The sequence below is a fragment of the Lolium perenne genome, chromosome 2, assembly GCF_019359855.2.
Source record: "Lolium perenne isolate Kyuss_39 chromosome 2, Kyuss_2.0, whole genome shotgun sequence".
NCBI classification, from domain to species: Eukaryota; Viridiplantae; Streptophyta; class Magnoliopsida; order Poales; family Poaceae; genus Lolium; species Lolium perenne.
This window is the reverse complement of record NC_067245.2, coordinates 165926294-165998382: the sequence shown is the minus strand read 5'-3', so window position 1 is coordinate 165998382 and position 72089 is coordinate 165926294. Positions and strand designations below refer to the sequence as shown.

At 42.7% G+C, this 72089-nt stretch overlaps 2 protein-coding genes and 1 long non-coding RNA gene across 4 annotated transcripts in view; 2 read left to right on the top strand and 1 right to left on the bottom strand.

Annotated features, from left to right (window-relative positions):
- Positions 1 to 37638: 37638 nt before the first annotated feature.
- Positions 37639 to 38832, bottom strand: LOC127333829 (uncharacterized). Its single transcript, XM_051360264.1, has one exon. The coding sequence runs from the start codon at positions 38648 to 38650 to the stop codon at positions 37835 to 37837; it is 816 nt and encodes a 271-aa protein (XP_051216224.1). The 5' UTR covers positions 38651 to 38832; the 3' UTR covers positions 37639 to 37834.
- Positions 38833 to 38837: 5 nt separating this feature from the next.
- LOC127333830 (uncharacterized) lies at positions 38838 to 40847 on the top strand. The gene is made up of 2 exons (XR_007871546.1): positions 38838 to 39288; positions 40601 to 40847. It is a non-coding gene; the product is annotated as an uncharacterized lncRNA (long non-coding RNA).
- A 31004-nt stretch (positions 40848 to 71851) lies between these two features.
- Positions 71852 to 72089, top strand: part of LOC127333831 (ubiquitin carboxyl-terminal hydrolase 8) — a 9803-nt gene continuing 9565 nt past the window's right edge. The window contains exon 1 of one of the 2 annotated variants that reach the window (XM_051360265.2): positions 71852 to 72089. This exon is cut by the window's right edge and continues 12 nt beyond it. In XM_051360265.2, coding sequence (XP_051216225.1) covers positions 71980 to 72089 — 110 coding nt within the window. In that variant the 5' untranslated portion in view covers positions 71852 to 71979. The other variant, XM_051360266.2, reaches the window with a different exon arrangement.

Sequence of the window (72089 nt, the reverse complement as noted above, 5' to 3'; positions counted from 1 at the left end):
TCACATGACACCACTAGAAGAATAACACCACAACTTAAATATCACACCATTGAATATTACTCATCCATAGTTCACTACTAACATTTAGACTTCACCCATGTCCTCAAGAACTAAACGAACTACTCACGAGACATCATACGGAACATGATCAGAGGTGATATGATGATGAATAACAATCTGAACATAAACTTGGTTCAATGGTTTCACTCAATAGCATCAACAACAAGTAGAAATCGATACCGGGAGAGTTTCCCCTATCAAACAATCAAGATCAAACCCAAATTGCTATGGAGGTGACGGTGTCCAGCGGTGATGACGGCGGTGATGATGGTGGAGATGATGATGATGGTGATGGCGATGATGTCCAGCTCGATGACGGTGACGATGGCGTCGATTTCCCCCTCCCGGAGGGAATTTCCCCGGCGGATTCCTGCCCGCCGGAGAGCTCTTTCTCTCTGGTGTTCTCTGCCCCGCAGAGGGGGCTGTAACTCTTCGCGAGGTACCCTCTCGTGGCTTAGGTCTTCGGGACGAAGGGTTTGGCGAAGAAAAGGAGGCGAAAGGGTCGTGGGCCCTCCACACCACAGCCGGCGCGGCCAGGGCTCGGCCGCGCCGCCCTAGGGTGTGGGCCCACCCTGGCTGCTCCTGGCTCCTCCTTCTGGCTTCCTTCGTCATCTTGAAAAATAGGATTTTTGGTATAATTTCCTTCCAGAGTTGATCTTCCGAAATATTGCGTTCTGACGGTGCTTTTTCCAGCAGAATCCTGGTTCCGGTGTTCGATCCTCCAATAACGATGAAACATGCAAAATAGATGAAATAACATAAGTAATGTGTCCCAATACGAAATATATCAATGAATAACAGCAAATTATGATATAAAATAGTGATGCAAATTGGACGTATCACTTTTCAGTGGCGCTTCGCTCACGATGATAATCGGGTGCTCCGTGAAGTAGTGCCGTAACTTGCGAGCTGACCTCCACACTGCGTATGCCAGCTTCTGATGATGGGGGTACCTCTGTCTTGCGGGTGTGAGCACTTCACTGAGATAGTAAACGGGCCTCTGCACGCCATGAACTCTCCCTGTTTCTTCTCGCTCGACAACCAAGACGCTGCTAAAGACTTGGGCTGTTGCAGCTATATACATGAGCAGCGTTTCCTTCTCACGGGGGGTTACGAGGACTGGAGATGTCGACAAGATTTTCTTCAGATTGTCGAAGGATTCCTGCGCCTCCTTTGTCCACTCGAACTTTTCTGATTTTTTCATCAAGTTGTAGAAGGGCAAAGCTTTTTCCCCTAGCTTGGCGATGAACCTGCTGAGCGCTGCTAATCGTCCTGCCAATTGCTGCACTTGGTGCAGATTCTTTGGCGGCTCCATATCGAGAATGGCTTTGATCTTCAAAGGGTTGGCTTCAATCCCCCTGGCTGAGATGAAGTACCCGAGTACTTGTCCCCCTGGCACTCCAAAGAAACATTTTTTGGGATTCAACTTGATTTTATACTTGTCTAAGTTGTCGAAAGTTTCCCGCAAATCATCGACGAGAGTGGCAGCGCGCTTTGTCTTCACCACGATATCGTCGATGTAGACTTCGATGTTCCTCCCGGTCTGCTCTCCAAGGCAGGCCTGCATGCAACGTTGATAAGTTGCTCCTGCATTTTTCAACCCGAAGGTCATGACGTTGTAACAGAAAACGCCGTGTGGGGTGATGAACGCGGTTAGCTCCTGGTCTTCTTTCTTCAGCTTGATCTGATTATATCCGGAGTACGCATCAAGGAAGGAGAGGCGATCGCATCCGGCTGTGGAGTCGACTATCTGATCAATACGAGGCAGCGGGAAGTGGTCTTTCGGACAGGGTTTGTTGAGGCCGGTGTAATCGATGCACATACGCAGAGCGGTGGTGTCCTTTTTGGGCACCATGACAGGGTTGGCCACCCACTCAGATTCCTTGAGCTCTCGGATGAATCCTGCTTTACGGAGTCGATTGACTTCCTCGCCAATTGCTCTCCTCTTTGGTTCGGAAAATCGGCGCATTGACTGCTGCACTGGTTTGGCTGTCGGGTCAACATTAAGGGCGTGCTCAGCGAGTTCCCTGGGGATACCTGGCATGTCGGATGGTTCCCATGCAAATATCTCCCAGCGCTCACGGAGGAACTCGATGAGCGCGCCTTCCTATGCGACCGTAAGGTCAGCCGACGTATTGACCGTTTTCTTCGGGTCAGTGGGATGCACCTGGAGCTTCTTGGCTTCCTTTGTAGCATCAAACTCATCGAATCTTACGTTTCGATTATCGGCAGGTGGTTGCAGATGATCTGTAGCAGCGTCGATTGCATTGAGTTCTTCCTTGGCACTAAACTTCGAGGCGATCTTCTGGAACTCCCTATCGCAGGTGTCTGATCGAGCAAAGCTCCCATGAACGGTTATTGGGGTCCCGTTGTTGCCTGGCATCTTCAGTTTTAGGTACGCATAATGAGGTACGGCCATGAATTTGGCAAACGCAGGCCTGCCGAGGATGGCGTGATATTGAGACTCCTAGTCGACTACTTCGAACTCGATCTTCTCTTTCCTGAAATTGTTGGGGGTACCAAAGACTACATCCAATGATGTTTTGCCGAGAGAATAAGCGGGTCGAGTCGGTATAATGCCATGGAACCCTGTGTCAGACTCTCTTAGCATATCGACTGTTAAACCCATTGCTCTCATTGTGCTGGCGAATAGTAGGTTCAAGCCGCTTCCTCCATCCATGAATACTTTGCTCATATTGTACCCTCCGATCTGTGCCTCAAGGACTAGGGCTGCGTGACCTGGTCTAGGGACGGCTTTCGGGTGGTCTGTCCTGTCGAAGGAGATGCTTTGCTCCGACCAGTCGATGAATTCGGGTGTATCAACCATAGCAACTTCCGCATACTTTACTTCACGCGAAAATTTCTTGACTTCCCTTTTTGAAAAGTTGGTTTTAAGGATCATGTTGACCTGCCCGCACGGCTCTGGGAACGCTTCGGCTGGTACATACTTGTCTCTTTCCATTGGTTCGTACGGCTCCGGTACATACGGTTCTGGCGGATAGCTGTAAGACCTTGCCCTCTTCTCCATTATGTGAACTCTTGATATGGCTTCGGCTCTAAGATCATCGCAGAACTGTCGAATCTCCAGGAAGTGTCGGCAGTTCCTTAGCAGGTGACTGGATTTCTCTCGACCATCCTTCGGATCAATGTAAGAGTGGAGGTAGCATGGTGCTTTGAGTTGCTCCGTAGCCGATAAATACGGTGAACGGGTGCGGCCATGGATCGGTTGCATGTCCTGCTGCCCTCGTTCGGACTGGCGGGGGTGAGTCGCTGTTCGTTCTTCCTCTCCACGGTTCGAGTCCCTTCGTCTCTTCCTTCGTCCCGTTGTGAGGTCGAAACTTCCTCGGATACCTCCTTGCGCGTTTCTGGGCGGGATTTCCAAGGTTGCTGCTGGATCGTTACCTGTCGAGACTGAGGCCCTTGAGCCAGATGTTCCTGCCCTAGGGAGGCGAAGAAAGCCTCCGGAGTCGATGATGAAGTGAACGCCTCCGAAAGTTGTGGTCATGCCGTCGCGCGTCTCTGCAGAGACCGAGTGCGGCGGCTCGAGATGTGGTATGAACTCAAAGGATCCGCAGCGGATCGGGTCTTTTGGATCTGGTGGCGTTGGTGACTCGAGTACGAACGCCGCAGATGTGACTGGTATTGCCTATGACCTGCCCTGTGCCGACAGGGTTCCCACAGACGGCGCCAATTGTCGAGGGTGTTCCTCGGCAATGTCCTCCGATAGGGGCTTAGGGTTGATGGAATCCTGCAAGCTGACACGAGACATCGGTTCACAGACAAGCGGGGAGAGCGATTTACCCAGGTTCGGGGCTCTCGATGAGGTAAAACCCTTACGTCCTGCCTGTCTGTTCTTGATTATGATGACAATGGGTTACAATGGGGTGCCGAATAGTTCGGCTGAGATCTCGTCGAGATCGCTAAGTACTATGACGACCTAGCTCTAAGTTTATGTTGGCTAAGATCGCTAAGATTGATTGTCCCCCTCGACAGCCCCTCTCCTGGCCTTTATATAGGAGGCCAGGTCTCAAGAGGTCTAATCGAGTACGACTAGGTTTACACTAATTTCAGATCTAATCTTTCCTTGTTCGGCTGCTTCTTTGCCTTGCTTACCAAGTAATCTTCTGGTGTGCCATCCGGTTGGGCCGCCTTGCCTCCAAGTGCCTTCATGGGCCTCCAACTAGGAAATATAGGATAGGGCAACATCGGTTACCCGAAGGGTAATGCCCACATCAGCGGCTCTTCCTCTTCTTCTGGCGTATCGAGGGACTCGTCCTCAACCACGGCGGCGTCATCTGCGGCTTCCTCCCGCCATCGCCCGTTATCAAGGAGGAGGATATGCTCCAGCAGTGGAAGCGGCCGACGGTGTCCGCGGCGGAGGTGGCATCGTCATCTGCGAGCCATGGGCACCATGCGAGGCGTCGCTGCCGCGTGGTTGCCTCCGCCTCGTCAAGCCGGAGCCGGAGGAATGGGTGCCACTGTCGTAGTACGCCGTCACCCAGATCTCTCTCCGGTTGGAGGAGGAGTCGGAGGAGTTCCCGGGGCAGATTATGGCGATGTGCGCCACCTTCGAGGACGTGCCACCGACGTCTCTCAAATTCATGCTCGTCTAGTCCCGGCGGGAAGCGGAGGCGAAGCAGTGGCACCACCAGATTGAGGAGGCGCAACTGCTCAGTCTCGTCGTGGACGTCGACGTCGACGGGCAAGGTAGCAGCAGCGGTGGTGATCCCGGGCAGGGCAGCAGCCGCGATGGTGATCCCGGCTAGGGAGTAGCAGCGGCGCCAGTGGCCAGCTGAAGCCCGGCGATGACGAGAGCGACGACGAAGACTACAACGTCTTCTGCCGCCGCCTCAGCGGCATGTAGAGCCGCCTCCGCTTTATGTTATTTGTCTTGTTTTTAGTTAAATTACGTAGAACTCTCCTATGTATGAATAATATCGCCTATGTTAGTCCAAATTTGCCCCCTTTGGTTAAATTCTGCCTAAATTTTAAATATTTTAAATTCATTTTGCGGGTGCGGGTGGGAAAAGCGCCCACCCCCATTCGCCCGGTAAAGCGGCTTTGGCAGACGCCAAATGGGGTCGGGTGGGGTGGGGTGGGGTGGGGGACGGGGGAGTAGAGATGCTCTAAGGCCTTGTTTACTTCTAGAGTATTTATGGGGATGAGAGGGGATTATTTTGTATCCCGGAAAATCCCCACTAGTCCGTTTACTTCTCCGGTTTTGAACGACATAATCCCGAGATATCCCCTCCCATCCCCTCCCATCCCCACATTTTTTGCCTAAATCAAAAACTCTCCATCATACTAGTGTATTTTTGGGGAGGGGTATTTGAGGGGATTGGGTGAACACCAAATCCCCTCCCATCCCCATACCCTTTGGGAAGAAAAATACGAGAGAAGTAAACAAGGCCTAAGGGTTGCAGCGAAGGAATGTGAAGGCAAGGCATGGGTCGTTCCTTCTTGTGGTGTTGCAATGCAGCGAGCCAGGCCCGGTGGAGTAGCACGTGTCCCTGTCAAGTGACCTTGCTAAAAAAAAGGCTGGAAAACCTATTTCATGTAACTGGCGTTCCATATAAACGCAACCGCACAAGAGTGATGTGACATTGACAATGTGATGGTGATGTACCATCTCACATGATAAACACCGTTGTTGCCAATCATTCTACCTTATGTTGTTCCTACAATCTTGCAATGTACTGAAAAAAGATCTGAAAATTTCATCGAAAGCAATATGTTGTGTGGTTTATTTTCCAGTCACCATGCTTGACAGATGTGATTGATGCTTAGCGATTACTGGATGCGAGATCAGAACAAACATAGCAAATCAGTTGTAGAAAGGAGGATTTGTGTTTGGTGGTGCCATCGGGTCAGGCAATGATTTAAAGCTGCTAAGACACTAACACACCAACCTCCTTCTGATCCAAAGGCCAATATATATTTGCATCAGATTAGAAGTAGAAGTTCTTCCCAAGGACCACCACAAGGAGGGAATCCAAGAGCATCACTAGCAGTGCCCTCAAACTAGTAACCCTCAAAGTCAATTTACGGGTCGAGAAAACACGAATTTGAAGGCCCAAAACGGCCGGGAGGGCACTGATCTGCGCCCCGGCCTTCAAACCCTCAAAACAGGTAATCAACCCACAATATCATGAAACACACATATCATGGAACAAACATATCATGAAACACACATATCATGAAACAAACTTGCAAATGATTATAAATGATGCATGGTTCATAGTTTTACACCACATAATCAACATTTTGTCCATCCAAAAGATCATCATCACCACCATGGCCGGCGGCTCAAACGAAGTTGTCCACACCTACATCTCAAGCACCACTCATCGGATACTCACCTTGGAGAGTAGACGACACACCACCACCACGCAGTACCCTCTTCCTCTCCGCGATGTCCGCCTTGGTCTCCTTGCACCACGCCAATTGGTCTTCATCCATGTCCCTTTTAGATATCATCATGTGCTCCTTCTCCTTGGCCAGAATCTCTTTCCATGCCTTTGCTTCCTTGAGCTTGGTCATCCTATCCTCCATTTCGGTCTTCCGGTTGGCATCTTCCCGCCTAGCTTATAACTTTGCAAGTTTCACCTCTTTCTTTCTCTCGGTGATAAGGAGTTTTATCTCCAATGCCTTTAATGTCAATGTCTCATTTGTCTTGATCATTTGATCAAGCTTGTCCTTCAAGCTTGATGCATCCGCTTCCAACTTCATCCTTTCCTTGGCCTTCTTGGATCCCTCGGGCTTGCCATGGTTCCTTCCTTCATCATCGGTATCATCCATATTGAGCATATCCGATTTCTTGGGGTTAGATTCTTGATTTCTTACTTTTATTATTGCCTCTTGGGCATGTCTCCAACAGTCTCCCACTTGCACTAGAGTCAATAATCTAGATTACATTGTAAGGTACCTAACACCCATGGCATTCTGGTGTTGGTCATGCTTTGCCCTAGGGAGAGTTTTAGTCAACGGATCTGCTACATTCAGATCAGTGTGTACTTTGCAAATCTTTACTTCTCCATCTTCGATGTACTCGCGAATCGAATGATAACGCAGCTTGATATGCTTCAGCCTCTTATGTGACCTTGGTTCTTGTGCATTGGCGATGGCACCCATGTTGTCACAGTAGATGACTAGTGGGTCCAATGCACTAGGAACCACACCGAGCTCTACAATGAACCTCTTCATCCATACCGCTTCTGATGAAGCCTCTGAAGCCGCTATGTACTCCGATTCTGTTGAAGACTTTGCCACTGTGCACTGCTTCGAGGTTGCCCAGCTTACTGCAGCACCATTCAATATAAACACGTACCCAGACTGTGACTTAGAGTCATCAGGATCAGTGTTCCAACTTGCATCGGTGTAACTTGTTACAACGCGCTCTTGGTCACCTCCATAACAAAGAAACATATCCTTAGTTCTTTTCAAGTACTTCAGGATATTCTTGACCGCTGTCCACTGTTCCATTCCTGGATCACTTTGATATCTGCTAGTCAAACTAACAGCATGTGCTATATCCGGTCTTGTACATAGCATGGCATACATGATAGAGCCTACTGCCGAGGCATAGGGGATCTGACTCATCCTTTCTCTTTCTTCTGCCGTAGCCGGACCTTGAGTCTTACTCAAGACCTTGCCTGGTAACATAGGTAAGAATCCTTTCTTACTTTCGTCCATTCTAAACTTCTTTAGAATCTTGTCTAGGTATATGTACTTTGTGATAGCCCTATTAGACGTCTTGATCTATCTCTATAAATCTTGATGCCTAATATATACGATGCTTCACCAAGGTCTTTCATTGAAAAACTATTATTCAAATAACCCTTTACACTGCTTAATAGTTCTATATCATTCCCAATCAATAATATCTCATCTACATATAATATCAGGGATGCTACAGAGCTCCCACTCACTTTCTTGTAAATACAGGCCTCTCCATGACACTGTATAAACCCGAAATCTTTGATCACCTTATCAAAGCGTCGGTTCCAACTTCTTGATGCTTGCTTCAGTCCATAAATTGAACGCTGAAGTTTGCATACTTTGTTAGCATTTTTAGGATCGACAAAACCTTTGGGTTGTACCATATACAACTCTTCCTCAATGTCTCCATTAAGGAACGCCGTTTTGACATCCATCTGCCAAATCTCATAATCAAAAAATGCAGCTATTGCTAACAAAATCCTCACAGATTTTAGCTTCGCTACAGGTGAGAAAGTCTCATCGTAGTCAACACCTTGAATTTGTCGGAAACCCTTTGCGACAAGTCGAACTTTATAGACAGTAATATTACCATCAGCATCTGTTTTTCTCTTGAAGATCCATTTATTCTCGACAACCTTGCGGCTATCAGGTAAGTCTACCAAAGTCCATACTTTGTTATCATACATGGATCCCATTTCGGATTTCATGGCTTCTTGCCATTTGTTGGAATCTGGGCTCATCATTGCTTCTTCATACGTCGCAGGGTCTTTATCATTGTTGTCCACAATCATGACATTTAGACAAGGATCATACCAATCAGGAGTGGCACGTTCCCTTGTCGATCTGCGAGGTTCAGTAGCTATCTCGTTTGAAGTTTCATGATCATTATCATTTGCTTCCTCTGTTGCCGGTGTAGGCGGTACAGGAACAACTTCCGGTACTGCGCTACTCTGATCAACAAGTGAAGATTCATCAATCTCATCGAGTTCTACTTTTCTTCCAGTCACTTCTTTAGTGAGAAATTCTTTCTCAAGAAAGGTTCCGTTCTTAGCAACAAAGATCTTGCCTTCGGATCTGTGATAGAAAGTGTACCCTATAGTTTCCTTAGGGTATCCTATGAAGACGCATTTCTCCGCTTTGGGTTCTAGCTTGTCCGGTTGTAACTTTTTTACATAGGCTTCGCAACCCCAAACTTTAAGGAACGACAGCTTAGGTTTCTTATTAAACCATAATTCATACGGTGTCATTTCAACGGATTTTGATGGTGCTCTATTTAAAGTGAATGCGGCTGTCTCTAATGCATAACTCCAAAATGATAACGGCAAATCAGTAAGAGACATCATAGAACGAACCATATCTAAGAGAGTTCGATTACGACGTTCGGACACACCGTTTCGTTGAGGTGTTCCCGGCGGTATCAATTGTGAAAGTATTCCGCATTTCTTTAAATGCATGCCAAACTCATAACTCAGATATTCACCTCCGCGATCAGATCGTAGAAATTTAATCTTCTTGTTACATTGATTTTCTACTTCACTTTGGAATTCCTTGAACTTCTCGAAAGTTTCGGATTTATGTTTCGTGAAATAGATATACCCATATCTACTCAGATCATCTGTGAAGGTTAGAACATAACGATAACCACCGCGCGATGCTACACTCATTGGTCCGCACACATCGGTATGTATGATTTCCAATAAGTCAGTAGCTCGCTCCATAATACCAGAGAATGGAGTCTTAGTCATTTTTCCCATTAGACATGCTTCACATCTATCAAGTGACTCAAAGTCAAGTGATTCAAGTAATCCATCGGTATGGAGTTTCTTCATGCGTTTCACTCCAATATGACCAAGACGACAGTGCCACATATAAGTAGAATTATCATTCAATTTAATTCGCTTAGCATCAATGTTATGTATATGTGTATCACTACTATCGAGATCTAATAGAAATAAGCCATTCTTTTCAGGTGCTCGACCATAAAAGATATTATTCATAAAAATAGAACAACCATTATTCTCATACTTGAATGAATAACCGTCTTGCATTAAACAAGATCCAGATATAATTTTCATGCTCAACGTGGGTACAAAATAACAATTATTGAGGCTTAAAACTAATCCCGAAGGTAGATGTAGAGGAAGTGTGCCGACAGCGATCACATCGACTTTGGATCCATTTCCAACGCGCATCGTCACTTCATCCTTTAGTAGTCTTCGTTTATTCTTTAGTTCCTGTTTCGAGTTACAAATATGAGCAACCGAACCAGTATCAAATACCCAGGTACTAGTGCGAGAACCAGTAAGATAAACATCTATAACATGTATATCAGATATACCTTCTTTCTTCTTCTTGACAAGGCCGCTCTTCAGATCTGCCAAATACTTGGAGCAATTACGCTTCCAGTGTCCCTTCTCCTTGCAGTAATAACACTCAGCATCAGGCTTAGGGCCAGTCTTAGGTTTCACAGGAGGCGTGGCAGCTTTCTTGCCACCCTTCTTGAATTTTCCCTTAGACTTCCCCTGTTTCTTGAAACTGGTGGTCTTGTTGACCATCAACACTTGGTGCTCTTTCTTGATCTCAATCTCAGCAGATTTTAGCATGGAGAAGAGTTCAGGTAACTCTTTGTTCATGTTCTGCATATTGTAGTTCATCACAAAGTTCTTGTAACTAGGTGGCAGTGATTGAAGGACACGATTAATCCCCAGTCGGTTAGGAATCACTATTCCCAAATCACTGAGTTTCTTCGCATGCCCGGTCATGGCGAGCATGTGCTCACTAACGAAGCTGCCTTCTTCCATCATGCAACTGAAGAAGTGTTTCGATGCTTCATAGCATTCCACGGCCGCATGAGTTTCAAAGATAGTTTTCAACTCATTGATTAACTCATGTGGATCGTGGTGCTCAAAACGTTTTTGAAGATCGGCTTCCAGACTGCACAGGATGGCACACTGAACTTGAGAGTACCGAGTTTTTCGAGTCGCGTAAACATTCTTTACTTCATCGGTTTCAGTTTCTGCAGGAGGGTCACCTAGCGGTGCATCAAGCACATATTGCAGATTTCCGCCATTGAGGAAGATCCTCACATGACGGAACCAGTCGGTGAAGTTGCTACCGTTGCTCTTAAGCTTTTCTTTCTCTAGGAACTGGTTAAAATTGATTGGGGACGCCATATCTACAACATATATTTGCAATAGTTTAGACTAATGTTTATGAAAAATTGAGTTCAAATTTTAATTCAACATAATTAAAAACTAGGTGAACTCCCACTCAAAACAATATCCCTCGCATTGTCTTAGTGATCACACGAACCAAATCCACTACATCAAGTCCGATCATCACGAGATGAGATGTAATTTCAATGGCGAACACTCAAAATGTTCATCATATCAATCATATGATTCATGCTCTACCTTTCGGTATCACGTGTTCCGAGACCATGTCTGTACATGCTAGGCTCGTCAAGGCCACCTTAGTATCCGCATGTGCAAAACTGGCTTGCACCCGTTGTATGCACTTGTTGAGTCTATCACACCCGATCATCACGAGATGCTTCGAAACGACAAGTCTTGGCAACGGTGCTACTAAGGATGAACACTTTATTATCTTGATATTTTAGTGAGAGGGATCATCTTATAATGCTACCGTCGCGATCTAAGCAAAATAAGATGCATAAAGGATTAACATCACATGCAGTTCATATGTGATATGATATGGCCCTTTTGTCTTTGCGCCTTTGATCTTCATCTCCAAAGCACGGACATGATCTCCATCATCAACGGGCATGATCTCCATCATCGTCGGCGAAACACCAAGGTCAATGGCACCGTCTTCATGATTGTCCTCCATGTAGCAACTATTACAATTACTTTGAAATACTACTCAACATGAAATTTAAAGACAACCATAAGGCTCCTGCCGGTTGCCACAATACAATAATGATCATCTCATACATAGTCATCATCACATTATGGCCATATCACATCACCAAACCCTGCAAAAACAAGTTAGACGTTCTTTAATTTGGTTTGCATATTTTACGTGGTTTAGGGTTTTCGAGTGAGATCCAATCTACCTACGAACATGAACCAAAACGGTGATACTAGTGTTGTCAATAGAAGAGTAAATTGAATCTTCACTATAGTAGGAGAGACAGACACCCGCAAAGCCACTTATGCAATACAAGTTGCATGTCGAGTGTGGAGCAAATCTCATGAACGCGGTCATGTAAAGTTAGCCCGAGCCGCTTCATCCCACTATGCCACAAAGATGCAAAGTACTCAAACTAAAGATAACAAAAGCATCAACGCCCACAAAACCATTGTGTTCTACTCGTGCAACCATCTATGCATAGACACGGCTCTGATACCACTGTAGGATAACGTTGCATAGAAAACAAAAAAATTCCTACCGCGAACACGCAATCCAAGCCAAGATGCAATCTAGAAGACGGTAGCAATGAGGGGATGATCGAGACTCACCCTTGAAGATTTCCAAAGCCTACAAGATGAGGCTCTTGTTGCTGCGGTAGACGTTCACTTGCCGCTTGCAAAAGCGCGTAGAAGATCTTGATCACGGCGCCACGAACGGGCAGCACCTCCGTACTCGGTCACACGTTCGGTTGTTGATGAAGACGACGTCCACCTCCCCGTTCCAGCGGGCAGCGGAAGTAGTAGCTCCTCTTGAATCCGACAGCACGACGGCGTGGTGTCGGTGGCGGTGGAGAATCCCGGCGGAGCTTCGCTAAGCGTGCGGGGAAGAAGGAGTGGGGCGGCTAGGGTTTGGGGAGAGGGGGGCGCCGGCCATCTAGGTGGTGCGGCCACCTTGTTGTGTTGGGGTGGCCGGCCCCCTCCCCTTGGTCCTCATTATATAGGTGGAACACCCAAGAGTTGGTCTACAAGTCTTCGAATAAGACCCCAAACCAAAACCTTCCATATGACATGAAACCTACCCAAGCTAGGACTCCCACTAGAGGTGGGATTCCCACCTTCCCTTGGGAGGGGGTGGCCGGCCACCTTAGGTGGAGTCCACCTGGGACTCCACCCCTTAGGGTTGGCCGGCCATGGTGGTGGAGTCCCTTCGGGACTCCGCCTTCCAAAGTGACTTTCTTCCGGAATATTCTAGAACCTTCCATAAATGCACCGGATCATTTTCAAACACATAAAATGACTTCCTATATATGAATCTTATTCTCCGGACCATTCCGGAACTCCTCATGATGTCCGGGATCTCATCCGGGACTTCGAACAAATCTTCGAACTCCATTCCATATTCAAATACTACCATTTCAACATCAAACCTTAAGTGTGTCACCCTACGGTTCGTGAACTATGTGGACATGGTTGAGTACTCTCTCCGACCAATAACCAATAGCGGGATCTGGAGATCCATAATGGCTCCCACATATTCAACGATGACTTAGTGATCGAATGAACCATTCACATACGATACCAATTCCCTTTGTCACGCGATATTTTACTTGTCCGAGGTTTGATTATCGGTATCACTCTATACCTTGTTCAACCTCGTCTCCTGACAAGTACTCTTTACTCGTACCGTGGTATGTGGTCTCTTATGAACTTATTCATATGCTTGCAAGACATTAGACGACATTCCACCGAGAGGGCCCAGAGTATATCTATCCATCATCGGGATGGACAAATCCCACTGTTGATCCATATGCCTCAACTCATACTTTCTGGATACTTAATCCCACCTTTATAACCACCCATTTACGCAGTGGCGTTTGATGTAATCAAAGTACCTTTCCGGTATAAGTGATTTACATGATCTCATGGTCGAAAGGACTAGGTAACTATGTATCGAAAGCTTATAGCAAATAACTTAATGACGTGATCTTATGCTACGCTTAATTGGGTGTGTCCATTACATCATTCATATAATGATATAATCTTGTTTATTAATAACATCCAATGTTCATGATTATGAAACTAATCATCTATTAATCAACAAGCTAGTTAAGTGGCTTACTAGGGAATCTTTGTTGTTTACATATCACACATGTATCAATGTTTCGGTTAATACAATTATAGCATGTGACGTGGGCATAACCCTTCGGGTACTCGACATTGCCATACCCGGTGCAAACTATGAAGATGAACCAGCACAAGGACTCGGCAAGCTGGACTTGCACGCGCCTCAACTTGGACTACAAGGAAAGAAGACTCCAATATGAATCCTACTAGGACTCTTGTAAACCCTAGCTTGGCTGATATATAAATCCAGGCAGGGGCACCCCTTAGGGACACATACAATCAGAAACATAGATCATAGAAGCGACACGCCTAGAAACCGCAACCCGCGGAGTAGAACTAGACTAGATACAACTACTCCGCCTATGGCGGCCCCCTGTACCCATATATTCATATAGTGGATTGCTAGCAGGATGTAGCGATCCTCCACCGTGGGGACGTGAACCTGGGTACGTCGTGTACCGCCTCGCTCCCGGAACTTCCGTCGTCGCCTTTCTCTAAAAACTCAAGCCCCTCATGGTGGGCATTGCCGAGGAACCGCCTCGTCAATTGGCGCCGTCTGTGGGAAGCGCGACGCTGGATTTTGTCATCTGGGCGGGATCCGTCAAGTTCATCATTGTCAACAATGTGTTGGCGTGGGCGAAAAACATCGTCTGCGCGGGGCAAGAACCTGTCGCCTGCGCTAGAAGCAACGCATCGATCTAATTTTGGGAAGCCACCACGTGACTTGTCTCCTGGCAGATCCGATAGAACGGAAGTCAAAGAAGAAGAATTCACATGGCCTGCAGCCGACGTTGCCTCGTGCAAGCACGTACAAACGAAAGGAAACTTACTCTCAGGATAGAAGTCACCCACGTGATTCAAGGAATTAAAGGATGGAAAGAAAGGTTGTTGCTTCCGTAGAGATCGGGTCAAGTCCAGAGAAGGAAAAATTGCACGGGTAATGTAGCAGGCTACAGCGTGTATGGCACCGGCCAACTTCGCCCCGCACCCGATTGATTCCAAAGATCGGAACAAGATTTGACTGCTTCACCGCGCACAGTCGCCACGCTCAGGAGCTCGCTTGTTGCATCGTGGACTTGATATATTCGGGAGCTCTTCCGTCGACTGCCCTGCTCGGCTGACCGCGCCCGCCATCACGCACTCTTCTTACTCGGGGGCTCGCCTGCCGCGGACCCGACATTACGGAACTGATATATTCGGATGCTCACCCGCAGCGGATCAGCTATGTCAACCGCGTCCTCTTCATCGGCCACGTCAGCTAGGCGCCGCGTGGACTATCTCTGGCCGCGGAATTATTGCGGCTGCGCCTGCCGCATGGACTATCTCTGGCCGCGGAATTATTTCGGCTGCGCCCGCCGCATGGACTGTCTCTGTCCGCGGAATTATTTCGGCTGCGTCCGCCGCATGGACTGTCTTTGTCCGCGGAATTATTTCGGCTGCGCCTGCCGCATGGACTGTCTCTGTCCGCGGAATTATTTCGGATGTGCCCGCAGCACGGACTATCTGGCCGTGCAACTATTTCGACTGCGCCTGCAGAACTAAGTGTTCCTCTTTATTTCGCCACACCCGATGATTGGGGAGGTGCCATTACATCGTTACCTCTAGTACTCTCGATTACTCGGTGGATTTATTTTCCCCGAATTAGTGGATTTATTTTCTCCATCATCTATAATTACTCGATGGACTTATCTTCTTCGGCTCTGGATATATCTCCTCCCGATGCACTCTCGGGTTGATGGATTCATCATCTGGAATATTCAATGGATATCATCTTATTTAATATCGACCCAATGCGATCCCATCGGGAGCGCTGGAATTACTCGGGGGTTCCTGGAATATCTTCGAGCTATTGCGGTTACTCCCATCGGGAGCGCCGGTGTATTGGAATTCAAGAAGATATGAAGACTATTACTCCCATCGGGAGCGCCGGTGTGCTGGAATTATTACTCCTATCGGGAGCGCCGGTGTATTGGAATTCGAGAAGATATGAAGACTATTACTCCCATCGGGAGCGCCGGTGTGCTGGAATTATTACTCCCATCGGGAGTGCCGGTGTATTGGAATTCGAGAAGATATGAAGACTATTACTCCCATCGGGAGCGCCGGTGTATTGGAATTCAAGAAGATATAAAGACTTTTTATACCTGAAATTATCATCTAAAAGCCTCTGAAAATACGAGTGCTGCAATGGACGGTAATCAACGGGGACCTTGCTCTTTTCCTTTGCTATAGATGCCTCAAAGAGTGCCGCAAATAGCAAGGATCATGAAGCAACGAAGACCTTGCTCTTTTCCTTTGCTATAGATGCCTCAAAGAGTGCCGCAGATAGCAAGGATCATGAAGCAACGAAGACCTTGCTCTTTTCCTTTGCTATAGATGCCTCAAAGAGTGCCGCAAATAGCAAGGATCATGAAGCAACGAAGACCTTGCTCTTTTCCTTTGCTATAGATGCCTCAAAGAGTGCCGCAAATAGCAAGGATCATGAAGCAACGGGGACCTTGCTCTTTTTCTTTGCTATAGATGCCTCAAAGAGTGCCGCAGATAGCAAGGATCATGAAACACGTACGAAAACGACCCACGGTCAAACATACATCGGTTGAAAGCAAAGTTGCACATACAACGGGTTTAGCAAGACCTGCAACACGAGCTGATCACTCAAACAATTTGCTGACCAACGAATACACATACGCTTAAACGGGCAATTAAGATTTGCTCCTTCAAAATTTGCCAAGGGCATTGACACGGTAAAAGTGCATATACATGTACCTACCAAAAAAACTTACAAACAATGGCATCAACGATGCTCAAGGTGCGTTTTTCCCCTTGAAATAAACAACAATGTGTCAACGGCACCTGAAGAAAACTGTAAACATCGGGTTGCTCGACTTGAGTCTACTCACGGTTGCAAGCATCAGTGCCCAAACTCGGGGGCTACTTCCATCGGGAGCGCTGGATGCGCACCCGATAAAATCATCGGCTCCTCTGGGCCATCACCCCAATCATCGGCTCCTCTGGGCCATCACCCCAATCATCGGCTCCTCTGGGCCATCATCTAAATCATCGGCTCCTCAGGGCCATCATCTAAATCATCGGCTCCTCAGGGCCATCATCCGAATCATCGGCTCCTCAGGGCCATCATCTCAATCATCGGCTCCTCTGGGATATCATCTGAATCATCAACTCCTCTATCTATGGCATCACCAGAGTCATCGGCATCAAGTTCTCGGAACTTGAAAAAGTCTACGGTGTTTGACTTAGCATTTTTTACACCCTATACATAACTATTTCATATTTATCTACAGGCTCGGGGGCTACTCCCAACGAGAGCGCTAGTCGCGCACCCGATAAAAAATATGGCAACCTCGCCAACAAAGAAGAATAAAGTTGAAGACATCGACATCAACAATCAAGATCTTCGAGTAGTACAACTTGAGTCTATGCGCGGCTGCAAACACCCGCCCATAGACTCGGGGGTTACTCCCATCGGGAGCGCTTCGCGCACCCGACAGAAAGCAACTTCGACTCTACATCAAGCACAAGATTCAACAGATGATCAAGACATTCGGCGAAGACAACTTTAGTCCCTGCCCGAAGCTTCACTTCGGCCAGACACTCGGGGGCTACTGACGTGGGCATAACCCTTCGGGTACTCGACATTGCCATACCCGGTGCAAACTATGAAGATGAACCAGCACAAGGACTCGGCAAGCTGGACTTGCACGCGCCTCAACTTGGACTACAAGGAAAGAAGACTCCAATATGAATCCTACTAGGACTCTTGTAAACCCTAGCTTGGCTGATATATAAAGCCAGGCAGGGGCACCCCTTAGGGACACATACAATCAGAAACATAGATCATAGAAGCGACACGCCTAGAAACCGCAACCCGCGGACTAGAACTAGACTAGATACAACTACTCCGCCTATGGCGGCCCCCTGTACCCATATATTCATATAGTGGATTGCTAGCAGGATGTAGCGATCCTCCACCGTGGGGACGTGAACCTGGGTACGTCGTGTACTGCCTCGCTCCCGGAACTTCCGTCGTCGCCTTTCTCTAAAAACCCAAGCCCCTCATGGTGGGCATTGCCGAGGAACCGCCTCGTCAGCATGGTATATAAACATTTATCATAAACATCAAGATATATAATAACCACTTTTATTATTGCCTCTTGGGCATATCTCCAACAGGGGGCGCTCGGGGCGGGGGCGTTCGGGGCCTCCATGGCCGGCAGCGGGCGGACGAGGGGCGGCGGGGTGCAGGGAAGGAGGAGCAGTTGAGGAAACTTCCCTCCCGTGACGCGGCGTTGACCGGATGAAGGGTGATGACCCACAAGTATAGGGGGTGTATCGTAGTATCTTTGATAAGTAAGAATGTCGATCCCAACGAGGAGCAGAAGGTGTTGACAAGCAGTTTCGATGAAGGATTCACTGTAAATGCTCACAGACAAGTATTCAGGGGGTTTTGATGTAACAGATGAATAAAGTACGAGTAAGTAAAGTGCGAGAGTAATAATTGCAGTGAGTGGCCCAATCCTTTTTAGCACAAAGGACAAGCCGGTTTGTTTACTTATAATGACCAAACGTTCTCGAGGACACACGGGATTTTAGTCTAGTGCTTTCGCTACATACAGCTAATTAATCTTCATTGTTTTGATAAGTGTTGTGTGGGTGAACCTATGCTAATGTACCGCCCTTCCTAGGACTAATACATACTTGTGATTATACCCCTTGCAAGCATCCGCAACTACAAGAAAGTAATTAAGATAAATCTAACCACAGCCTTAAACTCTGAGATCCTGCTATCCCTCCTGCATCGATATACCAACGGGGGCTCAGGTTTCTGTCACTCCGACAACTCCGCAATTGGCAAACGAGTACAAGATGCATTCCCCTAGGCCCATAAAGGTGAAGTGTCGTGTAGTCGACGTTCACACGACACCACTAGAAGAATAACACCACAACTTAAATATCATAACATTGAATATTACTCAACCATAATTCACTACTAACATTTAGACTTCACCCATGTCCTCAAGAACTAAACGAACTACTCACGAGACGTCATATGGAACATGATCAGAGGTGATATGATGATGAATAACAATCTGAACATAAACCTTGGTTCAATGGTTTCACTCAATAGCATCAATAACAAGTAGAAATCAACACCGGGAGAGTTTCCCCTATCAAACAATCAAGATCCAACCCGAATTGTTACAGCGGTGACGAGGTGCAGCGGTGGAGATGGCGGTGATGATGATGGAGATGATGACGATGGTGATGGAGATGATGTCCAGCTCGATGACGGTGACGATGGCGTCGATTTCCCCCTCCGGGAGGGAATTTCCCCGGCGGATTCCTGCCCGCCGGAGAGCTCTTTTCTCTCTGGTGTTCTCCGCCCCGCAGAGGCGGTTGTGGCTCTTCGCGATGTACCCTCTGGAGCTTAGGTTTTCGGGACGAAGACGTACGCGAAGAAAAGGAGGCGAGGGAGGGCTGTGGGCCCCCTCCTCACAGGGCGGCGCGGCCAGGCCTTGGGCCGCGCCGACCTATGAGGTGGGCCCACCTCGGGTCCCCTCGGCTCCCCCTTCTGGCTCCCTTCGTCATCTGGAAAAATAGGATTTTTCGTATAATTTCCGTCAACTGTTGATCTTCCGAAATATTGCATTCTGACGGTGCTTTTTCCAGCAGAATCCTGGCTCCGGTGCGCGATCCCCAAATAATCATGAAACATGCAAAATAGATGAAATAACATAAGTATCATTTCCAAATATGAAATATATCAATGAATAACAGCAAATTATGATATAAAATAGTGATGCAAATTGGACGTATCAACTCCCCCCAAGCTTAGACTTCGCTTGTCCCCAAGCGAAACTGAACTCGGTAAACAAGACTACATGTTTATGGAGTGAAGAGTCGATAAATGAAATACGGACAAGCAGCATCATATTCATTCACACAAGACATTCTAGTGAACAACTTCCTCATATAACTCAACTTGAAACAAGTATAAGGTAATCACAAATAAAGGTGCATAAGAAATCATAGTTGGTGATGGCAAACTTTGTTCTTGGTCAGAGAACAGTTAACAGATTATACTTATCTATGGAGCAGCGCTTTCATATTAAAGCTTATGGTAAACTTGCATACTCAATCATAGTAATCATTGATAACTTTCAAAGCTATATTCATTCAGATAAAACTTGTACTAAACAAGGAAGAGTAAAAGACATGATGAAGTAAATCACAATATAATGGTTTGATCACAACAACTCAAATGCTTGCTTAAGATGGAGAGGAATAGGTTTACTGACTCAACATAAAGTAAGAGACAGACCCTTCGCAGAGGGAAGCATGGATTACTATTTTTGTGCTAGAGCTTTTCATTTTGAAAACAAGAAACAATTTTGTCAACGGTAGTAATAAAGCATATGTGTTATGTATAAGACATCTTATAAGTTGCAAGCCTCATGCATAGTATACTAATAGTGCTCGCACCTTGTCCTAATTAGCTTGGATTAACACAGATTATCATTGCATAGCATATGTTTCAACCAAGTGTCACAAAGGGGTACCTCTATGCCGCCTGTACAAAGGTCTAAGGAGAAAGCTCGCATTGGATTTCTCGCTTTTGATTATTCTCAACTTAGGACATCCATACCGGGACAACATAGACAACAGATAATGGACTCCTCTTTAATGCATAAGCATTCAACAACAATTATTATTCTCATAAGAGATTGAGGATTAGTTGTCCATACTGAAACTTCCACCATGAATCATGGCTTTTAGTTAGCGGCCCAATGTTCTTCTCTAACAGTATGCATACTCAAACCATTTGATTGTGAAAACCGCCCTTACTTCAGACAAGACGAACATGCATAGCAACTCACATGATATTCAACAAAGGTAAAAGAGTTGATGGCGTCCCCAGAAAACATGGTTACCGCTCAACAAGCAACTTACTAAGAAATAAGACACATAAGTACATATTCTTCACCATGATAGTTTTTAAGCTATTTGTCCCATGAGCTATATATTGCAGAGGTAAAGGATAGAAATTTTAAAGGTAGCACTCAAGCAATTTACTTTGGAATGACGGAGAAATACCATGTAGTAGGTAGATATGGTGGACACAAATGGCATAGGTTTGGGTTGAGGTTTGGATGCGCGAGAAGCATTCCCTCTTAGTACAGGCCTTTGGCTAGCAAGGTTAATTAGAAAGCACAAAAGTTGAGGGAAACAAACGAATATACATGTGATAGAAACAATCATGCATCTTTCTTGTAAGCACAAACAATTTTAACTTCAGAATAATAAGCTATGAGCTAACAAGAAAGGAAGACAATGAAACAACTATATATATTTCTCTTTTCTACTTAAACCTCAAGGTGTTGTTGCTATTGACCAATGCTAAGTTTGCCAAAACCAAATAGATTTACTCAATGCTCCCAAAGTGGTACCAATACTAAAATCAAGATCAATCATATAATAGAAATTACAAACTAAAATAAGGTGTGCAATATGTAAATGATAAGACTTCTCATTAATATTTCATAACGATAACTCACACCAAGGGATACATAGACAACCAACTAAATGAGAGATACTTCCACACTGCAACCCATCTTATATGATAACTTCCCTACTCATGATATGACACTACTTGATAGTAAAAAGTAAAAGGTAGTGATGATGTGATACCGCGGCACTCCCCCAAGCTTGGAACAAACCAAGGGGATGCCAATACCGATGATGAATTGCTCCTTTGGCGATGGTGGTGATGAATTCCTGACAAGCTTGTCCACAAGCTCCTGAAGCTCATCAATCTTGTACATGAGGTTGCGGATCATCTCCGAATTGTGCTCGACGCGATTAAGAAGTATGTCCGACGGCGAGTTTCTTGGAGTTATTTCCCCACCCTTCAGCTTCAGGCTTCGTCCTTCCTGCAGTGTTAGAACGATCTATATCCCAATTGCTAGGCAATGCCGCCTTGGGAGTCCTTTCAATTTGATTATTGTAGATTAGATTGCGGAAGGGATGGTAAGTGCCTGAAGAAGATGTCTTTGCAGCTAGGTAATGACGTGGGAACCTTCCTCCGGTGCAGAGAATCTGAGATGAGACCGATACAATAGGACTTTATCCCCAATATTAAACTCTCTTTGGATAATCCTTCTATCATGCCATTTCTTAACTTTCTCTTTAAAGAGTTTAGCATTTTCATAAGCTTCACTTCTCCATTCATCTACAGAACTTAATTGCAACAACCTCTTATCACCGGCTAGTTTAGGATCTTTGTTTAGTTCTCTAACAGCCCAATAAGCTTTGTGCTCTAGTTCTAAAGGTAAATGACAAGCTTTTCCATAAACCATTTTATAAGGTGACATTCCCATGGGGTTTTTATAAGCAGTTCTATAAGCCCATAGTGCTTCCTTCAATTTACTAGCCCAATTCTTTCTAGTTTTATTAACAGTCTTTTGCAAGATAGATTTAATTTCTCTATTTGATAGTTCTACTTGCCCACTAGTTTGAGGATGATAAGCGGAAGCAATTCTATGATTAATACCATATTTATCAAGAGTTTTTCTAAAACCACTATGAATAAAATGAGAACCTCCATCTGTCATAATATATCTAGGAACTCCAAATCTAGGAAAAATAATGTCTAAAAGCATTCTTAAAGAGGTCTCACCATCAACACTTTTTGTAGGTATAGCTTCCACCCATTTAGTAACATAATCGACAGCAACAAGTATATGAGTGTTACCTTCTGAAGAGGGAAAAGGTCCCATGAAGTCAAATCCCCAACAATCAAACGGTTCAATAACAAGAGTATAATTCATAGGCATTTCATTGCGTCTGGAGATATTACCAACCCTTTGACATTCATCACAAGATAAAATAAACTTCCTTGCATCTTTGAAGAGAGTTGGCCAATAAAAACCTGATTGTAGAACCTTTTGCGCGGTTCTATCTCCGGCGTGATGTCCTCCATAAACACTACCATGACATTTACTCAATATCTCCTGTTGTTCATATTCAGGAACACATCTTCGCAGAATACCATCCACTCCTTCTTTATATAAGTGTGGGTCAACCCAAAAATAATGCCTCAAGTCATAAAAGAATTTCCTCCTTTGCTGAGCTGAAAAGGTTGGAGGCAAGTACTTGGAAACAATAAAGTTAGCATAATCAGCATACCAAGGACTGTCTCGCGAACTCACCTTTATTACAGCCAATTGTTCATTTGGAAAACTATCATTAACAGAACGGATCATAAGCAATATTTTCCAATCTAGACAAATTATCAAGAACAGGATTATCAAAGACCTTTCCTATCTACAATATGCAGATCAAATTCTTGCAAAAGAAGTACCCATCTAATAAGCCTTGGCTTAGCATCTTTCTTTGTCATAAGGTATCTAATTGCAGCATGATCAGTATGAATAGTAACTTTTGAATCAACGATATAAGATCTAAACTTATCACAAGCAAAGACTACAAATTAACAATTCCTTTTCAGTAGTAGCATAATTTCTTTGAGCAGCATCAAGAGTTTTACTAGCATAATGAATAACATTCAGTTTTTTATCTACTCGCTGTCCAAGAACAGCGCTTCTACAAGAAAATCACTAGCATCACACATAATTTCAAATGGTAAGTTCCAATCAGGAGGTTCAACTATAGGGGCAGTTGTTAAGGCTTTCTTTAGAGTTTCAAAAGCTTCCTTACAATCATCATCAAAAACAAAAGGCACATCTTTTTGAAGAAGATTAGTAAGAGGCTTCGAAATCTTAGAGAAGTCTTTAATAAACCTCCTATAAAACCCAACATGACCAAGAACACTACGAATACCTTTAACATCCCTAGGATAGGGCATCTTCTCAATGGCTTCAACTTTAGCTCTATCAACTTCAATACCTCTCTCGGAAATTTTATGTCCCAATACAATTCCTTCATTAACCATAAAGTGGCATTTCTCCCAATTAAGAACAAGGTTAGTTTCTTCACACCTCTGCAAAACTTTATCAAGGTTCCGCAAGCAATTATCAAAAGAATTTCCATAGAGGAAAAATCGTCCATGAATACCTCTACAATACTCTCACAAAAGCCATGAAAAATAGCAGACATGCATCTTTGAAAAGTAGCAGGAGCATTACATAAACCAAAAGGCATACGCCTATAAGCATAAGTTCCATAGGGACAAGTGAAAGTGGTTTTCTCTTGATCTTTAGTTTTAACAGCAATTTGTGAAAACCCAGAATAACCATCAAGAAAGCAAAAATGAGTATTTTTAGATAACCTTTCTAACATTTGATCAATAAAAGGCAAAGGGTAATGATCTTTCTTAGTAACCTTAATAACTTTTCGATAATCAATGCACATTATATACCCTACAACTACTCTTTGAGGTATGAGCTCATCATCATCATTAGGCACAACAGTCATTCCTCCTTTCTTAGGAACACAATGCACAGGACTAACCCATCTACTATCAGCAATAGGATATATAATACCAGCTTCAAGGAGTCTTAATACCTCATTTCTTACCACATCCTTCATCTTAGGAATTAGACGACGCTGAGGTTCAACAACAGGCTTCGCATCATCTTCCATATTAATGGCGTGTTGGCAAATAGAGGGAGAAATCCCCTTCAAGTCAGCAAGAGTGTAGCCAATAGCACCTCGGTGTTTCTTCAGTATTTCCAATAACCTTTATTCTTCAAACTCTGAAAGCTTAGAACTAATAATAACAGGATATATTTTCTTATCATCAATATGATCATATTTAAGATTATCAGGCAATGGTTTTAAATCAAAGACAGGATCTTCCTTTGGTGGTGGTGTTCTACCCAGATCTTCCACCGGTAAATCATGCTTAAGAATAGGTTGACGAAGGAAAATTTCATCAAGCTCATCTCTTTCTTCCCTAAAAGCTTCACTCTCACTATTCTCCAAATGTTGCTGCAAAGGATTACTAGGAGCAAGAGCAATAGATGCACACTGTTCAACTTTAAAATCATTATTAGGCAAATCAGCTTTATAAGGAGTTTTGGTAAATTTAGAGAAGTTAAACTCATAAGATTCACCAGCAAATTTAGTCAAAATTTTCTCTTTCTTGCAATCTATAATAGCTCCACAAGTATTTAAAAAAGGTCTACCAAAAATGATAGGACAATATTTACTAGCAGCAGAACCAAGTACCAAAAAGTCAGCAGGATATTTAATCTTACCACATAGAACTTCCACATCTCGAACAATACCAATTGGAGAGATAGTTTCTCTATTAGCCAGCCGAATAACCACATCAATATCTTCAAGTTCACAAGAACCAATTTCGTGCATAATCTCCGTGTAAAGCTCATAAGGAATAGCACTAATACTTGCACCAATATCACATAAACCATAATAACAATGATCACCAATTCTAACAGATAGCATAGGAACACTAGCTTTCCTAGACTTATTAGGATGCGAAACAATATTAGAGGCATCTTCACAGAAAATAATATGACCATCCTCCACATTTTCAGTCACAAGATCTTTAATAATTGCAACAGCGGGTTCAACTTTTATTTGTTCTTCAGGTTCTATAGGTTTCTTTTCACTTTTATGAACCGCACTATTTATAACAGAGTACTCCTTCATTTTAGCAGGGAAAGGAGTTTTTTCAATATAAGCTTCAGGAATAACATGATCAACAGTTTCCACTACAACACATTTATTTATAGATGAATCAGTTTTATCTTTATACGGTTCATGATACTTATCAAAGTTCTTCTTAGGCAATTCATAATGAGAAGCAAAAGCTTTATAAAGATTTGCAAAAGAACTTGAGAATCAAGACCATAAGTAGCACTCATATTACGAAATTTATCAGTATCCATAAAAGCTTCAATGCATTTATAATCATAATTTATACCTGATTCTCTATCCTTGTCGTTCTCCCATCCTTCAGTATTTTCTTGGATCCGATTAAGAAGGTCCCTTTTAAACTCTTCCTTGTTGCGTGTAAATGATCCAGAACAAGAAGTATCCAGCAAGGTCTTGTCTTGAAAAGAAAGTCTTGCATAGAAATTATCAATAATAATATTACCAGGAAGCTCATGAATGGGGCATTTGAGCATTAAAGACTTCAATCTCCCCCATGCTTGGGCAATACTCTCTCCTTCATGAGGCCAAAAATTATATATGCGATTCCGATCTTTGTGAATCTCACTTGGAGGATAGAACTTAAAATAAAACCGGGGCACAATATCATTCCATTCAAGAGAATCCCCATTATCTAGTAATTTATACCAATGCGCCGCTTTACCAGACAGCGATATAGAGAATAGTTTCTTCCTCACTTCATCCATAGCAATACCTGCACACTTGAATAAACCGCATAATTCATGTAAGAACAGTAAATGATTTCCAGGGTGGACAGTTCCATCCCCTGTATAACGGTTACCCACTACACGTTCAATAATTTTCATAGGTATTTTTTATGGTATTTCTTCCTTACCTGGCGCCTCATCCACTACCTTTGCCGTAGTAGTAGATTTCCCAAATAAACACTCAAGAGAAGATATCTCCATAATGAATTATAGCAGCATGCAGAAATAAAATCAGCACAAATAGTAGAAATTTCCCTTACCAATTCCACTTACCAATAGCGCTTCACTCCCCGGCAACGGCGCCAGAAAATAGTCTTGATGACCCACAAGTATAGGGGGTGTATCGTAGTATCTTCGATAAGTAAGAATGTCGATCCCAACGAGGAGCAGAAGGTGTTGACAAGCAGTTTCAATGAAGGATTCACTGTAAATGCTCACAGACAAGTATTCAGGGGGTTTTGATGTAGCAGATGAATAAAGTACGAGTAAGTAAAGTGCGAGAGTAATAATTGCAGCGAGTGGCCCAATCCTTTTTAGCACAAAGGACAAGCCGGTTTGTTTACTTATAATGACCAAACGTTCTCGAGGACACACGGGATTTTAGTCTAGTGCTTTCGCTACATACGGCTAATTAATCTTCATTGTTTTGATAAGTGTTGTGTGGGTGAACCTATGCTAATGTACCGCCCTTCCTAGGACTAATACATACTTGTGATTATACCCCTTGCAAGCATCCGCAACTACAAGAAAGTAATTAAGATAAATCTAACCACAAACCTTAAACTCGAGATCCTGCTTATCCCTCCCCGCATCGATATACCAACGGGGCTCAGGTTTCACACTCCGGCAACCCCGCAATTGGCAAACGAGTACAAGATGCATTTCCCTAGGCCCATAAAGGTGAAGTGTCGTGTAGTCGACGTTCACACGACACCACTAGAAGAATAACACCACAACTTAAATATCATAACATTGAATATTACTCAACCATAATTCACTACTAACATTTAGACTTCACCCATGTCCTCAAGAACTAAACGAACTACTCACGAGACATCATATGGAACATGATCAGAGGTGATATGATGATGAATAACAATCTGAACATAAACCTTGGTTCAATGGTTTCATTCAATAGCATCAATAACAAGTAGAAATCAACACCGGGAGAGTTTCCCCTATCAAACAATCAAGATCCAACCCGAATTGTTACAGCGGTGATGAGGTGCAGCGGTGGAGATGGCGGTGATGATGATGGAGATGATGACGATGGTGATGGAGATGATGTCCAGCTCGATGACGGTGACGATGGCGTCGATTTCCCCCTCCGGGAGGGAATTTCCCCGGCGGATTCCTGCCCGCCGGAGAGCTCTTTTCTCTCTGGTGTTCTCCGCCCCGCAGAGGCGGCTGTGGCTCTTCGCGATGTACCCTTTGGAGCTTAGGTTTTCGGGACGAAGACGTACGCGAAGAAAAGGAGGCGAGGGAGGGCTGTGGGGCCCCTCCTCACAGGGCGGTGCGGCCAGGCCTTGGGCCGCGCCGGCCTATGAGGTGGGCCCACCTCGGGTCCCCTCGGCTCCCCCTTCTGGCTCCCTTCGTCATCTGGAAAAATAGGATTTTTCGTATAATTTCCGTCAACTGTTGATCTTCCGAAATATTGCATTCTGACGGTGCTTTTTCCAGCAGAATCCTGGCTCCGGTGCGCGATCCCCAAATAATCATGAAACATGCAAAATAGATGAAATAACATAAGTATCATTTCCAAATATGAAATATATCAATGAATAACAGCAAATTATGATATAAAATAGTGATGCAAATTGGACGTATCAAAGGGCCCTGTGTATTTTGCCTCTGAACCTGTGTTTGTACAGGTTGGGATGGAAAATGAGGGTCGGGCCTTCAATTTTTTTTGAGGGTTCATGGATTTGAGGGCTCTGTTCCGTGCCAACTTTTGGCCTCAACCCTAAAAAAGGAGTTAATTTAAGGGTTTGACCAGTTTGAGGGTTCTGCTAGTAATGCTCTAAGAGCAAGTGTAACAGACCCCCTAAAAGGCCCAACCCCATAAAATAACCGCCGATCTACGGGGTAGAGCTCTACTCGACCGTCTAGCAGACCCCGTAAATTAGCCCCCCGTATCGAATTTTTTCAGCTTTGGCTACGGGGCGGCTCTTCGCCCCCTACTTGTGCGGGGTGGGAAGGGAAATAAAGGGCCAAACCACCATTCTCCCCTCCAATGCGTGAGAAGAGTTTCAGCGAAACCCAACCGCCGTCGCCGCCTGATACGTCTCCAACGTATCTATAATTTCTGATGTTCCATGCTTGTTTTATGACAATACCGACATGTTTTGTTCACATTTTATGTCATATTTATGCGTTTTCCGGAACTAACCTATTGACGAGATGCCGAAAGGCCGCTTGTCTTTGCTGTTTTTGGTTTCAGAAATCCTAGTAAGGAAATATTTTCGGAATCGACGAAATCAACACCGAAAGTCTTAGAATTCCTAAGCTTCCTAACACCGAAGGAGAGTCGGAGGCGGGCAGCAGGGGGCCCACACCATAAGGCGGCGCGGGTGGCCCCTCGGCCGCGCCGGCCCATGGTGTGGGGGCCCCAGCCGCCTCCTTGCGCCGCCTCTCCGCCTATATATTCGTCACGACCTAAAAACATCGACAAGTTCGACGGAAACAGAGAAAACCATCCAGAGCCGCTGCCATCGCGAAAGTCCAATTCGGGGGGACAGAGTCGTTGTTAAAGCACTTCACGGACGGGGAATTGCCCCCGGAGCCATCTCCACCGCCGTCTTCACCGCCATCTTCACCGCCATCGCTGCCTCCATGATGAGGAGGGAGTAATCCACCCCCGAGGCTGAGGGCTCCGCTGTAGCTATGTGGTTCATCTCTCTCCCATGTACCTCAATACAATAATCTCATGAGCTGCTTTACATGATTGAGATTCATATGAGTTTTGTATCACTATTCATCTATGTGCTACTCTAGCAATGTTATTAAAGTAGTTTTATTCCTCCTGCACGATGTAATGGTGACAGTGTGTGCATCCGTGTTAGTACTTGGCGTAGGCTATGATTATGATCTCTTGTAGATTATGAAGTTAACTATTGCTATGATAGTATTGATGTGTACTATTCCTCCTACATAAGCATGAAGGTGACAGTGTGCATGCTATGTTAGTACTTGGTTAGTCGAATTGATCTTTCATGCACTCTAAGGTTACTTAAATATGAACATTGAATTGTGGAGCTTGTTAACTCCGGCATTGAGGGTTCGTGTAATCCTACGCAATGTGTTCATCATCCAACAAGAGTGTAGAGTATGCATTTATCTATTCTGTTATGTGATCAATATTGAGAATGTCTACTAGTGAAAGTGTAATCCCTAGGCCTTGTTCCTAAATACTGCTATCGCTGCTTGTTTCATCGTTTTCTTTGCGTTACATCGCCGCAATACTACCACCATCAACTACACGCCAGCAAGCTATTTTCTGGCACCGTTGCTACTGCTCCTATATATTCATACCACCTGTATTTCACTATCTCTTCGCCGAACTAGTGCACCTATTTGGTGTGTTGGGGACACAAGAGAATTCTTGCTTTGTGGTTGCAGGGTTGCATGAGAGGGATATCTTTGACCTCTTCCTCCCTGAGTTCGATAAACCTTGGGTGATCCACTTAAGGGAAAACTTGCTGTTCTACAAACCTCTCGCTCTTGGAGGCCCAACACATCTACAGGAAAAGGAGGGGGAAGTAGACATCAAGCTATTTTCTCAGCGCTCGTTGCCGGGGAGGAAAGGTAAAAGGTACTCACACTCCGGATCTCGGCTACTAAGCTATTTTCCGACGCCGTAAGTACTCGAAGCTATTTCCTTTAGATCCTGCAATTGCAACTTTTTGTTTCTTGTTTTACACTAGTTAGGCATAATGGAAAACAACAAAAAAATTGGTGAGCTTTTTAATCTTTTTCCTGATTTAGAATTGTTTGATGCGAAAATTAAAAAACCTATGGAACCTTATTTGCATGTTAGTAGCGATGTTATTAGTATGAATGCAATTACTGCTAATGCTATGGAGAAGTCTAAGCTTTGGGAAGCTAGTTTTTGTGATCTTTTTAGCTTCCCATCTTTAGGGGAGAAAATTTGTTCTGATAATGCTTTATCTCCCATATGCGATAACTCTAATGATGCTTCTAATATTTTGAATCCACCTGCTGAAAGTATTCCGTATAAAATACCTATGAAAATTATTGAACGTGTTATGGACAACCACTATAAAGGGGATGGAACTGTCCATCCTAGAGATCATTTACTGTTTTTGCACGAATTATGCGGGTTATTCAAGTGTGCAGGTATCTCTATGGATGAAGTGAAGAAGAAGCTATTCTCCGTTTATTTGTCCTGGTAAAGCTGCGCATTGGTATAAATTGTTGGAGAATAGTCATTCTCTTGGTTGGGAGGAAATTGCATCTCTCTTTTATTCTAAATTTTATCCTCCTCATGAAGTGCATATTGATAGGAATTATATTTATAACTTTTATCCTCGTGATGGAGAGAGTATTTCTCAAGTGTGGGGGAGATTGAAATCACTAATGCTCAAATGTCCCATTCATGAGCTCCCCCGTAATGTTATTGTTAACAATTTTTATGCGAGACTTTCAGGACAACACAAGGACTATCTGGACGCGTGTTCGGAGGGATCTTTCACAAGCAAGGAGGTTGAAGCTAGGTGGGATCTTCTTGATCGGATTAAGGAGAACGCTGAAGGATGGGAGAACAATGAAGGTAAAGAGTCAGGTATAAATTATGATTATGAATGCATTGAAGCTTTTATGGATACCGATAAATTTCGAAATATGAGTGCTACTTATGGTCTTGACTCTCAAGTTGCTGCAAATCTTTATAAATCCTTTGCTTCTCATTTTGAATTGCCTAAGAAGAATTTTGATAAGTATCATGAACCTTTTAAAGAGGCTTGCATGAAGAATGAAATTGTTGTTAATTATTGCAATAAGCATGCTCAAACTCCTAAGAATGCTATTTCCTATAAGCATGTTAATTTTTGTGGAATGCATAGACCTTGTGGAATTAATCAAATCGAAGATGAATATTGTATCCATCATACTAATGAAAAAACTAGAAAGTGGTCTAAAGCGCTAGATGATCTTGGTAAAAAAGTTTGTGTCCTCTATCCTTTTATTTGTGAAGTTTGCCATGAAGTGGGTCATTTTAATTTTCAGTGCTCCTCCAATGATAATTTGAACCCAATGAGTGCTGCAAATTTGTATTGTGATGATGAAATTACTCCTAATCAGCATGATGAACTTACTTTATTTTTGGGGTGTGAAGAACTGTCGAGAAAAATCTCTTTGTTACATATGAGTGATCTTGATATTGATGATGTCCTGCATGGGTGTTTTTCTTATTGCATTGATAATAGCCATACAAATACTTACATACAAAATATTTTAGAAGACGACACCTTGCCAAAATATGATAGGACCGCCATGTGTTTTGAACTAATTAATGAAAAGGAGGAATCCTCCCAAGTTTCTTCTATTGTTTCTAAAAGTAAATCAGGTTATGCGGACAAGCCACCCTTCAAGCCTCTTCCTCCTAAAGAAGGAAATGAGGAGAAGGAAGAGAAGAAGAAGAAGAAGGGAACGAAGAAGAAGAAGAGGAAGAAGAAGGAGAATAAAAAGAAAGAGGTAACGGCGTATCCCCGCGTGAATGAGATAACGCTAAGTAACCGTAAGTATGTTGCTCCTAATGATTATTGTGATAATGAATCTAAATATGATGATCTTCCTATGCCCTTTACATACATTAGAGATCATGATTTGAATGAGCACACTACTTTTGATATTGCAAATCTCTGGGAAACTAATTCTGAAAATGATGATGATAATAATTGCCATAGTGTCAGTGTTATCCATGCTTCCTCCCATAATGATATAGAAAGCTCTAAGCTTGGGGAAGAGGTGTTTGAAAATCCTTTTGCTACTGATCATTATGTGTTTGATACATCTCCTTCTAATAACAATGATGGTATGGTCATAGATAAACCGACTGTGAAAGATAACTATTCTATTTCTTATGATGACACTGTGCCTCCGATCTTTGATGATTATTATAAATAATGCTATGATATAGGTTATAACTACCCTTATGAAACTTGTCATAGTCATGATTGGATTACCAAAACAATTCTTTTAATATGCAACTTGTTTACCATGTTCAAATTCTTGATAATAATCTTGCTCCAATTACTATTAATGAGAATAACTCTTCTTATGCCAAAATTAATGATACTTCTATGCATATGAACCATGATAAGAATGTTTTAAGTGATGGGTATATTGTGGATTTCATCAATGATGCTACTGAAAGTTATTATGAGAGAGGGAAATATGGTTATATGCATCTTAATAATATTAAGTTTCCCCTCTTTATGTCGAGAATCTTGAAGTTACTCGTGTTTTATCCTCTTATGCTTGTCACTTTGTTCTTCATGAATTCATTTGTGTACAAGATTCCTCTTCATAGGAAGCATGTTAGACTTAAATTTGTTTTGAATTTGCCTCTTGAAGCTCTCTTTTGCTTCGAATACTATTTCCTGCGAGTGGATCATTAAAACTGCTGAGCCCATCTTAATGGCTATAAAGAAAGAACTTCTTGGGAGATAACCCATGTGTTATTTTGCTACAGTATTTTGTTTTATATTTGTGTCTTGGAAGTTGTTTACTACTGTAGCAACCTCTCCTTATCTTAGTTTTGTGTTTTGTTGTGCCAAGTGAAGCCTCTAATCGAAGGTTGATACTAGATTTGGATTTCTGCGCAGAAACAGATTTCTATCTGTCACGAATCTGGGCTGTTTTCTCTGTAGAAAAATCAGAAAAATATGCCAATTTACGTGCGTGTTCCTCAGATATGTACGCAACTTTCATTAGTTTTGAGTTTTCTGATCTGAGCAACGGAAGTATTTATTAAAAATTCGTCTTTACGGACTGTTCTGTTTTGACAGATTCTGCCTTTTATTTCGCATTGCTTCTTTCGCTGTGTTGGGTGGATTTCTTTGTTCCATTACCTTCCAGTAGCTTTTAGCAATGTACAGAAGTGTTAAGAATGATTGTGTCACCTCTGAACATGTGAGTTTTTGATTATGTACTAACCCCTCTAATGAAGTTTATGAGAAGTTTGGTGTGAAGGAAGTTTTCAAGGGTCAAGAGAGGAGGATGATACAATGTGATCAAGAAGAGTGAAAAGTCTAAGCTTGGGGATGCCCCGGTGGTTCATCCCTGCATATTTCAAGAAGACTCAAGCATCTAAGCTTGGGGATGCCCAAGGCATCCCCTTCTTCATCGACAAATTATCAGGTTCCTTCTCTTGAAACTATATTTTTATTCGGTCACATCTTATGTACTTTACTTGGAGCGTCTGTATGTTTTTGTTTTTGTTTTTGTTTGAATAAATGCTTGTGTGGGAGAGAGACACGCTCCGCTGGTTCGTATGAACACATGTGTTCTTAGCTTTTAATGTTCATGGCGAAGGTTGAAACTGCTTCGTTAATTGTTATATGGTTGGAAACGGAAAATGCTACATGTAGTAATTGGTGTGATGTCTTGAATAACTTGATACTTGGCAATTGTTGTTCTCTTGTTTAAGCTCTTGCATCATATACTTTGCACCTATTAGTGAAGAAATACATAGAGCTTGTTAAAATTTGGATTGCATGAGTGGTTTCTCTAGAGTCTAGATATTTTCTAGTGAGGTGTTTGAACAACAAGGAAGACGATGTATAGTCTTATAATGCTTGTAATATGTCTTTTATGTAAGTTTTGATTTACTAGTTCATGCTTGTGTTTGCTTCAAACAACCTTGCTAGCCTAAGCCTTGTATCGAGAGGGAATACTTCTCATGCATCCAAAATACTTGAGCCAACCACTATGCCATTTGTGTCCACCATACCTACCTACTACATGGTATTTCTCCGCCATTCCAAAGTAAATTGCTTGAGTGCTACCTTTAAACAATTCAAAATTTATCACCTCTGATTTGTGTCAATGTTTTATAGCTCATGGGGAAGTATGTGGTGTTTATCTTTCAATCTTGTTGGGCAACTTTCACCAATGGACTAGTGGCTTCATCCGCTTATCCAATAATTTTGCAAAAAGAGCTGGCAAAGGGATTCCCAGTCCCAAATTAATTAACAAAAATAGACACTCCTCCATGGTATGTGATAGTTGGACGGCACCCGAAGGATTCGGTTAGCCATGGCTTGTGTAAGCAAAGGTTGGGAGGAGTGTCATCATAATAAAACTAAAATAAAAAGGTACTCCTTCATGGTATGAGATTATTGGCAGGCACCCGAGGATTCGGTTAGCCATGGTTTGTGAAAGAAAGGTTGGAAGGAGTGCCACCCAAAAATAAAATAAAATGGGAGCCGCTCTTTGAAGGTTTGCCTGGCAAGGGGGTTAGAGTACCCGCTACCATTCATTGACAACAACATACACCTCTCAAAACTTTATTTTTATGCTCTCTTTATGTTTTCAAAATAAAAGCTCTAGCACAAATATAGCAATCGATGCTTTCCTCTTTGAAGGACCATTCTTTTACTTTTATTGTTGAGTCAGTTCACCTATCTCTCTCTACCTCAAGAAGCAAACATTTGTGTGAACTGTGCATTGATTCTTACATACTTGCTTATTGCATTTGTTATATTGCTTTGCATTGACAACTATCCATGAGATATACATGTTACAAGTTGAAAGCAACCGCTGAAACTTAATTTTCCATTGTGTTGCTTCAATGTCTCTACTATGAATTTATTGCTTTATGAGTTAACTCTTATGCAAGACTTATTGATGCTTGTCTTGAAAGTACTATTCATGAAAAGTCTTTGCTATATGATTCAATTGTTTACTCATTGCATTTACGTTGTTTCTAATCGCTGCATTCATCTCATATGCTTTACAATAGTATGATTAAGATTATGTTGGTAGCATGTCACCTCAGAAATTATCTTTTATCGTTTACCTACTCGAGGACGAGTAGGAACTAAGCTTGGGGATGCTGATACGTCTCCAACGTATCTATAATTTCTGATGTTCCATGCTTGTTTTATGACAATACCAACATGTTTTGTTCACATTTTATGTCATATTTATGCGTTTTCCGGAACTAACCTATTGACGAGATGCCGAAAGGCCACTTGCTGTTTTCTGCTGTTTTTGGTTTCAGAAATCCTAGTAAGGAAATATTTTCGGAATTGGACGAAATCAACACCGAAAGTCTTAGAATTCCCGGAAGCTTCCGGAACACCGAAGGAGAGTCGGAGGCGGGCAGCAGGGGGCCCACACCATAAGGCGGCGCGGGTGGCCCCTTGGCCGCGCCAGCCTATGGTGTGGGGGCCCCAGCCGCCTCCTTGCGCCGCCTCTCCGCCTATATATTCGTCCCTGACCTAAAAACATCGACAAGTTCGACGGAAACAGAGAAAACCATCCAGAGCCGCCGCCATCGCGAAAGTCCAATTCGGGGGACAGAGTCGCTGTTCGGCACCCGCCGGACGGGGAATTGCCCCCGGAGCCATCTCCACCGCCGTCTTCACCGCCATCTTCACCGCCATCGCTGCCTCCATGATGAGGAGGGAGTAATCCACCCCCGAGGCTGAGGGCTCCGCTGTAGCTATGTGGTTCATCTCTCTCCCATGTACCTCAATACAATAATCTCATGAGCTGCTTTACATGATTGAGATTCATATGAGTTTTGTATCACTATTCATCTATGTGCTACTCTAGCAATGTTATTAAAGTAGTTTTATTCCTCCTGCACGATGTAATGGTGACAGTGTGTGCATCCGTGTTAGTACTTGGCGTAGGCTATGATTATGATCTCTTGTAGATTATGAAGTTAACTATTGCTATGATAGTATTGATGTGTACTATTCCTCCTACATAAGCATGAAGGTGACAGTGTGCATGCTATGTTAGTACTTGGTTAGTCGAATTGATCTTTCATGCACTCTAAGGTTACTTAAATATGAACATTGAATTGTGGAGCTTGTTAACTTCGGCATTGAGGGTTCGTGTAATCCTATGCAATGTGTTCATCATCCAACAAGAGTGTAGAGTATGCATTTATCTATTCTGTTATGTGATCAATATTGAGAGTGTCCACTAGTGAAAGTGTAATCCCTAGGCATTGTTCCTAAATACTGCTATCGTTGCTTGTTTACATCGTTTCTGCGTTACATTACCGTCGCAATACTACCACCATCAACTACACGCCAGCAAGCTATTTTCTGGCACCGTTGCTACTGCTCCTATATATTCATACCACCTGTATTTCACTATCTCTTCGCCGAACTAGTGCACCTATTTGGTGTGTTGGGGACACAAGAGACTTCTTGCTTTGTGGTTGCAGGGTTGCATGAGAGGGATATCTTTGACCTCTTCCTCCCTGAGTTCGATAAACCTTGGGTGATCCACTTAAGGGAAAACTTGCTGCTGTTCTACAAACCTCTGCTCTTGGAGGCCCAACACTGTCTACAGGAAAAGGAGGGGGAAGTAGACATCACCGCCCGATCTCCTCCGCCCCGCCCTTCCCGGCAACGACGCGGCCGAATCTCGCTGCATGAATCCCCCGCAAGCCCCGCCGACCGCCGGCGGTGCACCACCTTCGCCCGCAGTGGTTGATGTCCCCGTCGGAGGTCCGCCAAGCGCCAGCGACGTGTCGGCCATGATCTCCGTCACCATCCCGTTGAAGAGGAAGAGGATCCCGAAGCACTTCTTCGAAGCCCCTGCGGCGGCCGCATCTCCGCTGGCTGTGACTGCTGGAGCTGCCAAGGGGAGCAGGGCGAAGACGAAGGCGGCCGGGCCGAGGGGTGCCCCGCCGAGCAAGGTGAAGACAAAGTTAGTCAGCCGCATCGGCCTCGTGCCTCCACCGCCCTCCAAGGCCACGGCCCATCCTCCCTCCGTTCCGTCCGCGGCGACGCCCGCGCTGCCGCCACCCTCCATGGACGTCAACAAGGTGTTCGATGTTGAGTCCACAACATCGTACATGGACATGCTCAACGCTTCCTCGGTGGACTTGAACGCCGGCATCGTAAAACAGAATCTTCCGTAGGATTCTGTTTTACGGGGTGGGGATACGGGATCTGCTAGTTCGGACGAGTTTTCAGTCGGTGAAAAGTGAATACAGGGCCCTCTACTCGTCCCTCTACTCCCTCTACTCGTGTGAAAATAGAGGATATGTTAGACATGCTCTAAGTTGCTTCAATGAGAAATCCCTAGGGGCGCACTCCCAAATTCCCGAAATTATGTGAAGAGGATTCTAGCTACCAGTTTTTTTCTTCTTAATCACCCGAATAATTACCAGTGTCTTTCATCAAACCACCAGGGTTCATGAGGAATCTGATTGATGGATCCATGTTCTGACATGGACATCTAAACTAGCATACACACACATACATCACATGTAGGAGTATATGTAGTTCAGTTGAACACAAACATAAAACAAAGATAAAAACATACAGCTGGCATAATATATGTACATGACAGGCCAACCACTAAATCAAATTGCACACTCAACCCCCAAAGTGGTACCGTGTCGGTAATTAAGTAAAAAAAAGCGGAGCAGGTAAGTGGCAATTAACCGCTGCTCCGTGATACTAGTTAATTTGCTTGACTTGAGCTCGGGTACGAGCAACGCGTGCACATGACGAGGCCGTTCTCGTTGCATCCGCCGCACCGGACACCGCCATGCTCGCCGTCGAACACCTTCCGGCTGCCGTCGCACTCGCCGCACACCACGAACCTCAGCCCCCCGCACGCCGCGCACTTCCCCTTCTTGGTGTTGCCGCTCGCCGCCGTCGCATGCGACGACAGCTGGAGGAGGGACATCAGGCGGCCGTCCTCGTGGAGCGCGAGCACCTGGGCGGCGTCGCCGATGTCGCGGCCGTGGACGAAGAGCCGCGGGGGCACGGCCTTGTCGCCGGTGGCGGCCCAGAGCTGCTCCCGGAGGCCCCTGTCCATGGACACGTCGCGCTCCTGGAACGGCGCGGCGAGGTTCTCCAGCAGCGCGCGCACCTCGTTGCAGTCCTCGAAGGTCTTGCGGATGCCCCGGAGCGTGGTGGTGTAGAGCACCACGGCCTCCTCGCCGCCGGGTGGGCACCTGGCCGGGAACTCCCGGAGCAGGTCGTCGAGATCGGGCGCCCGCGCCGGCGCCGAGGCGAGGGTGTCCCCATCGTCGCCGTCCTGCTGGTCGACGAGCTCCCAGTCGTCGTCGATGGGCCTGGCCGGGAGGTTAATCTTGGTGGGGGTCTCGTGGGCGTCGAAGAAGGAGGCGTCGTCGGACAGCGCGTCGACGGCGACGACCACGAAACGGTCGGGTTTGGTCGGCGAGGGCGGCGGGGATGCCGACGCGGCGGGGGCGGGGAGGGACGATCTGAGGACGCGCAGGATCCGCGCCTTGAGCGTCTTGATAGTCATGGCAGCGCGCTCCGGCGAGGCGGAATGGGGGGAGATTGCTTGGGGTTGATTGGTCCCTTGGAGTGCTAGCTTTTGGTTCTGGATGCGTGTGGGATTGGTGATGGTGGTGGAGAAACTGAGAAAGCGCGAGGAAGAAGCACAAGGAGGTTGGCTTGGCTTTTAACCGCCTTTTTTGATCCCGTTGAGGCTTCGTTTGGCAGTGGAGTATTAGCGGGGATTGCGGAGTATTATCCCCGACCAACTCTGAATCCCCGACTTTCCCCGGAAGCTCGTTTGGCGCTAGAGTTTGGGCCAGTTTTATCCCCGCCCATCCCTGCATATCCCCGTCCCCGATCTTCTTTTTGCCTTGAACACAATCCACGACCCAGACCTCGTGTTTTATCCCCGTCCCCGACCAAAACGTAGCTACAGGTGGCGCGCAAGGCAACCAGAGAGAGCGGCGGCGAGCGGAGGTGCGGGAGCTGCGGGAGGGGCAGAAGCGACGACACACATGGATCCGGTCGAGCCGCTCCATATCACTGCCACCGCCGCCGTTCTTGCGATCTGACCGGCGCCGCCGCCGCCGTTCTTGCGATGTGACCGGCGACGCCACCTCCCGCCGATCCTGTAATCCGGTCTACAACTCTACATCCTCTTCGGTAATCCCTCTTCTCTCTCTCGTCTCTTTTCCATGGTTCTGTACTAGCTTAGTCTCTCCCGATCTGAGCGCCTCCAGCCCCTTCGTCAACCACTAGTTGTCTTGGAATTTCTTTGTTTAACCAGATTGAGTATTGTGAATGCGCAACTCCTCATCTCAGCACATGCTTTATTTCATTGGTTTCTCATACTCTTTTGTGCTATCATCTGTTACTAGCTTCCATACATTCATTCCGTGAAAAAGGATGGAGATCTACTGCCTATTAGAGTCAATATATGCAGTACCCTTTGGTCAAAAACTGAAGCGGAAGGTTGCCTTGCCTGGTTCTAGGAATTATGCAGAGCAATGGTTAAGAAAGTACTAGTAATATATAAGGTCCCAAGAAGTTTTTGTCTCTGTGCGTGTGTGTAGGCAATAATAATTCAGAGTTGTTGTTTGTTTCAAAAAAAAATCAGATTATGTAATACTAGTAAGCTTGAGATAGCCAAGCTGGCACTTTGCAGTATCAGCTCAATTGGGCATCTGCTCTGAAGGAAACATGTATTTTCCTTAAACTTTGCAGCTTGTCCATTTATGTAAGACGTCTAATGTACTGATTTATTTGCATGTCTATTGAGCCATTGAACTTATGAACTGCTTTATTTGTTCTAATTTTAATAAAATCTATTCAATATAGGTGATTGTTTAGAAGGCTCTTTTACTCTGTGTGAGTATCCATCATCCCACTGCTACACTTCCTTTTGCCATGCCCTGGTATTGCGAAAGCATTACGCGATCATATACTGGTGTTCTGGTATGCATTACATTTATTATATATTGTTCTTACCTAAACAGAAAACAAGAAAGAAAGAATCAATACCATAAACATGGCAAATGCTTCATATGTTAATTTCAGTTTACTAGAATATCCTCGTGGTGCATAGTCTATGAATTCTGTTAATGACGTTCTACATGCTTATAAACCGAATCAGCCCTATTTTGTTGTACTGTTTGTGTTGAGCTGTTTTAGTTAACTCTACATTTTTAAAGTTGCTTACTCTCGTGCAATAGAAGTTCAAGGAAACATAGTAAGATAAGAAATTTTATACGGTGATGGAAATATAAAAACCGTGCAACTTCCATGTTCTTCATGTCAGGTTTGAACACAGAAAGAATATTGGAGCCGCTAGCTAGAGTTAGGATAGGATGATACCCATGCGCATTTCTTCTCCTTTGTTCCAGTTTTTATGACTTGTTTTGGTTGTATATATACCTTCTGTATTGAATGAATGCTCAATATATGGCATTGGCAGCTCACTATGTGGCATTGGCAGATGGAAAATTCTTCAGTGAAGGTGACCGAGGAGAGCCGCTGCGCCTCCCAGGAAGCAAAAGTCATGGCTATGGATACATATACACATGTACTGCCGTGTGGCCTATGTTTCATTTCATGACTTGATCGAGCTCATGTACTCCTTCAGGCCATAGTATTGTCAACCTTAATGTATGCTATACCTCATTTATGTACTGTTGTGTGACATATGTTTCAATTTAGAAACATACATGTACTGCCGTGTGACCTGTGACCTGAAATTTAATCATTGCTGAGGTTTGCTAGTTTGCCGTTGTGCACCAATCTCTGCAACAATCCCTGCCAACCAAATCCAAATGGCAGTTTACAGGAGTGGGGATTAGGGAATGTACGGAATGCGGTTTTTCTGGGGATTAGTGGGGATTGGGTGAAGATAGGGGTTTCACCCAATCCTCTAGTGGATTATCCCCACTAATCCCCACAAATACTCCACTACCAAACAAGGCCTGAAAGGTAGCTTTGGGCTCCCACCTCGAGCACAGATGCACGGAGGAAGAAACACTATGCCATGATGTTCCAAAGAAAATCACAAGAAATGGTTCAATGTTTCAGAATTCAGAGTCATCTAAAAAAGTTTTAGAATACACGACATCGCGTAGAGCGAATACCATGTTTTGGCAGGGCCACTCTTTTTTCTACTTGTCAAATAAACGGTGAGGCTGACAAATACTCCCTCCGTTTTTTAATATAAGACGTTGGGAGTTTCACGGTCAAAAAAATTTAGGCATGGGAATTTTCCGAGTTCTTGCCACCCCCAGCCGCCTCGCTAAATCTCTCCATACAACAAGCAAGATAGGTTTTTCTACCGGTGCCCCAAGATCCCTAAGCGGCGGCGCTCGATTCGTGGCTGATGGGCCTGGATCCGACGACAGCGAAGGAGAAGGCGTCTGGAAGCAGAAGAGAAGGAGGCCGGCTCCCCTCCTGCGGGCCGTCGACCACTCCCCTGGGCGCGGAGCTTCGCCTCCCCACTGCCAAGGTCCGGAGTTGGACTGCGAAGGACGAGCAGCAACTTATCCCCTGTTTGACCCGTGGCTGCCGACCGCGACACGCGCTCCAAGCCTCCAAGGCAGGCTGTTGATGCGGCGCTCGGCTGGCTCAGGCTGCTGCCGCAGGCTGCAGGCGCCGAGGTATGAGGTGGAGAACTAGAGCCGCTGCACGAGATCTACAAGAAGGTCAGCTTCTCCATCATAAATTTACTCAGCGCCCAAGGCAGGTAGTGAATGGTACCTGGACTATCCTACCTGGACGCCATCCTCCTTGGAGCGATAGGAGGATGAGTGAAATCATCTGCTAATACTCATCTGCATTTGCCTGGATTGCATTTGCTTGGGTAAGAATCATTGATCTGCACCTCAAGCCTGAGACTAGGTTGCTCTGTATCAGTGTTGGGCTTGGCGTGTTTGCCAATCTGCGGCCAGCAAGAGTATTGCTGCAGGTATATCAATATGTAGTTTCAGTTTCAACACAATTCATGGTAGTCATGAGTTGCAAAATGAGTTGTAACTGAAATTTAATAAAATCATCTAACTGAAAATGAAATCTCAGTCGACAGAGAAATAGTCACACCTTTTTTTCTTACTTATAACAATCCATTTTACTCTTCTACTTTAACAAATCAGGGAGGCAAAAAAAAGGGTTACACCAACCTACTAGGATGCAATTTTCAACGTATCAATCTTCACGTGCAAGCTTGAAGAGCAGGGGTGGTATCTGGCAAGGTTTTCCATGTAAAAATGTAAAAAAATACTGCATCAAACATCACACTGTAAAAATGTACCGAGAAAATTTGCGACAAAAACCACCATCGTGCATACCTTTACGGATGTTTAAACACACCCAATAATTCATTATGCTTGTGTTTTATTTATTTATTTATTCATTTTCACAAAAAATACTTTTATCGTAGTGCTCAACGTTTCAGAAAAAGGATTAGTTGCATATAGGCGGTGTTAGACTTAGAACTCTGGAATGCCAATTTTTTTAAACTCGTCATAACTAGATGATCTTTCCATATGTCAACAAAACTAAGAATGTCTTGCACAAGCTAAGAGTGGAGCCGCCACGGAATGCTAGGGTACACATGTGTTTTCATAGTTACATATTTGAGATCCTTCTATCATCCGTACTCATCTTAGACGACATGAATGGACATGCACATACCCTTAACCTTTTAGGTGTGGTTTTTGGATAACATGACAAAGTATCATATCATCCTCGTGAAGATGGCAGGGGCGAAGCTCCTCGTTAGGCAAGGTACGTGTGGTGACCCGGCATACCACTGCATGGTGTAGTATGCAAGTCTGATATAACACCAATGAAACACCGTTCCACTAGTATTATATCGCTCAGAGTGGTATAACAGAAACATATGCGGGTCCAAGGCATGTCTATAAAATTACACACAGACTCTTTTACATAAGATCATCACAGCCTCCTACTTTACAATGAGGTAAAACTGCAAATTAACTCCAGAAGAACGACTCGTAGTCTAATCCTAACACGAACTCTATTTGTAGAGTATTTAACTAGCTATAAAGGCTATGAATAGATTCTAGCTAAATAGGAGCTAAGTTTAGGAAGCTAGTTCCATTCTATGGCTAAACTAGGTTTTCTCCTTGTTGGATGTAGTGTTTGACTCCTCTGACAGGGTCCTGTCCCTTGAAGTAGTTGTTGTCTCCTCGGCCTTCGAGTTGAACTGTAGATCCTCATTCGATGCCTCCATATCTAAGCAGGGGATTTAAGAGTGGGATGAGTACGAGCGTACTCAACAAGTTCATTATAGGAAAGAGGTGTTTAATGCACTAGCTACGGCATTAGACCAGAAAGTCTAATACCAATGCAGGTTTTCATAATCATTTCTTCAAAAGGTTGCTTTTATTCAGAAGAACTATGTCCGTCACCTTCATAGGTTTACTAGAACTTCATGGAGTTCTTTTCCGCGACGTTCACGATTCCAAAACCCTAACAGTGGAGGATCGGTCACGATTCATTACACTCTGCAGAGGTGTGTTGCTTTACCCATAAGAGATCTTAACCTTGGTGCCAACCGAGTCATGTTCTCGTCCACACTTCCTTTGGTGTGAGGCCCGGTATAAGGTCTAGCCAATCATGTTCCTCCGCTACCTCGAACAGCCACCCTTTGTTGCAATTTCGACCTTGGGTCCTCGCCGGTCAGCGTATCCAAAGGATACCTTCCGACCTCGACTATTACCAGGTCGCAACCATGGTCCTTCGCCGGTCGTTGCAACCCCTCATAGACCGCATTACCGTGAGGAATTAGAATGGGATCCCCACCCTCCGGTTGTTCTCGCAAGATACAACTGCTACGGTAAGTGCATCCGTTGATGAACGAGAGGTGGAAACACTTTTAACTACTCCGTCCCACTCCAGATCTTATGGTTAACACGGGTATTACGGCACAAGAATCACTGGACGACATTTGTTGTTTAATCCTAGATGGATATAAACCCATTGCCGTGGAACCTCCACCATATCAACACAATCCATGGTTCCATTGCCCACCATTTAGTCATATTCATAGTTATGAAAATAGTGGTTTTGCTTTTTATGCAATAGTGATAAACATAGTACTTTGCAAGTAATTTGGTAAAAATACTCAAATGACATGAGCAAGCGATGAACTTGCCTTTCTTGACTGCAAGATTATGCAGACAAGGTCTTGATCTTGTAATAACTCCAAATTCTGAAATAGCATCATCGTCCGGTAAGGACGATGTTTAAAAGATTGGCAAGGATGCAATAATGCATAAGTATGGGATGCAATCGTCCTAAGCGTGACCTAATCCCGATGATTTAGGATTAGTGAGTTGTAATGATTAGTTCAAGGTGTGTTGCACTTTTAGAGTGATTCCACAAACAAGGTTATTATTCGGGTTTTGATTACTTGGTATCATGTACAAGTTATATAATACAAAATAATAATCAATTGAGCACACAAGAAATTATATTTGGCATAATGTTAATATGTAAAGAACACATGTCAGTTTTAGTACTAAATGGCATGGTTAATGATTACTTGTTATATTCTTCAAAAGAATAACTTTTGAAGAACATGTTCTTTAATAAAGAATAAGTATGACAATTGGGTTTGTGGGTTTTTTTTATGGTTATGTATGGTTCTAATTGGTTTCTGGAGGAAGTAGTAGATGGATCCCAACATAGTTGGATTCATCAAAAGCTAGAACTTGTAATTGTTGAGCTAAGCCTAAGCATTTTGAGCAATTTATTATAAATAGTTGCTATCAAGGTTGGTATACCTTGTTAGTGATAGATGGCTATTGTCTATGGGTTCTATTAGGCAGGATTGATGATGATTCCTTATTTTCTTCAAAAGAATAACTTTCGAAGAACATACTTCTTAAGTAATAAGAAGTATTACAATTAAGGTTGAGGTGGTCTAGATTTTACTGTTGGTTCTATTAAGTAAGGAATAATTGGCTCCTAAATAGGATGGTTGATAAGTATCCAACACTAGTAGGGTTTAGTGGAATATGGTTAGGTAATGCTCAATAGTAGGTATGGTTGCTATTAGGGTTCATCGCAATGGTGTGATGCTAAGCATGGATACTTAAGGATGATTGTTTTAGTAATAGGATCTAGGTTTTACACTTGGTTGGCCCTACTTGATTATTTAGGTCTGGTGAAGATGAACACATGTAATACCAATGTATTAGAGATGGGTCTCTATTATTTTATGAAGACTTGGCAATTGTTTAGTTGCTACTATGGAGCTATGGAATCAAAATATCATGATCACATGTTCTAACCTAGGTTTAGGTTTAGAAGCAATTTAGGGTTCATATGTACTAATGGAACTAAGGTTCCAAATGAATTTATGGTTTTAGGGTTTTCACATGAAATGGTAAGGTTGTGGTTTCATTTAATAAGTAATTAGGGTTTTAGGAGTCACATGAAATGATAGGGTTGTAATATCATTCCATGTGGAATTTAGGTTTTGCTATTTAACATATAATTCTATGATTAATAACTTCATGGTAAAGTTGAAGTTATTAATAACTTTGAAATAAAATTGATGTTGTATTTGACATTTTATTATTTTTGAACAAATAATAATTAAGATAATTATTAATTAGGGTTTAAATCCCTCTAATAAGGATTTAACAAAATAATAAATAAAGAAATTAGTTTTAAAGTTTTCTTTATTTATTTACTGGTTTCTATTTAATTTTTAAAGTTTTCCTTATTTATTGAATTTTAATTCAATCAAGTATAAAAGAAAAGACTTAATTAATGAGTTTAAAATAATTAAATTTTTATTAAAAATAAAAATTCTATGTTATATTTTTATTGGATAGATTTTCTTTTTATAAGATTTTCGATATCTCATTTATATTTTTCTGAGTTATTATGAATTTTATATAAATTTGCAAAGTTGCAGTAATTATTGAATTTAAATTTAAACGAAAGAAAAACTAAACGCACCCAGTTAAACTACCCATACAGTCTCTGACTGGTGGGGCAAAGCCACGTTGGCTGCCACAGTGGCTGCGACGTGGCAACCATGGCCACCACCGGCGGCCAGTCATGGACGGCGCCGGCGCTGGAGGGCTCCAGCAAGTGCGTGCATAGGTGCGTTGGAAAGAGGACAACGAGGCGAACCTATCAGTGGTGGCGCCGCCTCCAAATGGTCGCCGGAGCTTGGCCGGCGGCGAGACGGAGCGGCAGAGCTCACGGGTCTACGGTGCTAGGCATGCTACGAGATGTAATCGAGCGAGCTATGCATGTTGCGAGATTCGGGGGCTCACCAGGAGCACGCAGGGCTTGATGGCGACGTCAATGGTGGTCGGTATCGCCGGAATTCATGGCGACGGCCGCCAGGGAGTTGAGCTTGGTGACGGCGCTACGGGCTGCTCCAGCTCAATTCCTTCTACAGGAGGAGCATGTCGACCACGGCGGTGCTAACGGTGGTTACGGCTTGGCCTGGGGAGGTTCCTAACGGTGGCGAGGAAGATGGCCGGGCGAGCTAGGGTTTGCTAAATTGGGGCAAAGGAGGAAGAAACCGAGGCTAGAGCTCGTCGTGGGGCTTTTATATGGCGCCAAGATGCGCCTCGTCACATCGTCGAGGAAGGAGAGGTCGCCAGCGACGAGGGGAAGATGGGCACGCCGTCGTGCTGTCGTCCATGCGGGGAGAAAGGATGAGGACGACCTCCTCCCAGATCTTTTTGACGAAGGGGGTACGTGGGCTGGCGTTGGGCCGTGGTGCTGGGCTTCTCTGCAGTGCTTCTGGGCTTCTTCACGGGCTACGGCCCGGGTAAGCCGAGGTAAGCTCTTTCTTCTCTCTTTTCTTTTTCTGTTTTTATTTTCTGATTTTTTTGTTTTTTTTTTAATTTCACCTTTTGAATTCTAATTTGAATTCAATTCTGTTTACAAATAGTTTTACATATTTTAATTATGACTTAATAACAATGACAATTTCATGGTGTTGTTGTGCAGAACAAATATTTAACATATCAAGTTTTGTTGCAACTCTCATTAAGCATGAATTTATGCACTCATTTTATTTTCCCTTTTTCTTGTGGAATCAAATCTGTTTGAATTATTAGAGTTGAGGAATTCTACTCCAAAACACTTGAGGATCATTATGAAGTCTTGGTTTCTTATTTTAGAGTGTTGCTCACTTGTATATTATTTTATGTGATCACCTATTTATTATAGTTTTGTAAAATCTCTTATAACTCCTTTCAAGGTTAACACTCTTATTATCTTTGAAAATGTCTAAAGTAGATATTGTCCCCATAATGGCTTGGTCTTGGTTACAAAGGTAAGTGGTTGATCACCACACATGGTTTAATTAAAGGGTTTAAATTAGGTTTATCTTATGCTCCATAATTAAGTATATGTTTTAACTAGAGTGCAATTCTGGGGTTCTAATTATGTTTACCTAATGGCAATTGGTTTGAATCTCAATTATGGCCTGGGTTTATATTAGGATCATCATAGTGATACATCAACTAGGGTTGAGATATAATTCTAGGTTAGAGATGAAATTACACCATATTGCATGTGCTAGGGTTAATCTCCCCTAACCATGATAAGGTAGTGGCTTACTTAACATTTTATGTTCTCCTCTAGTTACTAAGATTTTGAGAATTAGTTTTATCTTCTACCAATTAGCTTCTATTATTATCCTCAATTTATCATTAAAGTAACTACCTTGGTTATAGTTCTTTTTATAGTTAACTTTGGTCATCTGGATGGATGGTTTCTCACCATATAAATTATAGAGTTTGACTCTAAGGTTTTCGTAGGCTCTTTAATTGAGAACTGAATGAAATATAGATGTGCTAGGATTCTACTTATGATCACTAAGTGGTTCACAAGTTAAGGTTGGGATATAAGCCTAGGGTTGCTTACTAGTTACCTCTCTATGATTTCATGTGGTGATGATATCTCTAATCATATAAGTGTTAGTATTTGGATTATTCTCCTATTTCTTCAAAGCATGGTCATGGTTTAGGTATGATCCACTTGTTCTTAATATCCTTACCTCAAGTTCTTAGGGTTTATGATCATCACTCAATTTATAATGATCAAGGTTTGGCTTCCTAAGGTATTTCTAATGGAATGGTTTTCACTTCCATGATCAAGTGTTGTCTTGATCAGCTAAGCATAATATCTCTCTTATAGTTTCTTGGGTGGACATGGCTATGGTTGTCTCTATAGATTATATACCAGGAGAATGCCTGAGATAATAACTTATAGTTCTACTTAAGGGATGATGGTTTATCCATTTGGATATATGAATAGATCTCTCCCTTAAATCCAAGTGTTTCCTCAACTAACTTGAGTGTAACACCATATCTTGAGCTCTCTTATATAGGAATGATTTATTCTAGGGTTTATGGTGTACTCCTAATATTTCCTTAGGTATCTAGGCTAAGGTTCCATTTGGCTATGTTAGTTGGATTTGTCTTCCCCCTTACTTTATCCATTCATGGATATAATCTTATTCCATGTGATATTAGGTTATCTCACCACTCCAAGATGAAATGGTTTACAACCTAATACTTTAGTTCAATGGTTGTCCTTGATTCTCAAATAGGTAAGGCTAAGATTGGTATGAATGGTCTCTCTCATTTGGGAATGACTTCAATACTAACCTAAGGTTAGGCTCCATAGAGGTTGATGTGATCACCAATATCTATGTTTAACATAAGTGGTTTCTCTCTCTAGGAAATGTATTAAATAGTATCCTAGGGTTCTTCTTAAAAATGATGATCTGAACACATGGATATATATCCAAGGTTTAGCTCAAGGTTTGTCATTGCTTCTCTAATAAACTATATATAACTCTCACCTCTCTAGGTTTGATGTATAATAATTTGGAACAGAGGAGAATATATACTTCTAGGGTTGATCTCCTTGTCACGATTCCAAGATGAAGTAAAATGAATACCATGAGGTTCATGGTAGAGTCAAGGATTAATTTAAGACATGGACAAGATAAGTCAAGAATGGTTTCTCCATTTTATTGTTACTTGATTTCCAATTAAATGGATGTTCCTATGTTATGGCAAGGATTACCATATTATAATCTTTTATAAGATCAAGCAATTGATCACTGAGTAAAGTGTTGTTGTGTTGATTATTAGTTCCATTTGATCTAACCCCTTAGATCAAATCATCTCTACCCAAAACAAGGTTTTAACAAAGTCACATTGAGGTTTATAGCGCTTGACTTGATGAGCTAGTTCAATTCCACCAAGGTCAAGTGAAACTTGATCGTGGACTGTTTACTTTTAAGCGCGAAAATTCCCCGGATTTTCTATGCATGAATGCAATGCACACATCCGTTTCCTCTATTTTTGTAACCCCATTACCTGGGATATTACAGTCTCTACCCCTTAAACTAAACTTCATCCTCGAAGTTTGAACTCTCTCACGTTTCCGGAGTGTGGATCTGACTTGTGCAGACTATGACTTCTCTCGAACTCTGTATTGATCGTGTTGGATATATTTGAATATATCCCTTGTCCAGATTCTTCCTGGAATCCATTAGAGTTTGTCTCTGAATCATGTTTTCTTACTTCAATTCCATGATTTCTTTCAGTATCATAATCTGGTTTCCTTTCTCATTGAGAATGCAATGATTGAGACTTCTTCTGGTGCTGCAGGTCTTATTTGAAGGATAATTTGATAATAAACTCCTAATTGCTAAATAGGTCTTTGTTTTCCCTTACTACCAAAAGTGCAATAATGGTACTTAGTAAGGTACTTACCATGGAAATGATTTTGACGGTTTCTTTTACTAAGAAGGTTAGACTCATTTAGCCTATCCAATCATGGTTTATAGTTGATACCTATAACTATTTTGGGTTATTTAGGTTCCATGAAAGGAATCATTCTATTAGTCTGTGGTTCTGGTATGGTCAATTTCATTCGGTCTTTGGCCTTTTTAAAGCGTTGTTTGGTCTTCGGTATTTCCTTCATCCAACTTCATTAACCTTAGTTTACTTGAGCTATCGTACTTCTGAGCAAATATTACTCACTTTATCAAGTTATAGTCCACTTCTTACTTCCTCGAGGTATAAACCTCGGCTTCTGGTCTGACATCCTTCTGAAAGTAGTGTTCAACAATCTTATGAAAATAAGATCGAACTTCCTCTCAGTTCAGACCTTCTGCTTCTATATAGCTTAAAGTATTGAGTTATTGTACATCCAACTCAATCTTTACTCTACCCCTTAGAGTTTTCTTATGTCTTCAACTCCTTTTCTTCCAACCATTTGATTGATGGTTGGAATATTGGTCTAAGTATAGCTTATGGTTTATACTCTTCTAGGTGTTGTGAAGAATATCTGTGGTGCATCCACTCAATTGTGGACATCCAATGTTAATTCTTCGACTAAATGATTATAGGTCATTGCTATTTGGTTGACAAAATTTTATTTGTTCACAACTTCTTGGTATGAAGAATCCAACTGTGGTCTTCTTATATCTGCTATGATTTCATATATCATCTTCCTTTCTTCAGGGTTTATTTTGCAAGAAAACCACTATGAATATAGTATCCAAAGTGATTTCCCATGCATTCGCTCTTCTATATTAATTATGGATCTGCTTCAGCTTCACCATAATCACCAGATTTCTCACCTTCATGCTTCTTCCGTACTAAAGTACTCCTCTATTGAGGCTAAGCATGGGTTTTAAATGGCACTTCCTTCAGAGTATTGTGGTTACTTCCCACAACTTTGCTTTTTTTTCTGATGAACCTTTATCTTGCCTTCAGAATCTTCAGAATTCGTCACTTCCTTACACGAATACCATTACCCTCTAGATCTATAGCATCAAGTAAAAACTTGATATTGCAACATGCATTTGCATATTGATACGTCTCCGACGTATCGATAATTTCTTATGTTCCATGCCACATTATTGATGTTATCTACATGTTTTATGCACACTTTATGTCATATTCGTGCATTTTCTGGAACTAACCTATTAACAAGATGCCGAAGTGCCGATTCTTTGTTTTCTGCTGTTTTTGGTTTGAGAAATCCTAGTAAGGAAATATTCTCGGAATTGGACGAAATCAACGCCCAGGGGCCTATTTTTCCACGAAGCTTCCGTAAGTCCGAAGACGAAATGAAGAGGGGCCACGAGGCAGCCAGAGCATAGGCGGCGCGGCCCCGCCTCGGCCGCGCGGCCCTATGGTCCGGGCCCCTCGTGCCGCCTCTTGACCTACCCTTCCGCCTACTTAAAGCCTCCGTGACGAAACCCCGGCATCGAGAGCCACGATACGGAAAACCTTCCAGAGACGCCGCCAACGCCGATCCCATCTCGGGGATCCAGAGATCGCCTCCGGCACCTCGCCGAGAGGGGAATCATCTCCCCGAGGACTCTACGCCGCCATGGTCGCCTCCGGTGTGATGTGTGAGTAGTCTACCCCTGGACTATGGGTCCATAGCAGTAGCTAGATGGTTGTCTTCTCCCCATTGTGCTATCATTGTCGGATCTTGTGAGCTGCCTAACATGATCAAGATCATCTATCTGTAATTCTATATGTTGCGTTTGTTGGGATCCGATGAATAGAGAATACTTGTTATGTTGATTATCAAAGTTATATCTATGTGTTGTTTATGATCTTGCATGCTTTCCGTTACTAGTAGATGCTTGTAACTCCAAGAGGGAGTATTTATGCTCGATAGTGGGTTCATGCCTGCATTGACACCTGGGACAAAGGATGTAAAGTTCTAAGGTTGTGTTGTCTTGTTGCCACTAGGGATAAAACATTGATGCTATGTCTAAGGATGTAGTTGTTGATTACATTACGCACCATACTTAATGCAATTGTCTGTTGCTTTGCAACTTAATACTGGAGGGGGTTCGGATGATAACCTGAAGGTGGACTTTTTAGGCATAGATGCAGTTGGATGGCGGTCTATGTACTTTGTCGTAATGCCCAATTAAATCTCACTATACTCATCATGATATGTATGTGCATGGTCATGCCCTCTTTATTTGTCAATTGCCCAACTGTAATTTGTTCACCCAACATGTTGTTTGTCTTATGGGAGAGACACCTCTAGTGAACTGTGGACCCCGGTCCAATTCTCTTTACTGAAATACAATCTACTGCAATACTATTCTACTGTTTTCTGCAAACAATCATCTTCCACACAATACGGTTAATCCTTTGTTACAGCAAGCCGGTGAGATTGACAACCTCACTGTTTCGTTGGGGCAAAGTACTTTGGTTGTGTTGTGCAGGTTCCACGTTGGCGCCGGAATCCCTGGTGTTGCGCCGCACTACATCCCGCCGCCATCAACCTTCAACGTGCTTCTTGGCTCCTCCTGGTTCGATAAACCTTGGTTTCTTTCTGAGGGAAATCTTGCTGCTGTGCTCATCATACCTTCCTCTTGGGGTTCCCAACGAACGTGTGAGTTACACGCCATCAAGCTAAATTTCTGGCGCCGTTGCCGGGGAGATCAAGACACGCTGCAAGGGGAGTCTCCACTTCTCAATCTCTTTACTTTGTTTTTGTCTTGCTTAGTTTTATTTACTACTTTGTTTGCTGCACTTAATCAAAATACAAAAAAATTAGTTGTTAGTTTTACTTTATTTGCTATCTTGTTTGCTATATCAAAAACATAAAAAAATTAGTTACTTGCATTTACTTTATCTAGTTTGCTTTATTTATTGTCTTGCACTCTATATTAAAAATAAAAAAAATTAGTTACTTTTGTTACCATGTCTAGCTCTGAATCTGTTACTTCTTCGCCTGAAGAATTAGTCTTCACTTTTAAACAAGGGGATGAGGAGAGTTTTAAGGATGCTTGGTCTAGAATTTTTACTTCTTATCGTAAAACTGAACCTCAAATGACTCTAAGTTTGCTCCTTAGCAATTTTTATTTTGGTCTTATGGTTCGCTATAGATATGCTTTGGATACTTTAGTGGGAGGAGATTTCCTTCATTGCAATGGGGATCAAGCTTTTAATGCCATAAAGAAGTTGGTTGCATCACATGATTCAGCTAATAACTTTGATTCAGCCCTCACTAGCATATATAGTAGATTAAACAATCTCGAGATAAGTACATCTCGCTTGGATGATAACTATTGCCACGTTCGTAATCGTCTTGAACAAGTTTTAGTGAACTCTAAACTTTCATTGTGGGATCCTACTGTTAAAATTGTTATCGGTGATCGAACTCTTCATGCCTACTGTGATATTATGTATGAATTTTACCTTATGCCTGAAAGCATTTATAAATCTTTGAAACTTTGGGGAGTCGATGAAGGAGGAGAAGAAATAACTCTCATTGATAACTCTATTATAATTCCTAAGGGAATAGCTGCAGGTGTGCATACAACCATTCTTGGAAGAACAATATCCATTGATTATCTTGTTGTTGAAACAGGAAAAATCACACTCGGAAGATCCCTGCTGAAACTATTGGGAGCAGTCATTGATGTGGGAGAAGGCACTCTGAAATTCACCTCTATACCGGGGGGGAATCATATATTTCCTAAACCAAAGGGAAAGAAAAACAATAAGAAAGGTAAGGGTAAAACCCAAGGTAAGGTTGACACTTCGTCTCTCGATAATACTTGATGCACACTTTCTGCGCCTAGCTGAAAGGCGTTAAAGAAAAGCGCTTATGGGAGACAACCCATGTTTTTACCTACAGTACTTTGTTTTTATTTTGTGTCTTGGAAGTTGTTTACTACTGTAGCAACCTCTCCTTATCTTAGTTTAGTGTTTTATTGTGCCAAGTAAAGTCTTTGATAGTAAAGTAAGTACTAGATTTGGATTACTGCGCAGTTCCAGATTTCTTTGCTGTCACGAATCTGGGTCCACCTCCCTGTAGGTAGCACAGAAAATTAAGCCAATTTACGTGCATGATCCTCAGATATGTACGCAACTTTCATTCAATTTGAGCATTTTCATTTGAGCAAGTCTGGTGCCATTTTAAAATTCGTCAATACGAACTGTTCTGTTTTGACAGATTCTGCTTTTTATTTCGCATTGCCTCTTTTGCTATGTTGGATGAATTTCTTTGATCCACTAATGTCCAGTATCATTATGCAATGTCCAGAAGTGTTAAGAATGATTGTGTCACCTCTGAATATGTTAATTTTTATTGTGCACTAACCCTCTAATGAGTTGTTTCGAGTTTGGTGTGGAGGAAGTTTTCAAGGATCAAGAGAGGAGTATGATGCAACATGATCAAGGAGAGTGAAAGCTCTAAGCTTGGGGATGCCCCGGTGGTTCACCCCTGCATATTCTAAGAAGACTCAAGCGTCTAAGCTTGGGGATGCCCAAGGCATCCCCTTCTTCATCGACAACATTATCGAGTTCCTCCCCGAAACTATATTTTTATTCCATCACATCTTATGTGCTTTGCTTGGAGCGTCGGTTTGTTTTTGTTTTTTGTTTTGTTTGAATAAAATGGATCCTAGCATTCACTTTATGGGAGAGAGACACGCTCCGCTGTAGCATATGGACAAGTATGTCCTTGGTTTCTACTCATAGTATTCATGGCGAAGTTTCTCCTTCGTTAAATTGTTATATGGTTGGAATTGGAAAATGATACATGTAGTAATTGCTATTAATGTCTTGGGTAATGTGATACTTGGCAATTGTTGTGCTCATGATTAAGCTCTTGCATCATATACTTTGCACCCATTAATGAAGAAATACATAGAGCATGCTAAAATTTGGTTTGCATATTTGGTTTCTCTAAGGTCTAGATAATTTCTAGTATTGAGTTTGAACAACAAGGAAGACGGTGTAGAGTCTTATAATGTTTTCAATATGTCTTTTATGTGAGTTTTGCTGCACCGGTTCATCCTTGTGTTTGTTTCAAATAAGCCTTGCTAGCCTAAACCTTGTATCGAGAGGGAATACTTCTCATGCATCCAAAATACTTGAGCCAACCACTATGCCATTTGTGTCCACCATACCTACCTACTACATGGTATTTTCCGCCATTCCAAAGTAAATTGCTTGAGTGCTACCTTTAAAACTCCATCATTCACCTTTGCAATATATAGCTCATGGGACAAATAGCTTAAAAACTATTGTGGTATTGAATATGTAATTATGCACTTTATCGCTTATTAAGTTGCTTGTTGTGCGATAACCATGTTCACTGGGGACGCCATCAACTATTCATTGTTGAATTTCATGTGAGTTGCTATGCATGTCCGTCTTGTCTGAAGTAAGAGAGATCTACCACCTTATGGTTAAGCATGCATATTGTTAGAGAAGAACATTGGGCCGCTAACTAAAGCCATGATCCATGGTGGAAGTTTCAGTTTTGGACATATATCCTCAATCTCAAATGAGAAAATTATTAATTATTGTTACATGCTTATGCATAAAAGAGGAGTCCATTATCTGTTGTCTATGTTGTCCCGGTATGGATGTCTAAGTTGAGAATAATCAATAGCGAGAAATCCAATGCGAGCTTTCTCCTTAGACCTTTGTACAAAGCGGCATAGAGGTACCCCTTTGTGACACTTGGTTAAAACGATTGCATTGTGATGATCCGGTAGTCCAAGCTAATTAGGACAAGGTGCGGGCACTATTAGTACACTATGCATGAGGCTTGCAACTTATAAGATATAATTTACATGATACATATGCTTTATTACTACCGTTGACAAAATTGTTTCATGTTTTCAAAATCAAAGCTCTAGCACAAATATAGCAATCGATGCTTTCCCTCTATGGAGGACCATTCTTTTACTTTCAATGTTGAGTCAGTTCACCTATTTCTCTCCACCTTAAGAAGCAAACACTTGTGTGAACTGTGCATTGATTCCTACATACTTGCTTATTGCACTTATTATATTACTCTATGTTGACAATATCCATGAGATATACATGTTACAAGTTGAAAGCAACCGCTGAAACTTAATCTTCTTTTGTGTTGCTTCAATGCTTTTACTTTGAATTATTGCTTTATGAGTTAACTCTTATGCAAGACTTATTGATGCTTGTCTTGAAGTGCTATTCATGAAAAGTCTTTGCTATATGATTCACTTGTTTACTCATGTCATATACATTGTTTTGATCGCTGCATTCACTACATATGCTTTACAAATAGTATGATCAAGATTATGATGGCATGTCACTCCAGAAATTATCTCGTGTTATCGTTTTACCTCGCTCGGGACGAGCGTAACTAAGCTTGGGGATGCTGATACGTCTCCGACGTATCAATAATTTCTTATGTTCCATGCCACATTATTGATGTTATCTACATGTTTTATGCACACTTTATGTCATATTCGTGCATTTTCCGGAACTAACCTATTAACAAGATGCCGAAGTGCCGATTCTTTGTTTTCTGCTGTTTTTGGTTTCAGAATCCTAGTAAGGAAATATTCTCGAATTGGACGAAATCAACGCCCAGGGGCCTATTTTTCCACGAAGCTTCCAAGTCCGAAGACGAAACGAAGAGGGGCCACGAGGCAGCCAAAGCATAGGGCGGCGCGGCCCTGCTGGCCGCGCGGCCCTATGGTCCGGGCCCTCGTGCCGCCTCTTGACCTACCCTTCCGCCTACTTAAAGCCTCCGTGACGAAACCCCGTCATGCGAGAGCCACGATACGGAAAACCTTCCGGAGACGCCACCAACGCCGATCCCATCTCGGGGATCCAGAGATCGCCTCCGGCACCCTGCCGGAGAGGGGAATCATCTCCGGGAGGACTCTACGCCGCCATGGTCGCCTCCGGTGTGATGTGTGAGTAGTCTACCCCCGGACTATGGGTCCATAGCAGTAGCTAGATGGTTGTCTTCTCCCCATTGTGCTATCATTGTCGGATCTTGTGAGCTGCCTAACATGATCAAGATCATCTATCTGTAATTCTATATGTTGCGTTTGTTGGGATCCGATGAATAGAGAATACTTGTTATGTTGATTATCAAAGTTATATCTATGTGTTGTTTATGATCTTGCATGCTTTCCGTTACTAGTAGATGCTCTGGCCAAGTAGATGCTTGTAACTCCAAGAGGGAGTATTTATGCTCGATAGTGGGTTCATGCCCGCATTGACACCGGGACAAAGTGAGAAAGTTCTAAGGTTGTGTTGTGCTGTTGCCACTAGGGATAAAACATTGATGCTATGTCTAAGGATGTAGTTGTTGATTACATTACGCACCATACTTAATGCAATTGTCTGTTGCTTTGCAACTTAATACTGGAGGGGGTTCGGATGATAACCTGAAGGTGGACTTTTTAGGCATAGATGCAGTTGGATGGCGGTCTATGTACTTTGTCGTAATGCCCAATTAAATCTCACTATACTCATCATGATATGTATGTGCATGGTCATGCCCTCTTTATTTGTCAATTGCCCAACTGTAATTTGTTCACCCAACATGCTGTTTGTCTTATGGGAGAGACACCTCTAGTGAACTGTGGATCCCAGTCCAATTCTCTTTACTGAAATACAATCTACCTTCGTAATACCGTTTCTACTGTTTTCTGCAAACAATCATCTTCCACACAATACGGTTAATCCTTTGTTACAGCAAGCCGGTGAGATTGACAACCTCACTGTTTCGTTGGGGCAAAGTACTTTGGTTGTGTTGTGCAGGTTCCACGTTGGCGCCGGAATCCCTGGTGTTGCGCCGCACTACATCCCGCCGCCATCAACCTTCAACGTGCTTCTTGGCTCCTCCTGGTTCGATAAACCTTGGTTTCTTTCTGAGGGAAATCTTGCTGCTGTGCTCATCATACCTTCCTCTTGGGGTTCCCAACGAACGTGTGAGTTACACGCCATCACATATCAAAGTCAAACTTCATGTATGGATCTAGTCAAACAATGAAAATTCAATAAAAATCCAAGAAGATTCAGCTTTGTGCTTATAATACACACCATCATAAGCCTGAATATTATAGTTGAGTAAGACATCTCTAAACATCAGGCTCTGATGTGTAGTATATAACACCACATAAGATAGGTTTATATCGTGATACTTAGCACGAATACATAAATTTCTACTATTTGTCTCAACATTTATCTTAATTGCACATTTGCAATAAGATAAACTTGAAACAGAATGGCCTAGGATAGTTAAGGTTAACCTAGTTTTCTTTGGAAGTTCTAACAAAGTAGTATACCATATAAAAGTGCTATTGAGGACTACTTCCTATGATACATTGAGTTCTAACATGGCTACTCTGAATACATATCTATTAAGATATAACTCCTATACTTCCAAGTGTTTCTATCATAAGACTATGGTCATGATGTGCTTGACACACTTCCCATGGTTTTGGAATATAAATCTTGTACTATTGTTGAACACTTAACTTCTTATTCTACTCCTCCTAAACATTTATGATGTTCTAGTCCATCACATAATGATTCTCAGGTGAATCTTATATGATTACTATCTCTACCATGGAAGTAGACATATATTATTCCTATCTCTCTTCCTTTCCTCCCATGATGGACTCATCATGGTTTATACTACCTCTTATAACTTATAGTTATCCCTTACTATCAGTTGTCTCACAAGTTTGGATAATTTACTTACCCATTACTTGTATTGGTTTACACCTTCTAATAGGATATCTTTCTTATACACATATCTTAATCACTTGTTATCCCTCCTATTACAGGTCCGGATAACTCTTACTTAACCATAACACGGGTTGGTACACATCTTCCAATAGGATATCTTCCTTTTGGTTGTATCCTCTCTTTGGACTACCATGTATTGTATACCAACTGTGATCTACTCATCTACAATTTTAAGGACTTAATAGTGTTCTACATACTTGGGATTAGCTAACTTCACTTAGGAAAGATAGATAAGAAAGGTTGACTTAAGTGTGTCAGGATTATTCTCAAGTGAATATCCATCTCAAGTCATAAGAAGATTTGGTTTAACTAGGACAACTTCCTATAGACACTACCAATCATATAGGTCTCCTTTAAAGGGTTTTAATCCTAGGGTCAAAGCATTTGCTCTGATACCAACTGTGGTGACCCGGCATACCACTGCATGGTGTAGTATGCAAGTCTGATATAACACCAATGAAACACCGTTCCACTAGTATTATATCGCTCAGAGTGGTACAACAGAAACATATGCGGGTCCAAGGCATGTCTATAGAATTACACACAGACTCTGTTACATAAGATCATCACAGCCTCCTACTTTACAATGAGGTAAAACTGCAAATTAACTCCAGAAGAACGACTCGTAGTCTAATCCTAACACGAACTCTATTTGTAGAGTATTTAACTAGCTATAAAGGCTATGAATAGATTCTAGCTAAATAGGAGCTAAGTTTAGGAAGCTAGTTCCATTCTATGGCTAAACTAGGTTTTCTCCTTGTTGGATGTAGTGTTTGACTCCTCTGACAGGGTCCTGTCCCTTGAAGTAGTTGTTGTCTCCTCGGCCTTCGAGTTGAACTGTAGATCCTCCTTCGATGCCTCCATATCTAAGCAGGGGATTTAAGAGTGGGATGAGTATGAGCGTACTCAACAAGTTCATTATAGGAAAGAGGTGTTTAATGCACTAGCTACGGCATTAGACCAGAAAGTCTAATACCAATGCAGGTTTTCATAATCATTTCTTCAAAAGGTTGCTTTTATTCAGAAGAACTATGTCCGTCAGCCTTCACCGGTTTACTAGAACTTCATGGAGTTCCTTTCCGGCAGCGTTCGCAGTTCCAAAACCCGGAACAGGGAGTGACTGGTCACGATTCATTACACTCTGCAGAGGTGTGTTGCTTTACCCATAAGAGATCTTAACCTTGGTGCCAACCGAGTCATGTTCTCGTCCACACTTCCTTTGGTGTGAAGCCCGGTATAAGGTCTAGCCAATCATGTTCCTCCGCTACCTCGAACACCCACCCTTTGTTGCAATTCCGACCTTGGGTCCTCGCCGGTCAGCGTATCCAAAGGATACCTTCCGACCTCGACTATTACCAGGTCGCAACCATGGTCCTTCGCCGGTCGTTGCAACCCCTCATAGACCGCATTACCGTGGGGAATTAGAATGGGATCCCCACCCTCCGGTTGTTCTCGCAAGATACAACTGCTACGGTAAGCGCATCCGTTGATGAACGAGCGGTGGAAACACTTTTGACTACTCCGTCCCACTCCAGATCTTATGGTTAACACGGGTATTACGGCACAAGAATAACTGGACGACATTTGTTGTTTAATCCTAGATGGATATAAACCCATTGCAATGGAACCTCCACCATATCAACACAATCCATGGTTCCATTGCCCACCATTTAGTCATATTCATAGTTATGAAAATAGTGGTTTTGCTTTTTATGCAATAGTGATAAACATAGTACTTTGCAAGTAATTTGGTAAAAATACTCAAATGACATGAGCAAGCGATGAACTTGCCTTTCTTGACTGCAAGATTATGCAGACAAGGTCTTCGGTGCGCAATAACTCCAAATTCTGAAATAGCATCATCGTCCGGTAAGGACGATGTTTAAAAGATTGGCAAGGATGCAATAATGCATAAGTATGGGATGCAATCGTCCTAAGCGTGACCTAATCCCGATGATTTAGGATTAGTGAGTTGTAATGATTAGTTCAAGGTGTGTTGCACTTTTAGAGTGATTCCACAAACAAGGTTATTATTCGGGTTTTGATTACTTGGTATCATGTACAAGTTATATAATACAAAATAATAATCAATTGAGCACACAAGAAATTATATTTGGCATAATGTTAATATGTAAAGAACACATGTCAGTTTTAGTACTAAATGGCATGGTTAATGATTACTTGTTATATTCTTCAAAAGAATAACTTTTGAAGAACATGTTCTTTAATAAAGAATAAGTATGACAATTGGGTTTGTGGTTTTTTATATGGTTATCTATGGTTCTAATTGGTTTCTGGAGGAAGTAGTAGATGGATCCCAACATAGTTGGATTCATCAAAAGCTAGAACTTGTAATTGTTGAGCTAAGCCTAAGCATTTTGAGCAATTTATTATAAATAGTTGCTATCAAGGTTGGTATACCTTGTTAGTGATAGATGGCTATTGTCTATGGGTTCTATTAGGCAGGATTGATGATGATTCCTTATTTTCTTCAAAAGAATAACTTTCGAAGAACATACTTCTTAAGTAATAAGAAGTATTACAATTAAGGTTGAGGTGGTCTAGATTTTACTGTTGGTTCTATTAAGTAAGGAATAATTGGCTCCTAAATAGGATGGTTGATAAGTATCCAACACTAGTAGGGTTTAGTGGAATATGGTTAGGTAATGCTCAATAGTAGGTATGGTTGCTATTAGGGTTCATCACAATGGTGTGATGCTAAGCATGGATACTTAAGGATGATTGTTTTAGTAATAGGATCTAGGTTTTACACTTGGTTGGCCCTACTTGATTATTTAGGTCTGATGAAGATGAACACATGTAATACCAATGTATTAGAGATGGGTCTCTATTATTTTATGAAGACTTGGCAATTGTTTAGTTGCTACTATGGAGCTATGGAATCAAAATATCATGATCACATGTTCTAACCTAGGTTTAGGTTTAGAAGCAATTTAGGGTTCATATGTACTAATGGAACTAAGGTTCCAAATGAATTTATGGTTTTAGGGTTTTCACATGAAATGGTAAGGTTGTGGTTTCATTTAATAAGTAATTAGGGTTTTAGGAGTCACATGAAATGATAGGGTTGTAATATCATTCCATGTGGAATTTAGGTTTTGCTATTTAACATATAATTCTATGATTAATAGCTTCATGGTAAAGTTGAAGTTATTAATAACTTTGAAATAAAATTGATGTTGTATTTGACATTTTATTATTTTTGAACAAATAATAATTAAGATAATTATTAATTAGGGTTTAAATCCCTCTAATAAGGATTTAACAAAATAATAAATAAAGAAATTAGTTTTAAAGTTTTCTTTATTTATTTACTGGTTTCTATTTAATTTTTAAAGTTTTCCTTATTTATTGAATTTTAATTCAATCAAGTATAAAAGAAAAGACTTAATTAATGAGTTTAAAATAATTAAATTTTTATTAAAAATAAAAATTCTATGTTATATTTTTATTGGATAGATTTTCTTTTTATAAGATTTTCGATATCTCATTTATATTTTTCTGAGTTATTATGAATTTTATATAAATTTGCAAAGTTGCAGTAATTATTGAATTTAAATTTAAACGAAAGAAAAACTAAACGCACCCAGTTAAACTACCCATACAGTCTCTGACTGGTGGGGCAAAGCCACGTTGGCTGCCACGGTGGCTGCGACGTGGCAACCATGGCCACCACCGGCGGCCAGTCATGGACGGCGCCGGCGCTGGAGGGCTCCCGCAAGTGCGTGCATAGGCGCGTTGGAAAGAGGACAACGAGGCGAACCTATCAGTGGTGGCGCCGCCTCCAAATGGTCGCCGGAGCTTGGCCGGCGGCGAGACGGAGCGGCATAGCTCACGGGTCTACGGTGCTAGGCATGCTACGAGATGTAATCGAGCGAGCTATGCATGTTGCGAGATTCGGGGGCTCACCAGGAGCACGCAGGGCTTGATGGCGACGTCAATGGTGGTCGGTATCGCCGGAATTCATGGCGACGGCCGCCAGGGAGTTGAGCTTGGTGACGGCGCTACGGGCTGCTCCAGCTCAATTCCTTCTACAGGAGGAGCATGTCGACCACGGCGGTGCTAACGGTGGTTACGGCTTGGCCTGGGGAGGTTCCTAACGGTGGCGAGGAAGATGGCCGGGCGAGCTAGGGTTTGCTAAATTGGGGCAAAGGAGGAAGAAACCGAGGCTAGAGCTCGTCGTGGGGCTTTTATATGGCGCCAAGATGCGCCTCGTCACATCGTCGAGGAAGGAGAGGTCGCCAGCGACGAGGGGAAGATGGGCACGCCGTCGTGCTGTCGTCCATGCGGGGAGAAAGGATGAGGACGACCTCCTCCCAGATCTTTTTGACGAAGGGGGTACGTGGGCTGGCGTTGGGCCGTGGTGCTGGGCTTCTCTGCAGGCTGCTGCTGGGCTTCTTCACGGGCTACACGGCCAGGTAAGCCAGGTAAGCTCTTTCTTCTCTCTTTTCTTTTTCTGTTTTTATTTTCTGTTTTTTTTGTTTTTTTTTTTAAATTTCACCTTTTGAATTCTAATTTGAATTCAATTTTGTTTACAAATAGTTTTACATATTTTAATTATGACTTAATAACAATGACAATTTCATGGTGTTGTTGTGCAGAACAAATATTTAACATATCAAGTTTTGTTGCAACTCTCATTAAGCATGAATTTATGCACTCATTTTATTTTCCCTTTTTCTTGTGGAATCAAATCTGTTTGAATTATTAGAGTTGAGGAATTCTACTCCAAAACACTTGAGGATCATTATGAAGTCTTGGTTTCTTATTTGAGAGTGTTGCTCACTTGCATATTATTTTATGTGATCACCTATTTATTATAGTTTTGTAAAATCTCTTATAACTCCCTTTCAAGGTTAACACTCTTATTATCTTTGAAAATGTCTAAAGTAGATATTGTCCCCATAATGGCTTGGTCTTGGTTACAAAGGTAAGTGGTTGATCACCACACATGGTTTAATTAAAGGGTTTAAATTAGGTTTATCTTATGCTCCATAATTAAGTATATGTTTTAACTAGAGTGCAATTCTGGGGTTCTAATTATGTTTACCTAATGGCAATTGGTTTGAATCTCAATTATGGCCTGGGTTTATATTAGGATCATCATAGTGATACATCAACTAGGGTTGAGATATAATTCTAGGTTATAGAGATGAAATTACACCATATTGCATGTGCTAGGGTTAATCTCCCCTAACCATGATAAGGTGGTGGCTTACTTAACATTTTATGTTCTCCTCTAGTTACTAAGATTTTGATAATTAGTTTTATCTTCTACCAATTAGCTTCTATTATTATCCTCAATTTATCATTAAAGTAACTACCTTGGTTATAGTTCTTTTTATAGTTAACTTTGGTCATCTGGATGGATGGTTTCTCACCATATAAATTATAGAGTTTGACTCTAAGGTTTTCTTAGGCTCTTTCATTGAGAACTGAATGAAATATAGATGTGCTAGGATTCTACTTATGATCACTAAGTGGTTCACAAGTTAAGGTTGGGATATAAGCCTAGGGTTGCTTACTAGTTACCTCTCTATGATTTCATGTGGTGATGATATCTCTAATCATATAAGTGTTAGTATTTGGATTATTCTCCTATTTCTTCAAAGCATGGTCATGGTTTAGGTATGATCCACTTGTTCTTAATATCCTTACCTCAAGTTCTTAGGGTTTATGATCATCACTCAATTTATAATGATCAAGGTTTGGCTTCCTAAGGTATTTCTAATGGAATGGTTTTCACTTCCATGATCAAGTGTTGTCTTGATCAGCTAAGCATAATATCTCTCTTATAGTTTCTTGGGTGGACATGGCTATGGTTGTCTCTATAGATTATATACCAGGAGAATGCCTGAGATAATAACTTATAGTTCTACTTAAGGGATGATGGTTTATCCATTTGGATATATGAATAGATCTCTCCCTTAAATCCAAGTGTTTCCTCAACTAACTTGAGTGTAACACCATATCTTGAGCTCTCTTATATAGGAATGATTTATCTAGGGTTTATGGTGTACTCCTAATATTTCCTTAGGTATCTAGGCTAATGTTCCATTTGGCTATGTTAGTTGGATTTGTCTTCCCCCTTACTTTATCCATTCATGGATATAATCTTATTCCATGTGATATTAGGTTATCTCACCACTCCAAGATGAAATGGTTTACAACCTAATACTTTAGTTCAATGGTTGTCCTTGATTCTCAAATAGGTAAGGCTAAGATTGGTATGAATGGTCTCTCTCATTTGGGAATGACTTCAATACTAACCTAAGGTTAGGCTCCATAGAGGTTGATGTGATCACCAATATCTATGTTTAACATAACTGGTTTCTCTCTCTAGGAAATGTATTAAATAGTATCCTAGGGTTCTTCTTAAAAATGATGATCTGAACACATGGATATATATCCAAGGTTTAGCTCAAGGTTTGTCATTGCTTCTCTAATAAACTATATACAACTCTCACCTCTCTAGGTTTGATGTATAATAATTTGGAACGGAGGAGAATATATACTTCTAGGGTTGATCTCCTTGTCACGATTCCAAGATGAAGTAAAATGAATACCATGAGGTTCATGGTAGAGTCAAGGATTAATTTAAGACATGGACAAGATAAGTCAAGAATGGTTTCTCCATTTTATTGTTACTTGATTTCCAATTAAATGGATGTTCCTATGTTATGGCAAGGATTACCATATTATAATCTTTTATAAGATCAAGCAATTGATCACTGAGTAAAGTGTTGTTGTGTTGATTATTAGTTCCATTTGATCTAACCCCTTAGATCAAATCATCTCTACCCAAAACAAGGTTTTAACAAAGTCACATTGAGGTTTATAGCGCTTGACTTGATGAGCTAGTTCAACTCCACCAAGGTCAAGTGAAACTTCAGTTACTGTGACTGTTTTACTTTTAAGCGCGAAAATTCCCCGGATTTTCTATGCATGAATGCAATGCACACATCCGTTTCCTCTATTTTTGTAACCCCATTACCTGGGATATTACAGTACGTTAGTTGCACTACCTTACTTTTTGGCCAAAATGTCGTGTATATATAGCATCTCTGGACATACAAATAGTTTTGTACAATTTATGTGAGTTTTCAAAGAAAAAAAAAAGAGAAATAGGCCGCCTTGAGAGAAGATGCTACCGAACTGGGCATGATGCCTAGCTGCGTCGCGCGTGGTGGAGAGGAAACGGCCGGTATGGTCGTGAATCGTGCGTGAGGTCGATCGATCGTGAATCTGGTGAGTTGTGTGGTATTGCCCTTGCTCTTCGTCTTCGATGGTGAGTCGTACTCGAGAGTCGATGTTTTCTTGCGCCGCCGGCTGCCCGACGCCCTACCCTAGCTGTTTCCTCCTGAGTTTGGTCCCTCTCCGACTCCCCGCCGGCCCCAACACACCCTTGGTCGCAGATCACCTGGCGCCGACGGCTAGCCATCTACAACTCCAGCATAATGGTTTTCTGTGAGACTATAAACAGTTTATTGCAGTGATTTTGTGGCCGAGATTCGAGAAGAACCGAGATGGACAGGAAGGGGAAGAACCATGCAGCTAAGGGGAAGGTATGGTTCTAGGATTTTTTTTTCAATTTGATGATTTAAATTTGTGATTGTGAGCTCCGTAACATGGGCAAACTTCTAATGTTAATCTTTTTTTTTTTGCGTCAACCAATGCTTTAAAGTTCGTCCCACTTCAAGTTTTCTTTATCTTTCGCCACTGCTAGCAAGGATGATAATAATCGCATGTTGTTCTTTGTAGATCAAATCCATTTCACTTTCACGACATCAATGTTTCGGCAACTGGACCATATCATAACCATATGTTAGGCCCTGCTAGCTCCTTTAGTAGGGAATGGAAACACATCGGAATTGGTAAAATTTAATTTTTGCCATATTTTTATGTACATTTTCACGGAAAACAGAGGAAAAAATAGAAATACCAAAAATTGATACGGAAGTAGACATTTCCTAAAACAAATGCAAAGCAAATACAACGCGAGATGGATACATAGCAAAATAAAATTTCACCAAAGTTAAACAAAAAAACCTCCACATCTTTCAAGGATCCTTGAAAGTATAGAATGGAAACAGGAAAAAAGTTTATATGCTCCATTTTTTATCCCTATTTGTTAGTGCATGTTAATCCAACTTTAAAGGATAATGGGCACGTATCTATGTGAAACCTTCACATCGTGAAACTTTACGCCGATAAATAGTACCCCTTGAGTTCGCTAGAATGAGAAAGTAGACCAGGAAAAACGAGGTTGATCGTGATTCAAGCTTGTTATAAACATATCCAATGATGATGATCCGGGGCTCCTTTGTTTGGATGTGTTTCAAGCACGCTTGATTCAAAGGGACTTCATAGGAATTAGAAAGGATTTCAATCCTTAGGCATTTTTTTCCTAAATATTGCATTGCACCAAATTTTGGAGGAAAATTTCCATCAACTTGAACCTCTTCTTTGTTATAATTCCTTTGTTTTCTGCTCTGATGTGAAACGGTATTTGATGCAAATTCTTCTAGTTTGCTAAGCATGTAAGATTGAGCACGACATAAGACTAATCGAATGTGTTTTTCTATTATCTAGGAATCATGTGAATCAAATAGGCTCATCATGTGATTTTTAGAGGGCCCTATGTAGGTCGTTTGATTTATAGCTGGGCATGAGCAGCTCGGCCCGAACGGCCCAACCTGAAAATCCCGGGCTAGGCCGGGCTTGCACGTTGGGCCAGGTTCGGACCCGAATTTGAAGCCCGAACGTCGGGCTACGTCGGGCTCAGGCTTGAAGAACACATGATTTAGACTTAGTTTGGGCTGGGTTTTCCTCTTTCTAGGTCGGTTCGGGCCTGGAAATTTAGGGTCAGCTTTTTAGGCCCGGCCCAACCCAAGGAATGACCACGTCTAGTTTGATTGGAATGATTTGCAATCTTAGGATTGTTTTCTAAGGATTGCTTTGCACTCTATCTCTATTTCAAAAGCATTTTCATTCACTCAAATCCCTCAGCGTTTCAACTTCTTGTCCGTGGTGTCAAATATTTGTCTTTTTCATGGTGTTAAATATTTCCATATTGGGGGTGTCTTATCAGTCGGATTGTGCATTTTGATTCCTCCAAATGTTATATGCATGTTCTTTTCAACAGTGTAACAGTTAGGGCATCTCCAGCAGCCCAACGCATTTCGGTCATAAAAAATGATCGCGCGCGTTCGTTTGCGTCGTGCCGTGACGCAGAAATAGTCGCCGTGTCACGATTATCCGTTTGCGTCTGAGGCGTCCCCATCACCCATACAATTTTTTCCGGCGAGGCTGGTTTGCGTTTTTTCCACCGAAAATGTGCAATATATGGAACATGTTGGCCATTCAAAACAATGAAAATATAGGTTCTAAAAACTTTATTATTACATACAAATAAATGCAAAAGTCTACATGTATCAAGCATTAAAATGCATAGAGCGTAGTCCACAATTAACAAATTAAAGTAGATAAGATTGACTACTCATCCATCTGTTGATGCCCAGCCAAATCCCACATGGTCAATCAAATCCTTCTGCGATGTTTAAAAATGTTGTTGTCAGAAACTTCAACGTTTATATTTAGCCCCAGGTTCCTGCCCTAGGGTTTGGCTCAACAAACTCACTCTAAAAGTCCCATCCGTGTTCATTGCGATCATTAGGACGCTCCGTCGATCTCGATGACCATGTTGTGCATGATCATACAATAGGTAATCACCTTATGCATGGTCTGAACTCTAAAGAGACTATGTTCTAGCTGGGGGACGGAAAATAACCCAGCAAGCTTGGAGCACACCAAATGCCCGCTCCACATCTTTTCTGCAAGCCTCTTGCACCTTGGCAATGCTCATATCTTTTTTCGTTTGAGGATTACTGATTGTCTTCACTAGTGTGGTCTAGTTAGGATAAGTGCCACCAACAAGATAATATGACTTGCCGTATGCATTGCCATGCATTGATCTCATAGCTCACCTTAGGAGAAGTGCCTTCCATAAGCCTGTTGAACACCGGAGAGCAGTTGAGCACATTGATGTTATTGTGGGGAACCGACCATGCCAAAGCAAGATTACCAAATCCACAAATCTTACGATGCCACTGCTTCAAGAATAATAACAGCGCATCCCTCGGCATGGCCGCTCTACTAACCGTACCATGCATAGTTCTTCCACTGCAATGCATGCAATCGATGCTACCGATCATGCATGAGAACCCTCTAGTCTCATTGATCCGACAACAGTCGTCTAGTGTCCTCAATAGTTGGTGCTCTCAAGTACAGTTCGCCGAACACCCCATTCACGACTCGTAAAAACCGCTACATGGATTCATGGAAGGTTATCTCACTCATTCGCACGTATCCCTTAAGATATCACTAAACATTCCCTACGAAAGCATACAAATAGCTGCAGAGCATTCTGGTAAGAGGTGAAACCTAGCTTACCAGTGGCATCGGGCCTACATTGGAAGTAGGGGTCGTAGTCTAAACGTCCCCGTAGAATGACCATGAACAGGTCTCTTGACATCTGGTAGCGGCGCGGGAACATGTGCTCCTCGTACATCGAATTGGTGAGGTGGATGTAGTCTTTGTATAACCAGGCATGCCCACTAACTCGGTTGCGCGACACGTTGCCCTGGCAGCCCTTCGTCGAGCCCCGGTACACCGACATTTGCTTGTCATGGTGCTCGTTGAGGATGGAGGCTGCAACAACTATGAGCTGCGATGTCTCGTTGGACTCTTCGTCTGAAGCGCTGTCAATCCATTATGTGCAGAGCCTCTCGAGCGACTGTCTGATGTCCATATATAAGGCACCAACACTGCATCAATCGCAAGTCAAGTTGGCGCAAAATGGCCGAAAATGGCTTCCAAAAAGTTCATCAGGGTCATACTGGCAATTTACCGAACATGTCCTTGGCGTCGAGGCCGGCAGATGCGCGACCTACAAGGACGCGGTGACGCGGGCACCTCTACCCTAGCTCCGAGCCTGGACCGGGGAGGAGGCATGCCACAGAGAGACCTAGTCGACTACGGCGGTGTGATGCTGTGACTGTGGGGGTGGTGGTGTCGCCCTAGGGCTGCAAAGAAGAGGAGGGGAATACGAGCGAACACTGTTCGATTTTGATGTCCTTGTTGTGCGAGGCCGTCTATGAATACAAGGTCACGCAATGCGTCCGCGTAGTGTCCGAGGAGACACATTTCAACCACAAATATAGGTTGTGTTTGCGTCCATGCAGACATGCTGGATATTTTGCGTTGGACTGCTAGGCTGGGGTGCAGACCTATTTTTCGACCGTGGAGATGCCATTTCGGCCCTCAACCAACGTCCTCCACACTTGCGAGGGGCTTGTACCGAGCTGTGCATCAAGGAAATCCGCAGCAGGGAAGTACATTTAAGGATTATTGCACTAAGCGCCTCCGGGTTCTGTAGGATCCGCCATGCTTGCCTCGCAAGCAGAGATAAGTTGAACAACTCGATGTCACGAAACCTGAGACCACCGGAGTACTTTGGCGAGCACATTATCTCCCTGGAAACTGAGCTAGGCTTTCTGCTGCCATGATTCAACTCATGCTTTTCTTCTTCTGATATGATCGGTGTAAATGCCCTAGAGGGCAACCCCATGTTGAATTCAATAAAGGGTTCCGTACTGGGCTGGCCCGCTTCTGAGAAGCCTACTGATGTCCCAACTTATATAACAAAAAACGCATTCTAATGCCTGTATTTAGATACATCAATTCTATCGGGTCAAATAGCTCAGTCTTTCACTCGAAAGCCTGGCATCCGCTACCGGTCAACTACTCTTAACTCCTTGGGTCGTAATAAGCTTCCGCTTCTCAGCCATATCCATCTCCAGCTTCTCCGCCTTTCGCTGATCCACTTTCATCGGAATCAGTAGACATAGTATCCGGGTGGAATGCGGGTGCTGTTAACCGGGTACTTCTTCATTGTATGTCCGGGGCCCACATTGTTAGCAGCAGCATGTACGAGCAAGTACAATAAGGTACAGTCAGCTGGCTATGAGAGATAAAATATTATATTTTGGCTTAGTTGGAGGAGTGAGAATAAGAGAGAGAAGGTAAGTGGGCTCTAACACGTGCTTCTAGGCGCTTTGTAAGAGTAAAAGGTGGGCCATAATTTTGATAAAGTAATACTCCCTCCGTTTCAGTATATAATGCCTATAGATTTTGTGCACGGTTATTAGGGCAAGTCATTTTTTAACACAAAATCCCCTAACGAGTCCAACCACGATCTCAGAAATAGGAGAGAAATAAGGAAAGTCAAAACAGAATCTCGGAAATCTCTCCGCCGTTAAAGAAAATCTCCCGATCCCTCCATTCAGCTGATTGGTGGAAGGAGTTCTTTGCAAATAAACACAGATCTACTCTTATATTCTGAAACAAATGCAAAAAATCTATAGGCATTATAGATTGAAACGGATGGAGTACATTTTACAACCAACTATTGTATATGGTGGCTATAAGACTACTCATAGTGGGAGTAACATAGGTAGTAACATCACACATCTCAACACATTTTGGTGACATGGCATGCAATAAATGAAGAAATAGAGTGAGGTGGTAACTAGCTATGTTACCATAACATCACACACCCCAAGACAAGATGAATCTACAAGACAATAAATAACATATTGCATGACACTACATATAAGTTACTACCCACTATGAAGATAACATAGACAAGTAACATATGCATGTTACTAGTCTAAGTTACTCCCCACTATGACCAGCCTAAGCTAGTTATAGATGACATGTCAAACCACTATAGCCAGCTGCTGACTATACTATTGTTCTTGCTCTACTACTTCCTCACAGTTTTTTTTTTTTTTTTTTTTTGCGAATATACTTCCTCACAGTTCCTGCTGCCACACTTTTGGTCAGCCAGCTGTCAAACCGTTAGCTGGTCAAGGAGAATCGAGTGACGCCGGCCACTGAGCTACGATCTCGCTTTCCCCCTTGCGTCTTCTCCAAAGCGCCAGCCGCCAGCCCGACACAGCAAGCAAAGGCAGGCCAGCTCTCGATCCCGAATTTACAAAGGTAAAAAAATCTACTCCGTAGATCAAATCCATCTCCAGCACCACCAGCAGCAGCAGCAGCAAACAAAAACAAAACGCAGCTAGCTGCTGCCAGGCCTCTGGCGCACCAGCTCACTCCAACACGCTTCCCCTCATCTCGCCCGCCGCCCCAGATCAGAGATCCCATCTCCCCGCCAGCAATGGCCACCGCCGCCACAGCCTCCGCCCCGACCTCCGCCTCCACCTCCACCTCCGCCGCCTGCGACGCCCCCGCCGCCGCCTCCCCGTCCAGCCCCGCCGCCGTCTGCCT

Coding starts and splice junctions, on each gene's coding strand:
- LOC127333829 (XM_051360264.1), bottom strand. CDS start 38,650: ATGACTATCAAGACGCTCAAGGCGCGGATCCTGCGCGTCCTCAGATCG.